This window comes from Scyliorhinus torazame, chromosome 9 (genome assembly GCF_047496885.1).
Source record: "Scyliorhinus torazame isolate Kashiwa2021f chromosome 9, sScyTor2.1, whole genome shotgun sequence".
Taxonomy (NCBI): domain Eukaryota; kingdom Metazoa; phylum Chordata; class Chondrichthyes; order Carcharhiniformes; family Scyliorhinidae; genus Scyliorhinus; species Scyliorhinus torazame.
Window position 1 is genome coordinate 33,218,200 of NC_092715.1, and position 72,089 is coordinate 33,290,288.

The 72,089-nt window shown below is 51.4% G+C and overlaps 1 protein-coding gene across 1 annotated transcript; it reads right to left on the reverse strand.

Annotated features, from left to right (window-relative positions):
- Window positions 1–6,695: 6,695 nt before the first annotated feature.
- LOC140429142 (scrapie-responsive protein 1-like) lies at window positions 6,696–30,320 on the reverse strand. Its single transcript, XM_072515763.1, has 3 exons — window positions 30,162–30,320; window positions 29,156–29,403; window positions 6,696–6,912 (listed from the first exon to the last, which is right to left on the reverse strand). Exons 2-3 carry the CDS (start codon window positions 29,389–29,391, stop codon window positions 6,858–6,860), a joined length of 291 nt encoding a protein of 96 aa, XP_072371864.1. The 5' UTR covers window positions 29,392–29,403; window positions 30,162–30,320; the 3' UTR covers window positions 6,696–6,857.
- Window positions 30,321–72,089: the final 41,769 nt, after the last annotated feature.

Below are 72,089 nucleotides of genomic sequence, written 5' to 3' on the forward strand. Positions count from 1 at the left end.
CAACAGGAGGGCGTGGCACTGGTGGAGGATCACGTAGACGGTGAATTGGGGAAGGCCATACACATAATCATGAAACTTGACGACACCGGTCAAAAGGCCCAGGCACTCCTTTTCTATCTGCGCGTAGCGCTGTTCCGTGGGGGTCATGGCGCGTGACACATATGCAGCGGGGGCCCATGATGAGGCCTCATCGCGTTACAGGAGCACTGCCCCAATGCCAGACTGGCTGGCATCAGTCAAAATTTTTGTCTCTTTCGCTGGATCAAAAAAAGCTAAGACCGGGGCTGTGGTGAGTTTGGTTTTGAGTTCTCTCCATTCGCGCTCATGGGCAGGAAACCATTGGAAGTCTGTTGTCTTCCTGACCAGGTTCCTGAGAGCCGTGGTATGAGAGGCGAGGTTAGAGATGAACTTCCCTAGGAAGTTGACCATGCCGAGAAATCGGAGGACTGCCTTCTTGTCCTCTGGCGTTTTCATGGGTGTGATTGCAGCCACCTTGTCCGCATCCGGCTGCACACCCAACTGGGAGGTGTGGTCCCCAAGGAACTTGAGTTCCGTCTGACCAAAGGAGCATTTGGCTCTGTTGAGGCTTAGGCCCTGCTCCCGTATGCATTTGAACACGCGCTGGAGGCGACTGACATGCTCCTGCGGGTTGGTGGACCAAATGATTATGTCATCGACATAGATGCGAACACCTTCAATGCCTTCCATCATTTGTTCCATGATCTTGTGGAACACTTCTGAATCCGATATGATCCTAAACGGCATCCTGTTGTAACAGTATCTGCCAAAGGGGGTGTTAAAGGTACACAGTTTCCTGCTGGATTTGTCGAGCTGGATTTGCCAGAAACCTTTTGAGGGGTCAAGTTTGGTGAAGAGCTTGGCACGAGCCATCTCGCATGTGATCTCTTCGTGCTTGGGAATTGGATAATGCTCCCTCATGATATTGCGATTCAGATCCTTGGGATCAATGCAAATTTTCAGCTCACCAGAAGGCTTTTTTACGCACACCATGGAACTGACCCAGTCGGTTGGTTCCGTAACTCTGAAGATCACTCCTTGGTCCTGGAGGTCCTGCAGCTGCTGCTTGAGGCGGTCCTTGAGGGGTGCTGGGACTCTGCACGGTGCATGCACCACAGGCGTGGCGTTCTGTTTGAGTAGGATCTTGTAAGCACATGGGAGCGTGCCCATGCCTTCGAAGACGTCGCGGTGCTGGTCGATAATGGCGTCGAGTTGCGCCCTGAGGTCAGCGTCCTGGAAGGCAGACGTGTCATCAGGAGAGAGAGAGAGTGAACTCTTTGAACAAGGTTCAACAGCTTGCACGCCTGTGCGCCAAGCAGGGAGTCCTTCGAGGAGCCCACGATCTCGAAAGGAAGGATGGCTTTCCGTGACTTGTGCGTCACTTCAAGTTGGCATGAGCCGGTAGCAGGAATGATGTTGCCATTGTAGTTCAATAGCTGGCACGCCGATGGAAGGATGGCTGGTTTGACACGAAGGCTTTGGAAAGGAGACCACGCCATGAGATTGGCGGAGGCACCAGTGTCCAGGCGGAATCATATTTGGGACCGGTTGACCGCCAGGGTGGCACACCACTCATCGTCTGGGTCGATGCTGTATACCGACAGCGGCTGGTGTCTTTGCTTCGGGGACAGCCTGTTTTTCGTTACGACACCGACTCGAAAAGGCGCCTTCGGGTCCTTGGTGTCACTGCTGTGTGGGAGGTCCGTATCGGACTCGATGACTGTAGGTTGAATTGCCCGAACATTCCTGCGAGGCTGGCTGAAGCGATATGAATTGGCAGGCTGAGCTGCTTGACAGAAGGCAGCAGGGTGGCCAAGTCTTCCACATCGTAGGCATTGTACAGATATTGCGCGGCATTGCCGCTTTAAGTGGGTGGAGCCACATTTGCCGCACGTCGTGACGTCAGCACGTTCGTTGCGCCACCGCGCCTGCGCATTACGTTCCTCAACGTCACCGTCCCCTCGTTTGGTGCGTACAAGCGCGGGAATCCGCGAAAAGCGCACGTAATTGCCACCCTCATCCAAGCTGAGGCCCTGGAGGTGCTCAATCACTTGGACCCGTTCCGCCTCATGGGGACCTTGCCGTGCCGTTTCAGCCGCTTGTATATGGGAATACCGACTCGTGGCGTTTTCATGTCAGACACAGGTCTCGATGGCGGTCGCTAGGGTGAGTTGCTTTGCTTTGAGGAGCTGCTGAGGTAGGGCGTCTGACTGAACACCGAAAACGATCTGGTCGCGTATCATGGAGTCGGAGGTGGGCCCGTAGCTACAAGATTGCGCAAGGATGCGGAGGTGCATGAGAAAGTATTGGAAAGATTTATCCTTACCCTGCAAACGCTGCTAGAACACCTAGCGTTCGAAACTTTCTTTCACCTCTCCGCTGCAGTGAGTGTCAAACTTGAGGAGGACCGTCTTGAACTTCGTCTTATCTTCGTCATCTGCAAAGGTGAGAGAGTTGAAAATGTGGATGGCATGGTCCCCGGCCGTGGAGAGGAGAAGAGCAATCTTTCTGGTGTCCGAGGCGCCCTCCCTGTCCGTGGCTTCGAGGAAGAGCTGGAAGCGCCGTTTGAAAATCTTCCAGTTGGCCCCGAGGTTGCCGGCGATGTGGAGCGGCGGCGGCGGGCTGATGTTGTCCATGCTGCAGGATGACGGAATGCTGGCAGAAGGCAGATCACTTGCAGGTAGGTCTAAGAAGTGCTAATATCCCACCACTCCTGGTACCATGTGTTGGGTGTTCTGGATCACATACAGGTCACCAACACTTGAAATAATACAACACTATTTTACTGAATCATTAACTGTTTAAACACTCAGACTGTGGGTTAATACGATACTAGTTCAACGAAAGACCTTTGCCTTGTCCTAACCAGTCGATGCACTCAGCACATGGTGAATGTCTGTGTTGCAGGCTGTTTGTCCTGTCCTGCTAGCTAGCTGCAACTCGAATGAGCGGGAACTCTGATGCCCCCTGTCTTTATAGTGCGGGTGCTCTCACTGGTGATTGGCTGCGGTGTTGTGTGTGTTGATTGGTCCCACTGTGTGTCCATCAGTGTGTGTCTGCACCATGATATACTGGTGTATATTATGACACCTCTTTCCCTAGTATTGGTGCCAGTGCCCATGAATTGAGAGCCATTTCTCCCTCACCAATCTCTGAGCCATACATTCAACTCTCTGATCATATTTAACCTATGTCAATTTGCTCAGGGCTTTGGTAGGCCAAAATTATCATCTTTTTAGTTTTATTCTTTAATTTCTCTAGATGCTCATACTCCCTCAGCAGATTCTCTTTCTTGCTGCTGCTAATGTAGTTGGTACCCATTTGCAATATGACAACTGGGTCATGTCCTTCCTACCCCCGAAGGTTCCACTCTCCTGAGGAAATGGACCTTACCATGGACCAGGCAGGCAACACAGCCTTCAGGATCCACGCTAGTGACTGCAGAGAACAGTATCTACTGTTCCAGGAATTTCTACATAATAATAATCTTTATTATTGTCACACGTAGGCTTACATTAACTGCAATGAAGTTACTGTGAAGAGCCCCTAGTCGCCACACTCTGACGCCTGTTCGGCTACACAGAGGGAGAATTCACAACATCCAATTCACCTAACAACACGTCTTGCGGGACCTTTGGGAGGAAACCGGAGCACCCGGAGGAAACCCACGCAGACACGCGGAAAACATGCAGACTCCGCACAGACAGTAATCGAACCTGGAACCGTAGCGCTGTGAAGCCACAGTACTAACCACTGTGCCACCATGCCGTCCATTTCTTTTTACTCCCCTATTTGAATTTCTCCCCGCACTGCCATGCCATGGTCTCATCCCCACACATTCTAAGGACCTAGACAATTGTAAGGGTGAGGGATCCTTCATTGCTACCTTCCAGATCTCCATACCCGCCTCACTTGTAGTCACAACCTTCTTACCATGGACCAAGTATGAAGTCCCTATCCTACAGTGTGTGGTGATCTCCTTCAACAACTAATTATGTTTCAAGTTTAGAAATTTTACTCAACAGTTGTCTGTAATTATGCTAAGTAGTTTAACTCATTAAGCTATAAATTTAATTAAATCCTGAGATCATCCCATTACCAGTTTAAACTACTGCTTGTGTTTGGAGGGATAACATCTTAAAAACCTCTTTAGACAGGGGTTGGTTTAGCACAGTGGGCTAAACAGTTGGCTTGTAATACAGAACAATGCCAGCAGCGCGGGTTCAATTCCCGTACGAGCCTCCCCGAACAGGCGCCGGAATGTGGCGGCGAGGGGCTTTTCACAGTAACTTCATTGAAGCCTACTTGTGACAATAAGCGATTATTATTGTACAATCACCTACCTTCTCACCTCATTAAAGCCGTGAACATTCACCAGTTACTGGAGGCTGAAAGATTTCAAAAGCAGCACCTTCTGCCCTTCCTGTGCTGAATTCACACCTGCACAAAATTCCCAAGTTAGTGTTCGTACCTCATCACATTCCGGCCTTATCATACTCTGTGTGATGGGAAAACCCCCTTCTGGAAGTTTCCTTCCAAGTCATTCACCAACCTGACTTGGAAATATACCGTGATACCTTCACTGTCACTGGGTCAGAATCCTTGAACTCCCTCCCTAACAGCACTGTAGGTGTAAGTACAGAACATGTACTGCAGCGGTTCAAGAAGGCAGCTCACCACCACATTCTCAAGGGAAATTAGGGATGGCAATAAATGCTGTCCATATCCTGTAAATGAATAAAAATAGCACAACCTGCCTACTTTTATAGACAGCTGAGTCAAGCATTATGGGTGGTTCCGGGGGGTGGGGGGGGTGATGCAAAGAGAACTTAAGTCCACAGTCAGACTAGCTATGATCATATCGAATGGTGAAGCAGCTCAAGGGGATGAATGCCTTACTGCTGTTCCTAATTCTGATGGTTTTATGATCCTTTCAACCCCAAATCATTTCTTAACCACGACTCCATTAAAACCATTTTTAAAAAAAATTTAGAGTACCCAATTCATTTTTTTCCAATTAAGGGGCAATTTAGCATGACCAATCCACCTAGTTTGCACATCTTTGTGTTGTGGGGGCGAAGCCCATGCAGACATGGGGTGAACGTGCAGACTCCACACGGACAGTGACCCAGAATCGAACCTGGGATTTTGGCGCTGTGAGGCAGCAGGACTAGCCACGGCGCCACCGTGCTGCCCTCGTTACTCCAGTTTCTGTCATTTTAACCAATTTCTTATGAACATGAAACAGTATTCTGCATTTCCAGTAGAGGTCACACATTAGCAGTCCGGAGCAAGAAGCCTGGACATATTTTTCCAAAGAAATCAAGGCGAATTGTGGTCCAGTTTCGGATTGTTCAACAACTCGGCTGATTTTCAAAACACTGAATCTCAGTTTCACTCAACCCCTTGGGCGGGATTCTCCGATCGCCGACGGCAAAATCATGTTTGGCGATCGGCCGGAGAATTCACTTATACGCTGGAATCGGGGGCGGTGCTGCTTTTGCGATGCTTCGCACCCTTCAAAACGGCCTAGCATGCCATATGGATGATATCAAGACATCACGCGATGTGTTCTCCTGATCCTCCGCCCCCGATGGGCCGAGTCCCCGATGGTGTGGGAAGCGTGGCTTCACAAACTTCTGGGACCTCCCGTGGCGGCTGCGGTCTGTGTCCAGCACCACCACAGTCGCGGGGGAGCCGTTCTGCTGGCAGGGGTCTTCGGCGGGGACTGGTGGGGGTTGGTCCGGGGGTGGTGAGGGTGGTTCCAGGGGGGCAGCTTTTGGCAGGCTAGGTCCTCTCCTGCTCGGCGCCATGTTGCACGGCGCGGCCGCCGCAGGCCGTCGCTCTGCGCCTGTGCGGTCATCGACCCTGTCATTCTGCGGCCGTATCCGCAGGTAAAGCCGGGGGCTTTATGCTGCGTGGCTGCTAGCCCCCCATCGGGCTGAGGATCGGTGCGGGGGCGGTGCCGGCTCTCTAGGCCTAAGACCAGATGGATCCTGCAGACATAGCCACAGAATTGGAGAATGCAGCCCCTTGTGCCCACATTTAACCTCGTTTATTCAAACTCATCCTGACCCCAGAAATAGTGACCTGCGGAATCGTAAAAATAATTTGCCTTTCTTTATGACTCGGGCAAGTGTACAGAGAGAAAATAAATCTATAATTAGGATTGGCTTGTTCATACAATAAAATAAACTTTGACTAGCTGGAACTGTTCAAGTATTTTTATTAAATCATGTAAAACAATGACAATAAACAAAAAATTGCTTTAATATACAGTAAGAGAATCTATAAAATGGGGTGTTAAATGGTTCTTATTCAAGTTTTAAGACGCCACAAATAGTATCAGTACTTATAAGTGTTACTCGATTGTACATCTTGGAATAGATAAATTCATAGGTTCGAGGAAAAGAAGCTGTGCAGGATCAGTACAGGATTACATAATTAGTTTGGATAAATATCAGTATTTTAAGTGCATTTGAGCTTGTTCTTTCAGCATCAAGAGATTAAATGTATTTCTTTAAAAAAAGAACTGCTGTTAAATAGCATTGTACGGCTAATGGCCAACAAGAGCTGTTGATTCACAGGTTAGGTTGAAGAAGATTGTATACAAATGAGTGCGTTTTAGTGCTTACGCTATCATTTTTTGGGGTCTACAAACATAGAAAATTATTTTACGATTGCACACAGGAAATAACAACTTTTGTGTTGTGAGTCACATTCTATAAACGTTTCGAAAAGAAAATGTTAGAAGTAATCTGAACACAGGGAAGCACGTAATCCTCCACTTGATTCCAGACAGTAATTGGTTCTGCTCCTGCTGCTGTTAAGTTTCCTTTTCATTGAGAATTGCAAGGAATCACAAAAGAAATCTTTGGTCCGAAGAATATGTCCCTGAAAGAGAACAAGATTGGTACAGTCATGTGAAAAGCTGCTAAATGTCAGCAGTTCCTTTAAGGTCCCATTTTAGCTTTGACAAATGCTGTCAGCGATAGTCTAGTGGTGCTGGTTAACAAGTGGCGCTAGTTAATGATTGGTGCTAATCACTGCCAATCAATGAGTGGAGCTAGTTGACGAGTGGTGCTAGTTTTAAAAAAAAAAAATTTAGTATACCCAATTAATTTTTTCCAATTAAGGGGCAATTTAGCATGGCCAATCCACCTACGCGCCACATCTTTGGGTTGTGAGGGCGAAACTCACGCAAACACGGGGAGAATGTGCAAACTCCATACAGGCAATGACCCAGAGCCGGGAGAGTGGTGCTAATTAATGTTAGCAGACCTATCCCACTTGAAACGGTCTGACAACAATGCTACCTTCATGCTGCATCCACACAACACACGCACAAATAATTCCTGCTGTGAGCTTGCAATTATGGGGGCTCTGACTGATTTCTCCCTTCTCCTGCACAGTGTCACAAATAATTGTCCTACCCAAGGTTAGCAAATTCAATATTGGAGGGGGCGAGGGTCTTCGAATGGGACCTTTATGCTCGCGTGATGCAGAGTGGGTGTGGCAGGCGGCTGACAAGGTCTAAAAATACCAATCGCAGTTCCCAACGCCATTCCTGGTGCCGTCTGTTGTAGAGGAGGCAGGTTGAGGTGACATGTCTCCATACAATGGCCAATGAGCTCACTTGTTGAGTCTAAGTTGTTATTGAAAATATGGAAAGATGTGTCATTTGAAACATGGAAGTCTGGCAATATCTGGTCTGAGAGAAAAATGAGAGAATACAGGGAAAGATCCCACAAAGGGTTAACAGCAGCTGCAAAGAGCAGGATTGTAAAATGCAGATATCCTTGGTCAAGCAGGCTTAGCAAACAAGATGAACAAGATTTTGAATGAAGCCAAAAACAATGGCTCACACCTTCATTGAAAGTAACTATCTTAGGAAGGATCTAGAAAAGGGAAGGATGAGGTTCAGTTGAATTTGGGACAATTCTAGGTGTGAAATTTTGCTAATACCAGGTAAATTAAAGAAATCTGGAGACTATCAGTCTACGAGAAACATAATTCAAAGCCAAAATCAAAGTCAACATTATGAGCTGAGGACACAATTGGAAAATAAAACTATAGAAATGACAGGAATTAAAAGTAACACCTCTTGAAGTCAAAGCATTTTGAACATCACAAAGGAAACATTGTAACCAGAGACCTGAGAGCTGAGGTCATGTCAAAATGAGTACTTAGTTGGATTAGAATGTTTAGATCAAAGATACTTTTTACAATCAAAGTTAAATAAGAGTTACTTTACAATAAAGTCATAAAAACGTAACTGTTAGAAGGAGAATATAAACCCGAAGAAAGGGAACAGCAGGCAGAACCAGAACCAGAACTCAGCGAGAGAGAGAGAGAGAGAGAGAGAGGTGAGAAGCAGAGAAGGAACAAGCAGCTCGGAGTCAGATTACAGTCAGCTCGGCCATATGAAAGAGACAGGGCAGAGCAGCCGAGCTAAAATAGCTAATACATCTAAGGAAGACTAAAATTTAAAGAGGAGGCAGAGTCAGCTCAGAGATAGCCAGCAGAGCCAGCTCTCACAGCTCGGTACATGGGAAAGATAGGACACAGCAACCGAGCTAACCAGCGAATACATCTAAAGAAGACCAGACTTTAAAGAAGATTGATTGTCAAGGTGGGCCTGAAGGTTCCTTCAACCAACCAGAAGGATCCAGAAGCAAGATCTTTTTACCTTTCTGTAAAGACAGTAATTGCAGCTTTTAAAAGAAAAAATATAATAATAAAATAACTTAATTTAACCTGAATTAGTGGTTATTCCAAAGTCTACTTTACTTACTTAGCAATGCAGGACCCAGGATCGGTGCTACTAAGTGGTAAGTAGATGAAATCTTCGGTGAAGGTATGGGTTATACCGGGGGATAACTTGAAAACATCGTTTGACCTGAATAGCACCCACCAAAGCCTGCATCGGAGTCAGGGAGTGAGAATTCCTGTTCACCATTTAGAATATCGACCCTTTTTTGGTATAGGGGGAATTCTAAGAATAGTGGTGAGTTTTCAAAAATAAAGTAAAGAAGGGCCACTGGAACTTTCCCCTCGATGTCAGTTTGCCATATTGGTGGGGACAGTTTAAGTGACTGGGACTGGCGGTTGGTCAGGGTGCAGTTGTCCAGCCAGGCACGGGGACCTTCACCTTGGATGAGAGAGCAGGTTGCCCTGTCGAGGTGCTGCCCCCACGCTGTGGCAGCCTCATTGCAAGAACCAAATTTTATTTAAAGTTTCAAAGAAGTTGGTGAAAGGGCTGATATGCTCTCCCTGTTACCTGCCACCAAAGCCTGGTGCTCTTCCTAAGCCGGAAGGCATCAGTTGAGCCTCCAGCTTCGAGGGCCTACCCACCAAACTCAATTAGACTGGGAACCTGCCTCCATGCCAATTAAGAAGGCACCTCTATGAATATTACAATGAGTGACTGTTTCTTCCTGGGAGCAGTTTGGGGACCCAGAACCAATCCTGACTTCTGTTTTCTGTGCCGAGAGAGAAAATCAAGCTCAATAACGATATCTTCATCGAGGAGATACTGCATATATCTATGTACAGTAAGAAGTCTTACAACATCAGGTTAAAGTCCAACAGGTTTGTTTCAAACACTAGCTTTCGGAGCACTGCTCCTTCCTCAGGTGAATCACCTGAGGAAGGAGCAGTGCTCCGAAAGCTAGTGTTTGAAACAAACCTGTTGGACTTTAACCTGGTGTTGTAAGACTTCTTACTGTGCTCACCCCAGTCCAACGCCGGCATCTCCACATTATATCTATGTAAGAATAGAATAACTTGGATTTTCATTTATTCAGTCAAATAAAAGTAAACAACTGAAATATAATTGTGTTGTACATTCCAGATGGACTAGCTATAAACTAATGCGTGTTCGCTCAATTTGTAGCATCATGTAATCTATTTTATTCGATCGTGGTAGCTGATTACTCTGTATTCAATTATTCAGTTAAATTCTGTTTAACTCGTTTCAAGGTTGAATCTGTTGACAGGAGACATCTGCTGGGGAAAGAAATAATTCGACATGCAAATATTTATTTGTGGAGAGCATGTACGATTGTTGTGTTCTGATTTGGAGCATTTCATATGTGATTGATCTATCTGTTATTATTATCGACAGCATATCATGCGGACGGTCTACATCTGAATGTCACTTGGACTAGTTTTCTACTGAGCTGCATAACTAGGGAAGTAGAGCCGATATAACACTAAATAGCAGTGGAAAGGGATCGAATTTGGGAGGATGTGGCAAATCAAAGCACGGAGGCTAGGCGAGAGTGAAACATATTAACATCGAAAATGATAGGCAGACCGTGACAGGATGGGATAGAGAGTACAAATCTAAGAGTAAATTCACAAAACTAAAAGCTCTGTATCTGAATGCACATAGCATTTAAAACTAAACACATGGGGCGGGATTCTCTACTTGCCAATGCCGAAATCGCGATACACGATTGGGTGGAGAATACCTTCCGATGCCGAAATCGGAGTAGGCGCCGGTATGACCCCAAATCGGGATGCTCTGCCACCCCGAAAATGGGGTAAATGCGTCGCTCGCCGTGCGGGGTAAAAGTACAGGAGGCATATCATTAGCGGGCCTGACACCCTACTCCGGGGCCTCTGCGGTTCACAGCCTCCGATGGGCCGATTTCCCGTCGCCGTGGTTCACTTGTGGTTTTAAAAATCATGAACCTGACGTCCTGGCTGCTGAACGAGAGAGAGAGGAGGTAGGAAATGGCGTAGAGTGACTGTGGGCTGCTGGCCCTGTGTTGTCAGCAGCGGTGGGGTCCCCAGCCAGGGCCGGTGGAGGGGGAGGTGGAATGGGGAGGTGGAATAGGGGGGGGGGGGGGGGGGGAGGGCAGGCCGGGCAGCTGGCGTGCCCCCCCACAGGACTGGGGCGGTGCCCAGGCACTGACCGACATCTTGCTCAACACCCACTGACCACCCATCTCTGCCCCTGATTCTACACAGTGGCACTGCCCCCCCCCCCCCCCCCCGGGACCCGAACACCCCACCCAACCGGCAGCCAGCCACCGGGGGATCATCCAGGGCCATACGCAAGGCAGCCCCCAGTGATGGCAGTGCCAGCCAACAGTGCCCCTGACAGCAGGGACAGGCGGTGGGACCACCGACGGGGCAGGGTGCGGAGGGGTGGGGGGGACTTGTGTGGGCGGGGCCCGCAGTGCCAACCGGGGCCACCGTGTATTCCATGGTACCCAGATGGGCATGGGAGTATGCGCCATGCTAACATATTGGCCTTTCACCCCCTGCAGACAATGGCATTCAGAGACCAACCTGCGATGCTGGCCGCTGTGGTGATGGCTGCAGCCCGGCAAGATACCATGTGGCCACGTGAGCCTGGGCCTCTTGGAGAGGAAGGGGAAGCTGCAGCAGAGGATTGGGCTGCAGATGGTGGCCGCACAAGCTGGCGGGCCGTCCGCCCAACAATCCGAGGAGGAGGAGGAGGAGGTGCCATGGAGGCACCGCGTGAAGCCTCCGCGTGTACCGGCGCCGCATGTCGTTCGAAAACTTACTGGACCGGGTATGCTGACGGAGACTGCAGATGAGCAGAGGGACTGTACAACACATCTGCTAGATGATGGCACATCTGGCACCGCAGGGGTATGGGGGAGGACACCCGCTCCCAGTGGCTGTCAAGGTGACAGACGCCCTCAACTTTTGTGCGACGGGGTCCTTCCAGGCGCCGAGTGGAGACCTGTCCGGGATCTCCGCTCCATCACGGATGCCCTATACGCCCAGGCGGACCAGTACATCCAGTCCCATATGGACCAAGCTCACCAAGATGTCCGGGCAGCGGGGTTCATTGCCATCGGCGGGATGCCCTGGGTCCAGGGGGTGATCGACGGAATGCATGTCGCCCTACGGGCACCGGCATATAACAGGCCGCTGTACACCAACTGAAAAGCGTTTCACTAAAAGCTTGGTCAAAAAAGGCTTCAAGGAGTATCTTAAAGAAAGAGAGAGGTCGAGCAATTTAGAGCTCAGAGTCTAGACGGGGTCACTAAGGGTAGAGTGATTAAAGTTGGGGATGTGCAAGAAACCAGGCGGACAGATCTCGGAGGTTTGTAGGAAGGGTTTGAGCCAGTGTATGGACATTGGATGGAGAAAGGCCTTTGGAGATGCTTTGAAACATGAATAGGAATTTTAAAATGGAACATTGCTGTAGTGATATACGATCATGAGCTCAAGTTGGTGCGAGTTAAGATACAGGCAGAAGAGTTTTGGATGAGGCCAAGTTTACTCAATGTGCAAGGTGGTGGGCCAGCCTTACATAGATACACAGATAGGAGCAGGAGGCGGCCTTTTGGCCCTTCGAGCCTGCTCCGCCATTTATCACGATCATGGTTGATCATCCAACTCAATAGCCTAATCCTGCTTTCTCCCCATAGCCTTTGATCCCATTCTCCCCAAGTGCTATATCTAGCCGCCTCTTGAATATATTCAATGTTTGAGCATCAACTACTTCCTGGGGTAATGAATTCCGCAGGCTCACCACTCTTTGTGTGAAGAAATGTCTCCTTATCTCTGTCCGAAATGGTTTACCCTGAATCCTCAGATTGTGATCCCTGGTTCTGGACACACCCATCATTGGTAACATCATCCCTGCATCTACCCTGTCTAGTCCTGTTAGAATTTTATAAGTCTCTATGAGATCCCCCCCTCATTCTTCTGAACTCCAGCAAAAACAATTCTAACCGATCAATCTCTCCTCGTATGACAGTCCCGCCATCCCTGGAATCAGTCTGCACTCCCTCGAGAGCAAGAACATCCTTCCTCAGAGAAGGAAACCAAAACTGCACACAATACTCCAGGCGACACCAAGACACTGTACAATTGCAGCAACACATCCCTGCTTCCATACTTGAAACCTCTCGCAATGAAGGCCAACATGCCATTAGCCTTCTTTACCGCCTGCTCCACCTGCATGCTTACCTTCAGCGACTGGTGCACAAGGACACCCAGGTCCCGCTGCACACTCCCCTCTCCTAATTTATAACCATTCAGGTAGTAACCTGCCTTCTTGTTTTTGCTTCCAAAGTGAATAACCTCACTCTTATCCAAATTATACTGCATCTGCCTTTGATTTGCCCCCTCACCCAACTTGTCCAGATTATGCTGTAGGATCCTTGCCTCCTTGTCACAATTCACCTCCCACCTAACTTGGTATCATCTGCAAATTTTGAGATGTTACATTTTGTTGCCTCATTCAAATCATTGATATATATTGTGAATAGCTGGGGTCCCAGCCCCGATCCCTGTGGTACCCCACTAATTACTGCCTGCCAATTTGAAAAGGACCCATTAATCCCTACTCTTTGTTTCCTCTCTGCCAACCAGTTTTCTATCCACCTCAATACATTTCCACCAATCCCATGCGCTTTAATTTTACACAATAATCTCTTATGCGGGACTTTGTCAAACGCTTTATGAAAGCCCTTGAGGGTATTTGTGATACACCATCAATAATAGACGACGAGTGATAAACGTAACTGAGGCTTTAATACACAAACAGCAAGCCTCCTGCCTCTGGACCCGAACTGGGTCTGGAGGCGGAGACTTGCCACTTTTATACAGAAGCCTAAGGGGAGGAGCCACAGGCGGAGCCAGCCTGGACAAGCCCAGGCATGGACAATATCGCACCATGCATATAATACAATAATGCGGTTTACCACATTCACCCCCTGTTTAAAAAAAGTCCGGTGGGAGTGAAGTGGTCTTAAGGGTCAAGTCTGTCGGGGGCCTTGACCTTCCGCTGTGACCGCCTCAGTCCCGGCTGTGGTGTGGGCGCCGGCGCCGAGACCTGCACGTCCGGGAGCGTGTTGTTTTCTTCTTCATCCAGATGTTGAGTCGGCGAAGGGGGGTGGGGGGGCGGTGTACGGGTGGAGGTGGTGTTGCTTGTTGCCGGTGGCTTGCGGGTGTCAGTTCGTGAGGGAGGTGGGCGGAGGTGGTGGAAGACGGTGTAGGGTGGGGGTTGGTGGTGATTGTTGCCGGGGAGCCTCCATGAGCCAAATCCTGAAGGGAGACTGTGTCCTGCCACCCGTCCTGGTGTGCCACGTAGGCATATTGGGGATTTGCATGAAGGAGCAGGAGCTTCTCGACGAGATGGTCGGTTTTATGGCTCCTCGCATGCTTGCGGAGAAGGACTGTCAGCCAGGACGGAAGCGAGACCCCGGAGGTGGACTTCCTGGGGAAGGCAAGCATCCGTTCATGAGGAGTCTCGTTAGTGGCTGAACAGAGGAGCAACCAGATGGAGTGCAGCGCATTGGGGGGGGGGGGCCTCCTGCCAGTGGGAGACTGGGAGGCTTTTCGACCGTAGGGTCAGGAGGACGGCCTTCCAGACCGTTGCGTTCTCCCTCTCCACTTGTCCGTTTCCCCGGGGGTTATAGCTGGTTGTCCTGCTGGAGGCGATGTCTTTGCTGAGCAGGAACTGACGCAACTCGTCGCTCTTAAAGGAGGAGCCCCAATCACTGTGGATATAGGCAGGGAAACCGAACAGGGTGAAAAGACTGTGCAGGGCCTTGATAACGGAGGCAGAGGTCATGTCAGCGCAGGGGATGGGGAAGGGGAATCTGGAGTACTCGTCAACGATGTTGAGGAAGTACACGTTAAGGTCGGTGGAGGGGAGGGGCCCTTTGAAGTCCATGCTGAGGTGCTCTAAGGGGCGGGAGGCCTTGACCAGATGTGCTCTGTCTGGCCGATTGAAGTGCAGTTTGCACTCTGCGCAGACCTGGCAGTCCCTGGTCACGGACCTGACCTCCTCGATGGAGTAGGGTAGGCTGTGAGCCTTGATGAAATGGAAAAACCGGGTGACCCCCGGGTGGCAGAGGTCATAGTGGATAGCCCGGAGTCGGTCTACTTGTGCGCTGGCACATGTACCACTGGAGAGGGCATCTGGGAGTTCATTGAGCTTCCCGGGACGATACAAGATCTCATAGCTGTAGGTGGAGAGCTCAATCCTCCACCTCAAGATCTTGTCGTTCTTGAATTTGCCCCGCTGTGTATTGTTAAACATGAAGGCAACTGACCGTTGGCCAGTGAGGCGAGTGAATCGCCTGCCGGCCAGGTAATGCCTCCAATGTCTCACAGCTTCTACAATGGCTTGGGCTTCCTTTTCGATGGAGGAGTGTCGAATTTCGGAGGCATGGAGGGTACGAGAGTAGAAAGCCACGGGCCTGCCCGTCTGGTTGAGTGTAGCGGCCAGAGCAAAGTCCGACGCATCGTTCTCCACTTGGAAAGTGATGGACTCGTCCACAGCGTGCATTGCGGCTTTGGCAATGTCTGCTTTGATGCGATTGAAGGCCAGTCGGGCCTCAGTTGTCAGGAGAAAAATGGTGGATTTGATCAGTGGGCGGGCCTTGTCCGCATAGTTGGGGACCCACTGGGCATAGTAAGAGAAGAACCCCAGGCATCTCTTCAGGGCCTTGGGGCAGTGGGGGACGTAGAGTCTAAAGTTGGTGCACTCTACGGCTTGCACAGTGAGGGTCGCGACACAGTACCCCCGGATTTCCACTGCGTGGGATCCGGAAGCCAGGGAGATTTTCTGGGTCGCAGGTAGGACGGGGAAGGAGCAGCACCTTACCGTGTCTGGGTGAATGAAGCTGTCTGTGCTCTCGGAGTCGAAGAGGCAGGCCGTCTCGTGCCCGTTGATCCGGACGGTCATCGTGGACTTCGCGAGGTGGTGCGGCCGGGACTGGTCGAGTGTGACGGAGGCGAGAGTCGGAAGGCGATTGGTAGGCCAGTCGGAGGTAACGGCGGCAAGCATACGGTCGGGTGAGCAAGGCTCCCGGGAGGCTGTGGAGGGGTCCCAAGATGGCGGCCTCCATGAGTCGCACGTGGCGGGGGACGTGCAAGATGGTGTCCAATAAGGTGGCCCCTGTTGGTCGCACGTGGTGGGTGAGGTCCAAGATGGCGGGGGAGGTGCAAGATGGCGTCCAAGATGGCGAGCCCGTGGGTCGCACATGTCGGCCAAAGTGAAAGATGGCGGCACCCACAGGTCGCACATGGCGGGTGGTGTGGCAGCTGAGGGTGGCCCCGACAGGCAGCAGGCAGCGCTGCTGGGCTTAGAAGATTTGGGGGGGTCGGGCCTGGCAGGCTTTTGTGAAGTGCCCCTTCTTCCCACAGCCGTAACAGGTTGCGTTCCGTGCCGTGCAGCGTTGTCGGGGTGATTACTCTGGCCGCAGAAGTAGCACTGTGGGCCTCCGGCGTTGGCGAGTCCGGCGGGGGTGGTGGAAAAATAAATTTACAAGTTCAGTCTGTCGGGGGCCTTGATCCTCCTCTGCGATTGCCTCAGTCCTGGTGGTGATGTGGGCGCCGACTTGGTCACCTGTGACTCCGGGAGCCTGTTGACCTCGTCTTCGTCACCCCTGAGTGGAACCAGTGGGAGGGCGGATCCTCCTGGGGCGGGGGCTGCGGTGAGGTTCGCTGGGGGGAGGGTGAGTGGCGCAGGGGTGAATGAGGCAACCAGAGGTGGGTGGGGTGGGGGGTGTCAGGCAGGGGCCGTGGGATCAGACTGAGGCCCCCACCTCCCCACTGCCGTCTCCACTGCCCCCAAATCTTCAATGACACCGCCACCACCAGGCTCGTGATGTGCCGCATTGGTGGGAGCGACAACGGTGCCATCACCAGTGCCCCCAGGCTAGTACCTACACAGGACGCTGCCTCTAGTCTTTTCCACACCGCCCCCTCTCCCTCCATTACCCATTTCCGAATCATTGACACATTTGCTGCCCAGTAGTAGCTGCACAGGTTCGGCAGCGCCAGCCCCCCCCTACCGACTGCGCTCCAAGAACAGTCTCTTAACCCACAGGGTCTTATTTGCCCACAAATCCCATAATGCTCTTGCTCACCCGCTTGAAAAAGGCCTTAGGGATGAGAATGGGCAGGCACTGAAACACGAACAAGAACCTAGTAGGATCGTCATCTTAACGGACTGCACCCTGCCCGCCAGGGAGAGTGGCAGTACGTCCCACCTCTTGAAGTCCTCCTCCATCTGGTCCACCAACCGCGCCAGATTGAGCTTATGCAAGACCCCCAATTCTTGGCCACCTGGATATCCAAATACCGAAAATTCCTCTTGAGCGGCAGCTCCTCCAGCCTCTTTTCCTGGCCTCTCGCATGCACCAGAAAGAGCTCGCTCTTCCCAATGTTGAGCTTGTATCCCGAGAAGTCTCCAAACTCCCTAAGGGTCTGCATGACCTCCCCCATCCCCTCCACCGGATCCGCGATATACAGAAGCAGGTAATCAGCGTGCAGTGAGACACGGTGCTCCTCCCCTCCCGGACCAGCCCCTCCAGTTTCTGGACTCCCTCAGCGCCATGGCCAGCGGCTCAATCGCCAGGGCAAACAGCAGGGGGGACAGGGGGCACCCCTGCCTCATTCCACGGTACAGTCTGAAGTACTCTGACCTCAGCCGGTTCGTCGATACACTCGCCACTGGGGCCTGGTACAACAATTTAACCCACCCTATGAACCCCTCCCCGAACCCAAACCTGCCGAGCACCTCCCACACGTCTCCCACTCCACCCGGTCAACGGCCTTCTCCGTGTCCATTGCCGCCACCACTTCTGCCTCCCCCTCCTCCGAGGGCATTATAATCACATTCAGGAGCCTCTGCACATTTGCATTCAGCTGCCTGCCCTTCACAAACCCCGTCTGATCCTCATGTATCGCTCCCGGGACACAATCCTCAATCCTAGTGGCCAGGACCTTCGCCAACAACTTAGCATCTGCATTGAGGAGCGAAATCGGCCGATATGAGCCACACTGCAGCGGGTCCTTGTCCCGCTTGCGGATAAGCGCGATCAGAGCCCGCGACATTTTCGGGGGAAGAATCCCTTTTCCTTCGCCTCTTGAAGGTTCTCACCAGCAAAGGGCCCAGCAGGTCCACAAACTTCCTGTAGAACTCAACCGGGAACCCATCCGGTCCCGGGGCCTTGCCCGCCTGCATGCTCCCCAACCCCTTAACCAGCTCCTCCATCCTGATCGGGGCCCCCAAACCTTCTACTTGCCCCTCCTCCTCCCTCGGAAACCTCAGTTGGTCCAGGAACCGCTGGATCCTCTGGGGGTTCTGACTTGTACAAATTCCCATAGAAGTCCCTAAAGACCTCATTTATTTTGGCTGGGTTCCGCACCGTGTTCCCCACCCCCCGTCCCTGATTCCCCCAATTTCCCTAGCTGCCTCCTTCCTTCGCAGCTGGTGCGCCAGCATCCGACTCGCCTTCTCCCCATACTCGTACGCTGCACCCTGCACCTTCCTCCACTGGGCCTCAGCTTTCCCCGTAGTCGGCAAGTCAAATTTTGTTTATAGGCTCCGGCGCTCCTTCAGCAGCTCCTCTTCAGGGGATTCCGCGTATCTCCTATCCACCCTCAGTATCTCCCCCACCAATCTCTCCCTCTCCATCCTCTCCCTGTGAGCCCTGATTGAAATTAGCTCCCCGCTGACCACTGCCTTCAGCGCCTCCCAGACAACACTCACCGAAACCTCCCCATTGTCATTGGCCTCCATATACCTTTGAATGCACCCCCGGACCCACCCACAGACCTCCTCATCCGCCAACAATCCCACGTCCATGCACCACAGTGGGCGCTGGCCCCTCTCCTCCCCCAACTCTAGCTCCACACAGTGCGGGGCGTGATCCGAGATCGCAATGGCCGAATATTCCGTCCCCTCCACTCTCGGGATCAGCACCCTGCTCACCACGAAAAGGTCTATCCGTGAGTAGGCCTTGTGCACGAGGGAGAAGAAGGAGAACTTCCTCGCCCTTGGCCTAGCAAACCTCCTCAGATCTACTCCCCCCATCTGATCCATAAACCCCCTCAGGACCTTGGCCGCAGCTGGCCTCTTGCCCGATCTCGACCTAGACCTATCCAGTGCCGGGTCCAGTACCGTATTAAAGTCCCCCCCACCCACATTATCAGATTCCCTGCCTCCAGATCCGGGATCCGGCTTAACATGCGCTTCATTAACCCTGCATCGTCCCAATTTGGGGCATATACATTCACCAGCACCACCTGGGTCCCCTGAAGCCTACCACTCACCATCACATATCAGCCCCCTTTATCCGCCATGATACCCGCCGCCTCAAAAGTCACCCGCTTGCTCACCAAGATTACGACCCCCCTGTTCTTCGCATCCAGCCCAGAGTGAAAGACCTGCCCCACCCATCCCTTCCTCAACCTGGTCTGATCCGCCACCTTCAGGTGCATCTCCTGTAACATGGCTACGTCTGCCTTTAGTCCCTTTAAGTGCGCAAACACCCGGGCCCTCTTGACCGGCCCATTCAAGCCTCTCACGTTCCACGTGATCAGCCGGATCGGGGGACTACCCGCCCTTCCCCCCCCCCCTTGCCGACTAGCCATCTCTTTTTTTAGGCCAGCCACGTGCCCACGCTTCCCGCGCCCTCCAGCACTCCAGGTGGAGGCACTCAGCCCCGACTCTCCCTCTTACCTCCAGCTCCCCCTCAGTCAGTACAGCAGCAACCCAGTGCCCCCCCCCAACCCTCCCCCCCCCAACCCCCTCCCTCCCCTGGCCAAGCAATTGCTTCACCCCCCCAGCTTCCCTTTTTTGAACACTTAAGGGTAGTTTAACCTGGCCAATCCACCTAACCTGCACATCTTTGGACTGTGGAAAGAAACCGGAGCACCCGGAGGAAACCCACGCACACACGGGGAGAACGTGCAGACTCCGCACAGACAGTGGCCCAAGCCAGGAATCGAACCTGGGACCCTGTAGCTGTGAAGCAACTGTGCTACCGTCCTGCCCCGTGCTGTCTCGTTTCCAATTAATTTCTTTTCATAAGTTTAGAGTACCCAATTCATTTTTCCAATTAAGGGGCAATTTAGCGCGGCCAATCCACCTAGCCTGCACACCTTTGGGTTGTGGGGGTGAAACCCAGGGAACACGGGGAGAATTTGCAAACTCCACACAGACAGTGACCCAGAGCCGGGATCGAACCTGGGACCTCGGCGCCGTGAGGCAGCAGTGCTAATTACTGCGCCTTTCAAACAGAGATGAGGAGGAATTTCTGGTGAATCTGTGGAACTCATTACTGCTGCCCTCATTTTCAATTCATATTGATCTCTGGATTTCTTGAAACACAAATAAACATAAAATTTAAAAATTGTATTAGCTGCGAGAGGGACAGGTAGTATTGAGGAAGCAGGGGGGCTGCAGAAGGACTTGGACATGCTAGGAGAGTGGGCCAGTGGCAGATGGAATACAATGTGAAAAAGTGTGAGGTTGTGCACTTTTGTAGGAAGAATAGAGGCAGAGACTATTTTCTAAATGGGAAAAGGCTTCGGAAATCAGAAGCACAAAGGGACTTAGGAGTCCGAGTTCAGGATTCTCTTAAGGTTAACATGCAGGTTCAGCTTGCATTCATTTTGAGGGTTCCAGAATACAAGAACATGGATTTACTGCTGAAGCTGTATAAGGCTCATTTTGGAATATTGTGAGCAGTTTTGGACCGTGTATCTAAGGAAGGATATGCTGGCCTTGGAGATGGTACAGAGGAGGTTCATAAGAATGATCCCTGGAACGAAGGACTTGACATATGAGGGTCAGTTGAGGACTCAAAAATAAGGGGATGAGGGTAGAAGGTAGGAGAATGGGGATGGGAAACATATCAGCAATGTTTTTTTTTTAACAATAAATTTAGAGTACCCACTTTTTTTTTTTCCCAATTAAGAGGCAATTTAGCGTGCCCAATCCACCTAGCCTGCACATCTTTGGATTGTGGGGGTGAGACCCACGCAAACACGGGGAGAATATGCAAACTCCACACGGACAGTGGCCCGGAGCCGGGATCGAACCCGGGTCCTCAGTGCCGTGAGACAGTAGTGCTCACCACTGTGCCACCGGGCTACCCCTGTCAGCCATGACTGAATGGCAGAGCAGACTCAACGGGCCGAAGGGCCTGATTCTGCTCCTTTATCTTATGGTCTTTTGTGAGAAATTAAAAAGGAGTAATTCAATGAAAACCCGTGTATGGAATCTTGGAATGTTAGATTCTGTATATCTTTACAGGCTGAAGGGTCAGCAAGTTGTGTGTCCGGCTACTCAAGGCACAGGTCCCCTGTGCAATGTGCCCCTGCTGTAAAAGATCCCTTGTAACTGCAGGCCAGAACTTCCGAGGAAAGCCAATCACAGCTGGATTGACAATCTGCTCGTTTTTACTTACATGTTACTTACAGCTGCACATCTCGCACCCGAGCTTCTGACTGAGGCCTCCTCAGAAAGGTGCATTGCAGCGGATTCCTGAGGCCTTCAGTGTGGTGCAGCACGAGTAAAGGAAGTGGGTACTTTTAAAGGTCGCAGCCACTTTGAGAAGCCAGCGGGTAAACGTAGTGGGTGGGAGTTGGGAGGGTAGTTGGGGCTGTATGGGCGATGATTCTGGGGATTGGGAGGGTGGTGGCGGCGGGGAAGGTTATGGGTGTTAGTTGTTGGGGTAGTCACATGGTCCAGTGGGGTTTGGGGGGGGGGGGTCACTGGGTAGGTAGGGGCATCAGGAGTGTAGTCAGTTGGATGAGTTGGGGCATGGGGATTAATTGCGGGTTGGGGGTACTTGGGTGTCCATTGGGGGGGTTAAGGTGGGGGTCAATGCTGTAGTTACCCAGGAGTTGGAAGTTGTTTAAATTCTTCTATCTTTTTCTGTGTAACTATTCTGCTAAGACAGTCAGGACTATCAGAAGTCTCCGATTTAAATTGAAGTTTCAGATGGTGGCAGGGTAACTGTCCATTGGAAGTTTAGCCTTCCCAAGCCAATTCCTATCCAGTCCTTGTGTGGGGGCTTCCGGCCTGTCCCCCGGTGAATCATCTGGGGCACCTTCTGGGTACCACTCATGTGGAGCTTGGAAGTTCTGGGCCTGTAATTTCACGCTCAAATGACCATTAAAAGTCTGAGTTCAGCTCTGTGCATGATCAAGAGCAAGAGCCATACCTTCAGCACTGATCACAAAATTTGGGCTGGTGACTTCATGTAGATTTTTAAAAGTTCATTTACAGGATGAGGGCACTGCTGGCTCGGCCAACATTTAATGCCCATCCTTAGTTGCCCTTCAGAAGGTGGTGGTGAGCTGCCTCTTGAACTGCTGCAGTCCCTGAGGTGTAGCTACACTCACTGTGCTGTTTAATCATCTTTGTTGTCACAATTTGGCATACATTAACACTGCAATTTAGTTACTGTGAAAAGCCTCCAGTCGCCACATTCCAGCGCCTGTTCGGGTACACACAGAGAGAATTCAAAATGTCCAAATTTTTAAAAAATATATAAATTTTATTCAAGATTTTTTGGCCAAACATAACAGTATGTAGTGTTTCTTTTAAACAACAATAAAGCAATATAAATAACAGTGGCCAGTTTTAAACAAATAAATAAATAATATATGAACAGAAACAAAAACCAAACTAAATGGCAACTACCTGGTCAAAAATAAATACTCTCCAAAGATACAATCCAACAGTCCAATATACATTACCTAAAACAAGTGCCTATACATATACAATAACATCCCTGAGAGTCCGTCCGATTCCTTCCCCCCCCCTGGGTTGCTGCTGCTTCTTCTTTTCCATTCCCTCTATCTTTCTGTGAGGTAGTTGACGAACGGTTGCCACCGCCTGATGAACCCTTGAGCCGAACCCCTTAGTACGAACTTAATCCGTTCTAACTTTATAAACCCTGCCATGTCGTTTATCCAGGTCTCCACACCCGGGGGTTTGGATTCCTTCCACATTAACAATATCCTGCGCCGGGCTACTAGGGACGCAAAGGCCAAAACATCAGCCTCTCTCGCCTCCTGCACTCCCAGCTCTTCTGCAACCCCAAATATAGCCAACCCCCAGCTTGGTTCGACCTGGACCCCCACCACCTTCGAAAGCACCTTTGCCACCCCCACCCAAAACCCCTGTAGTGCCGGGCATGACCAGAACATGTGGGTGTGATTTGCTGGGCTTCTCGAGCAACTCGCACACCTATCCTCTACCCCCAAAAATTTACTGAGCCGTGCTCCAGTCATATGCGCCCTGTGTAACACCTTAAATTGTATCAGGCTTAGCCTGGCACACAAGGACGATGAGTTTACCCTACGTAGGGCATCAGCCCACAGCCCCTCCTCAATCTCCTCCCCCAGCTCTTCTTCCCATTTCCCTTTCAGCTCATCTACCATGATCTCCCCCTCGTCCCTCATTTCCCTATATATGTCCGACACCTTACCATCCCCCACCCATGTCTCTGAGATCACTCTATCCTGCACCTCCTGCGTCGGGAGCTGCGGGAATTCCTTCACCTGTTGCCTCGCAAAAGCCCTCAGTTGCATATACCGAAATGCATTCCCTTGGGGCAACCCATATTTTTCCGTCAGCGCTCCCAGACTCGCAAACGTCCCATCTACAAACAGATCTCTCAATTGTGCTACCCCTGCTCTTTGCCATGCTCCAAATCCCCCATCCATTCTCCCCGGAACAAACCTATGGTTATTTCTTATCGGGGACCACACCGAGGCTCCCGTCTTTCCCCTATGCCGTCTCCACTGCCCCCAAATTTTCAATGTAGCCACCACCACCGGGCTTGTGGTGTATTTCTTCAGTGAGAACGGCAACGGTGCCGTCACCATAGCTTGTAGGCTAGTCCCCCTGCAGGACGCCATCTCCAATCTCTTCCACGCCGCTCCCTCCTCTTCTCCCATCCACTTACACACCATTGAAATATTGGCGGCCCAGTAGTACTCACTTAGGCTCGGTAGTGCCAGCCCCCCCCTGTCTCTACTACGTTGCAAAAATCCCCTCCTCACTCTCGGGGTCTTCCCGGCCCACACAAAACTCATAATACTCTTCTCGATTCTTTTGAAAAAAGCCTTCGTGACCACCACCGGGAGGCACTGAAACACAAAAAGGAATCTCGGGAGGACCACCATTTTAACCGCCTGCACCCTCCCTGCCAGTGACAGGGACACCATGTCCCATCTCTTAAAGTCCTCCTCCATCTGTTCCACCAACCGCGTTAAATTAAGCCTATGTAATGTACCCCAATTCTTGGCTATCTGGATCCCCAAGTACCGAAAGTCCCTTGTTACCTTCCTCAACGGTAAATCCTCTATTTCTCTGCTCTGCCCCCCTGGATGCACCACAAACAACTCACTTTTCCCCATGTTCAATTTATACCCTGAAAAATCCCCAAACTCCCCAAGTATCCGCATTATCTCTGGTATCCCCTCCGCCGGGTCCGCCACATATAGCAACAAATCATCCGCATACAGAGATACCCGGTGTTCTTCTCCTCCCCTGAGTACTCCCCTCCACTTCCTGGAACCCCTCAATGCTATGGCCAAGGGCTCAATCGCCAGTGCAAACAATAACGGGGACAGAGGACATCCCTGCCTCGTCCCTCTATGGAGCCGAAAATAATCAGACCCCCGTCCATTCGTGACCACGCTCGTCATCGGGGCCCTATACAACAACTGTACCCATCTGATATACCCATCTCCAAAGCCAAATCTCCTCAGCACCTCCCACAAATAATCCCACTCCACTCTATCAAATGCTTTCTCGGCATCCATCGCCACCACTATCTCCGCTTCCCCCTCTGGTGGGGGCATCATCATTACCCCTAGCAGCCTCCGTATATTTGTATTCAGCTGTCTCCCCTTCACAAACCCAGTTTGGTCCTCATGAAGCACCCCGGGACACAATCCTCTATCCTCGTTGCCATTACCTTGGCCAGAATCTTAGCGTCCACATTCAGGAGGGAAATAGGCCTATAGGACCCGCATTGCAGCGGGTCTTTTTCCTTCTTTAGGAGGAGCGATATCGTTGCCTCTGACATAGTCGGGGGCAGCTTCCCCCTTTCCCTCGCCTCATTAAAGGTTCTCATCAGTAGCGGGGCCAGCAAGTCCATATATTTCCTATAGAATTCAACTGGGAATCCGTCTGGTCCCGGGGCCTTCCCCGCCTGCATGCTCCCAATCCCTTTCACTACTTCCTCCGTCTCAATCTGTGCTCCCAGTCCCGCCCTCTCCTGCTCCTCCACCTTAGGAAATTCCAGCTGATCCAGAAAGCACATCATTCTCTCCTTCCCATCCGGGGGCTGAGCTTCATATAATCTTTCATAAAATGCCTTGAACACTCCATTCACTCTCTCCACTCCCCGCTCCATCTCTCCCTCCTCATCTCTCACCCCCCCTATCTCCCTCGCTGCTCCCCTTTTCCTCAGTTGGTGGGCCAGCAACCTGCTCGCCTTCTCCCCATATTCGTACTGTACTCCCTGTGCCTTCCTCCATTGTGCCTCTGCATTACCCGTAGTCAACAAGTCAAATTTTTCATGTAGCCTTTGCCTTTCCCTGTACAGTCCCTCCTCCGGTGCCTCCGCATATTGTCTGTCCACCCTCAGAAGTTCTTTCAACAACCGCTCCCTTTCCCTACCCTCCTGCTTTCCTTTATGTGCCCTAATAGATATCAGCTCCCTCTAACCACTGCCTTCAGCGCCTCCCAGACCACTCCCACCTGAACCTCCCCATTATCATTGAGTTCCAAGTACCTTTCAATACACCCCCTCACACTTAAACACACCCCCTCATCTGCCAATAATCCCATATCCATTCTCCAGGGTGGACGCTGTTCTTTTTCCTCCCCTATTTCCAGGTCCACCCAATGTGGAGCGTGATCCGAAATAGCTATAGCCGTGTACTCCGTCCCCGTCACCTTCGGGATCAGTGCCCTTCCCAAAACAAAAAAGTCTATCCGTGAATAAACTTTGTGGACATAGGAGAAAAACGAAAACTCCTTACTCCTAGGTCTACTAAATCTCCAGGGGTCTACTCCTCCCATCTGCTCCATAAAGTCCTTAAGCACCCTAGCTGCAGCCGGCCTCCTTCCGGTCCTGGGCCTCGATCTGTCCAGCCCTGGGTCCAATACCGTATTAAAATCTCCACCCATTACCAACTTCCCCACCTCTAGGTCCGGGATACGTCCTAACATACGCCTCATAAAGTTGGCATCATCCCAGTTCGGGGCATATACGTTCACTAAGACCACCCCCTCCCCTTGCAATTTGCCACTCACCATCACGTATCTGCCCTCACTATCCGCCACTATGGTCTTTGCCTCAAACATTACCCGCTTCCCCACTAGCATAGCCACCCACCTGTTTTTTGCGTCTAGCCCCGAATGAAACACCTGCCCCACCCATCCTTTGCGTAGTCTGACCTGGTCTATCAGTTTCAGATGCGTCTCCTGCAGCATAACCACATCTGCCTTAAGTTTCTTTAGGTGTGCGAGTACCCGTGCCCTCTTTATCGGCCCGTTCAGCCCTCTCACATTCCACGTGAACAGTCGGGTTGGGGGGCTCTTTACGCCCCCCCCCCCTTGTCGACTAGCCATCTCCTTTTTCAATCCAACTCCTCACCCGGTTCCTACGTAGCCGTATCTCCCCCCAACGGCGCCCTCCCGCCCTGACCACCCCACCCCTTACCAGCTCCCCCTTCTCCCCAGCAGCAGCAACCCAGTTAACTCCCCACCCCCCCCCCCCCGCTAGATCCCTCACTAGTGTAATTGCACCCCCCATGTTGCTCCCAGAAGTCAGCAAACTCTGGCCGACCTCGGCTTCCCCCCGTGACCTCGGCTCCCACTGTGCGAGGCCCCCTCCTTCCTGCTTCCCTGTTCCCGCCATGATTACCATAGCGCGGGAACAAAGCCCGCGCTTGCCATTTGGCCCCGCCCCCAATGGCCGGCACCCCCAGCTCCTCATCCTCCCTCCCCCCCCTCCCCCACGACATGGGGAAGAGAGAAAAGTTACAGGGTCGCAGGATTGACAACTTGGGAAATCATCTCTTCCCCCTTTTCCCCCTCTTCAACCCACATATTCGCTCCACCACTTTGTCCCAAACGTTCTTTTTCTAGCCCGCTTATTCCAGTTTCTCCTCGACAATAAATGTCCACGCCTCTTCTGCCGTTTCAAAGTAGTGGTGTTTCCCTTGATGTGTGACCCACAGTCTTGCCGGCTGCAGCATTCCAAATGTAACCTTCCTTTTGTGCAGCACCGCCTTGGCCCGATTAAAGCTTGCCCTCCTTCTCGCTACCTCTGCACTCCAATCTTGATATACTCGGATCACCGCATTCTCCCACCTACTGCTCCGAGTTTTCTTTGCCTATCTGAGGACCATCTCTCTGTCCTTATAGCGGAGAAATCTCACCACTATGGCTCGAGGAATTTCTCCAGCCCTCGGTCTTCACGCCATAACTCGATAGGCTCCCTCCACCTCCAACGGGCCCGTCAGGGCCTCCGATGGTACACACAGCTGTCACTGTAGTCAGTGGTGGAGAGATTGAATGTTTGTGGAAGGGGTAGCAATCAAGTGGACTGCTTTGGTCTGGATGACGTTGAGCTTCTGTTGTAGGAGCTGCACTCACCTAGCAGGTGGAGAGTATTCCTGCACACTCCTAAATTGTGCCTTGTACATGGTGGACAGACTTTGGGGGTCAGGAGGTGAGTTACTCACCACAGGATTCCTAGACTTTGACCTGTTCTGGTAACCACAGGATTAATGTGGCTAGTCCAGTTCAGTTTCTGATCAATGGCAACCCCCAGGATGTTGATTGTGGGGGAATTCAGTGATGGTAATACCATTGAATGTCAAGGGTGATGGTTAGATCCTCTCCTGTAGGAGTTGGTCATTGCCTGGCACTTGTGTAGCGTGAATGTTACTTTCCACTTGTCAGCCCAAGCCTGGATATTGTCCAGGTTTTGCTGCATTTGGACATGGACTGCTTCATTATCTGAGGAGTGGCGAATGTTGCTGAATATTGTGCAGTCATCCGCAAACATCCCCACTTCTGACATGATGGAAGGGAGGCTATTGTTGAAACAGCTGAAGATGGTTGGGCCTAGGGCACTACCCTGAGGAACTCCTGCAGTGATGTCCTAGAGCTGAGATGAGTGATCTCCAACCACCATAACCATGTTCCTTTATGCCAGGTGTGACTCCAACCAGCGGAGAGTTTTCCCCGATTCCCTTTGACCCCAGTTTTGCTAGCGCTCCTTGATGCCATACTTGGTCAAATGTGACCTTGATGTCACGGGCAGTCACTCTCACCTCACCTGTGAAGCTCAGCCCTTTTGTTCATGTTTGAACCAAGGCTGTAATGAGGTCAGGAGCTCTGACCTTGGTGGAACCCAGACTGAGTGTCCGTGAGCAGGTTAATGCTGAGTAAGTGCCGCTTAATAGCATTGTTGATGACTCCTTCCATCACATTACTGATGATTGAGAGCAGACTGATTGGTGATTGGCCGGGTTAGATTTGTCCTTTTTGTATACAGTACACACCAGGGCAACTTTCCACATTGCCGGGTAGATGCTAGTGTTGTAGCTGTACTGAAATAGCTTGGCTAGGGTGCGGCAAATTCTGGTACGCAAGTGTTCAGGGCTATTGCCTGAATATTGTCTGATCCGTTGGTTGTGAGATCGGTAAGCTCTGTCTACCATTTGCTACTTAAGCTATTTGGCGCGCAAGTAGCCCTGTGCTGTAGCTTCACCGGGTTGACACGGTGTGGACACCATGGGCCAAGTTGGCCTCTTTCTGTGCCGTGAGCTTTTAATGATCCCCTGGTCATTCATCTCATTGCTGTGTGGGATCTTGCTGTGTGCCAATGGGCAGCTGTTTCCTGCATTATAACAGTGGCAGCCCCTCAGGAGTATTTCATTGGCTGGTAAACGCTTCGGGAAGTGAAAAGCACTTTATAAATGCAAGTTGGCTGGTTTCAGGCAATTTATGACATGTGAAAGGCTTGGACACAGTTCTCGAGGTGATGGGGCTGGATGCCACATGTCACTCCTCAGAGGTGCCTCTGGATGTTGTTCCTCAGCTACAAGCCGCCCCCCCCCCCACCCCCCCCCACCCTGAATACACGTTTCTGGTGTTGGAGCGAGTATTCAGTATCTTTATTAAGCTAGATTTGGCGGTATTTAACAGTGAATCCCAGTACGGTGCAGGGAAAATAGTGCACTAGTTTGCTAAGTGACTCATTCACTCCTGGCACTGTGTGCAAGTCAGGTTTCAGTGGCGTGTTAAAGCTGCTCCCCCTCCCGGCGAGTCCGGGTGGTGGAATGAGAGCTCACTTACTTGGGGCAACAAAGCAATTCTTGGACATTGCAGTAGCAGACGATCTCGCAGTCGTTCCCCGCCCAGAAGTGATCCACCAGCCCCTTGTCTATGGGGCGCAAGTGCTCGGTGCCATCGGGGATGTTGTGGCAACTTCGACCCTTCAGGAGCTTTTTGTAACATGACAGACGATCAGCCGGCATGGCTTGGGTCAGGAACAGAGAGCTCAAAAGCAGAGATACAATTAGCCTCTTCATCCTTCACTCAGGCTGTGGGGCAGAAGATGGCAGGGTTCTTCATCGACAATTTTATCTTAGACACACACAGATACATAACATAATATGTTACACATAACCTGCTACATATCCGATACAAAACAACCTGGAGGATTTAGCAATTTGTGGGCAAAAAAAACCGTTCATTTCAATTTTCTTATTTTCTTGTCACACTTTATTCGAAATGTTTACCTCCAAAGCAATAAATGTCAGAATAGTTCCAACGTGAATTCAGTTTCCACACCCACCAACTCAGACGTGAGCTCTCCAGACGAAACAAGTCATTGAATTCTATATTTTTGGATGCGAATCTATTTACACAGGGCTCGTCTCACAATCCAGGAATCACTGTATATAGTCAGCCATTCTCAGCCAGACAGAGTGGTTGCTATGTTACCAATTCATATAGTAATCCAGATTTCTTTAACAAACAAAAATATATATATTTTAAAAATGTATGCATCTGACTGCTGTGAGAAATTTAAAAAGGTGGGGGGTCACATTCGATGGCTGGCTAGCCATATATGGAATCAAGGTGTTTTTTTAAAAAATCAGCATAGTTGAATAAATCCCATTAGCTTTGACCATTTAGATATTGTGCAGATTAAATAGATACTCGCTTTGGAGCAGAGAGATATATCACAATGAAGATTAGTCGCTAAGATAATGCTGCCCCCGCCCCAGGATTTTGAATACAGATTTGTTTATATTTAAGAATAACTGTTTAAATGTGCGGTTTAAAGCTCACTTACCTTTCTCGAGTGGTGTGTGTGTGTACAGCTAAGGGAGGGGAGATGTGGGCGCTGACACTCTCTCCCTCAGTGTGGATTGCACAAGGCACACACAAACGGGGCTTTGTGTTTGGTGGGGTTGTAGCCAAGGCTTGCTCGCTACCCACTCCCCCCCCCCCCCCCCCGCCCCCACTCCTCCCCCAGCTTTCCAGGGATTAGAGCTAGCTCACTTTTAACAGCCACCATCCAGGGGTGGGCGCAATACGTGTTAAGGGAGAAAAGGAACAATCACTTCAAATTGGAAGGAAACAGCAGATGCACAGAGCGGGGGAGCTGACGGACTGCCTCCACCGTGTGGGGGGATCTGAATTCTGTGCAACACTTTTTGCATCTCCTGCTCAAATGACCTGCCTCGATGCAGGTTGCAGTTCAGGTTTAGAAGGTAGAATTGAGACCCCCCCCCCCCGCCCTTCCAGGTCAAAGCTTGCCTTTGTTTTCTCAGCCCTGTCCCTCTCTCCATTGAAATGAAAGAAAACACCTACTTTAAAAAAGGGAGGGCGTGGGGTAAAGAGGAGTTGGGGCTCACCGCAAGGGTGAGCCAGTAGCGGGCCGAATGGTCTTCAGCGCTGCGCGGTCCTGCTATGATTTAAATAATTCCGTCTGACGGAATAGAGTGGGATTTTAGTTTTTTTTTTAAAACGAGGGGTTAATTTAACAACAGTGCGAACCAAGTTTCACCTCGCCCACGTGTTTCTATTTGAAGTTATTTTACTTTTTTTCTTTTCTAATGCGTTCTCCTTGGCGTCACCAGTTATTTTCTGGTCGTTTTAACCTCACCAGGCGTGAAACACAATATTTGGTGTGACTGCAGAATGTTGACTCTTTTTCCCCCTGAACAGGGCACGGGCGGGGGGGGGGGGGGGGGGTGGCGGGACTGTTTCCCTGATCCATTACTGACTGGCTGGCAAGTGGGAAGATGGCAGCTAGTGGGAGAACTTTGCACAAGGCACGTTTCGTGCAAGTGTGGAAGCAGAATCTGCAAGGGGGGTGAGATCAATCATAGAGGTTACAGTGCAGAAGGAGGCCATTCGGCCCATCGAGTCTGCACCGACCCTTGGAAAGAGCACCCCACTCAAGCACACACCTCCTTCATCCCAACCCCTTAACCCAGTAACCCCAATTAACCTTTTTGGACGCTAAGAGCAATTTAAAATGGCCAATCCACCTAACCCGCACATCTTTGGGCTGTAGGAGTGTAGCACGATCAATCATTCATGAGACGAGAAGAGATGAGTCAATCGATGGCTATTTTACGCAGACTTGTTCCCCAGCAGCACAGTTACAGAATGCGGCTGCTGGGAGAACCCGGGCTCTTATACTCCGCCTTACTGGGTGGAGCCAGTAGGCGGCTGATCCAATCGGGACCCAGCGTCTCTCCACCAATAGCCTCTCGGCATCACAGGGTACCGTAATATCCCTAATACATACCACCACATTCACCCCTTGTTAAAAAGGAACCCGGCGGGAGTAGTGGGCCGTATGGTGGTCAGGGTTTACAGAGTCGGTACCTAGGATGCCACTAACACAGCGGCTTTGCTCCAATATCAAACTACCAGTGCTATTTACAATGCCACTTTTACTGGGCAACTGAATTATTTACAGAGGCATTTCTTGCTTAGTTATACGGATTCGATGAGTCGAATGGGTGCCCTGGTTGTCCTCGCCAATCATCTCAGCCCCGGAGGTGATGCAGGCGCTGGCTCGGGCACCGTCGTCTCTGGGAGCGTAGCGGCGCCTCTTCCTGCTCCACTACCCCTAGTTGCGACTGGGGGGCGGACCGATCCACCCGGGAAGGGGGCGGCTGTGGGGTGCACCGGTGGGAGGGAGGGGGTGATTGATGTTGGGGGGGTGTGTGGAGCTCCGGAGGGGGCGGCTGTGGGGTGCGCCGGTGGGAGGGAGGGGGTGATTGGTGTTGGGGGTGTATGTGGAGCTCCGGCAGGCGCCAGGTCCCGCAGGGAGACCGTGTCCTGTCGGCCGTCGGGGTACGCCACGTAGGCATATTGAGGGTTCACGTGGAGGAGATGAACCCTCTCGACCAACGGGTCCGATTTGTGCGTCCGCACATGTTTTCGGAGCAGGCTGGGTCCCGGGGCTGCCAGCCAGGTCGGAAGTGACGTTCCGGAGGAGGACTTCCTAGGGAAGACCAGGAGGCGTTCGTGAGGTGTTTGATTCATTGTTGTACAAAGCAGCGACCGGATGGAGTGGAGAGCGTCCGGGAGGACTTCCTGCCAGCGGGAAACTGGGAGACATCTGGACCGTAGGGCCAGCAGGACGGTCTTCCAGACCGTTCCGTTCTCCCTCTCTATCTGACCATTTCCCCGGGGGTTTAACTGGTCGTCCTGCTCGAGGCAATGCCTTTGCTGAGCAGGAATTGACGCAGTTCGTCGCTCATGAAGGAGGACCCCCTATTGCTAAGTATGTAGGCGGGGCAACCGAACAGTGTAAAGATGGTGCAGAGGGCTTTAATGACCGTGGCCGTGGTCATGTCAGGGAAGGGGATGGCGAAAGGGAACCGGGAGTACTCGTCAATCATGTTCAGGAAGTACGTGTTGCTGTCGGTGGAGGGGAGGGGGCCTTTGAAGTCCAGACTGAGGCACTCAAAGGGACGGGAAGCCTTTATCAGGTGCACTTTATCTGGCCTGTAGAAGTGTGGCTTGCACTCTGCGCAGATTTGGCAGTTCCTGGTGGCTGTTCTGACCTCCTCGATGGAGTAGGGCAGGTTGCGGGTCTTTACGAAGTGATAGAACCGAGTGACTCCCAGGTGGCAGAGGTCCTCGTGGAGGGTTCGGAGATGGTACACTTGTGCATTGGCACATGTGCCGCAGGATAGGGCATTGGAAGGCTCATTCAGCTTTCCAGGACGATACAAGATCTCATAGTTATAGGTGGAGAATTCGATCCTCCACCGCAAGATCTTGTCATTCTTGATCTTGCCCTGCTGTGCATTATCGGACATGAAGGCAACCGATCGTTGGTCAGTGAGGAGAGTGAATCTCCTACCGGCCAGGTAATGCCTCCAATGTCGCACAGCTTTCACTATGGCCAGGGACTCCTTTTCCACTGAGGAGTGGTGGATTTCTGAAGCGTGGAGGGTGCGTGAAAAAAAGGCCACGGGTCTGCCCGCTTGGTTGAGGGTGGCCGCCAGAGCTACGTCGGACGCGTCGCTCTCGACTTGGAAGGGCAGGGATTCGTCGATCGCGTGCATCGTGGCCTTTGCGATATCCGCTTTGATGCGGCTGAAGGCCTGGCGGGCCTCTGTTGACAGGGCAAAAACCATGGGCTGGATTAGCGGACGGGCCTTGTCTGCGTAGTGGGGGACCCACTGGGCGTAATAAGAGAAAAAGCCAAGACAGCGTTTCAGGGCCTTGAAACAGTGAGGGAGGGGGAACTCCATAAGGGGGCGCATGCGTTCAGGGTCGGGGCCTATAACTCCATTTCGCACTATGTAGCCAAGGATGGCTAGACGGTCGGTGCTAAACACGCATTTTTCCCTGTTGTACGTGAGATTCAGGGCGTTTGCGGTCTGGAGGAATTTTCGGAGGTTGGCGTCGGGGTCCTGCTGATCGTGGCAGCAGATGGTGACGTTATCGAGGTATGGGAATGTAGCCCGCAAACCGTACCGATCAACCAGTCGGTCCATCTCCCGTTGGAAGACCGAGACTCCGTTAGTGACGCCGAATGGAACCCTTAAGAAATGATAGAGCCGCCCATCTGCTTCAAAGGCAGTGTATTTGCGGTCACTCGGGCGGATGGGGAGCTGGTGATATGCAGACTTAAGCTCCACCGTGGAAAAGACCTTGTACTGTGCAATTCGATTGACCATGTCGGATATGCGGGGGAGAGGGTACGCATCCAGCTGTGTGTACCTATTGATGGTTTGACTATAGTCTATGACCATCCTCTGCTTCTCCCTGGTCTTTACAACTACCACCTGAGCTCTCCAGGTACTATTGCTGGCCTGGATTATGCCTTCCCGCAGCAGCCGCTGGATAAAGGTTCGGTCCCGAGCGCTGTACCGTCTGCTCCTAGTGGCGACGGGTTTGCAATCCGGGGTGAGGTTCGCAAACAGGGAAGGCGAGTCGACCTTGAGGGTCGCGAGGCCACAGATAGTGAGTGGGGGTATACGGCCGCCGAGGTTGCACTGAAAATCCAACCCCAGGACTGTGGCAGCGCAGAGGTGGGGGAGGACGTAAAGCCGGTAGTTCTTGAACTCCCTGCCCTGCACCGTGAGGTTCGCGATGCAGAACCCTTTGATCTCTACGGAATGGGATCCTGCTGCCAGGAAAATATTTTGATTACTCGGGTGGAACGGAAGAGAACAGCGTCTTACCGTATCGGGATGTATAAAACTCTCCGTGCTCCCAGAGCCGATCAGGCAGGGCGTCTCGTACCCACTGACGAGTACCGTCGTTGTTGCCGTTTGGAGCGTTCGGGGCCGCGACTGGTCCAGGGTCACCGAAGCCAGTCGCTGTTGCTGCATCGGGCCGTTTTATTCAGGCCCCGTGAAGTCGTCCATTCCGGGGTCCTTGGCCGTCAGCCAAGATGGCGGCGTCCACGGGTCACACACGGTCGGGGGTGGACAAGTTGGCGCCGCCCATTGATCGCACGTGGCCGGGGGAGCACAAAATGGCGGCGCCCATCCTTCCCGCATGGAGTCCGGGACCCGAGATGGCGGTGCCCCTCCCACCCGCATGGAGTCCGGGATCCAAGATGGCGGCGCCCCTCCCTCCCGCATGGAGTCCGGGACCCAAAATGGCGGCGCCCGCTGGCCGCGCAGCTCCAGGGTCCCAGGTTCGATTCCAGGCTTGGGTCACTGTCTGTGTGGAGTCCACACGTTCTCCCCGTGTCTGCGTGGGTTTCCTCCAGGTGCTCCGGTTTCCTCCCTCAAGTCCCAAAAGATGTGCTGTTAGGTAATTTGGATATTCTGAATTCTCCCTCCGTGTACCCGAACAGGTGCCGGAATGTGGAGACTAGCACTTTTCACAGTAACTTCATTGCAATGTTAATGTAAGCCTACTTGTGACAATAAAGATTATTATTATTATTAAGTATATCATTGGGAAGAGGATAACCAGGGAAAGAGCAGGGCCCATTAAGGACCAAGGGGGAAATCTGTGGGTGGAGCCAGAAGACGTTGGTAGGGTGTTGAATGAATATTTCACATTTGTCTTCACCCAAAAGAATGAGGAGATAGTTACGGAACTCGGGGAGGGAGATTCTGAGGCTCTTGAGCAAATTGTCACAGGGAGCAACAAGATATTGGAGATATTGGCAGGACAAATCTCGAGGTCTGAATGAACTGTGTACCAGGCTGTTATAGGAGGCGAGGGAGGAGATAGAAAGGTTCTAGATTTAATAAGGGGATCAGGGGTTATGGGGAGAAGGCAGGAGAATGGGGATGAGAAAATATCGGCCATGATTGAATGGCGGAGCAGACTCGATGGGCCGGGGCTCTGACCTAAATGTTTTATTCCTCTCTGGCCACAGGGGAGATGCCAGAGGACTGGAGAACAGCTAAATTGGTCCCACTGTTTAAGAAAGGTTGTAGAGATAAGCCAGGGAACTATAATCCAGTGAGTCTTGTGGTAGTCACCACTAGTAGTATATGTGGTGGTATGTATTAGGGGTAATGTGGTACCTGTGAAGCCGAGAGGCTATTGGCTGACAGGTCCTGGGTCCTGGTTGGATCTGCCGACTTCTGGCTCCGCCCTGAAGGCGGAGTATAAGAGCCCGAGCTTCTCCCCGCAGCCTCATTCTGTTGCTGAACTGCTGGGGACAAGTCTCGCTTAATAAAGCCTAGATCGACTTCATCGCTTCTCGTCTCGCGTAAGTCATTGTGCGCTACAGTAAATTATAATTATTACGGCACTGCCCGTCTATTAGAGGTACAATGGTAAATCCCTGCCTGCTGGCTCCGCCCAGTAGGCGGGGTTTAAATGTGTGTGCTCGCCGGTGCTGCAGCCATTCTGGTTCCAGCTACAGGAAGCACAACATCTTGCTCAATAAAACCTCGATTGTTCCACTATTGTCGCCTTTGTGGTAATTGATAGTGCATCAATTTATTGAGCAAGATTTTTTAAATGATGGATCTCCGCATCAAGCATGGTCGCCTACAGCTGAGCCCTCAAGCAGCCAACGCTACGTCCGCCTTTGACCACTGGCTAGCCTGCTTCGAAAGCTACCTCAGGACAGCCGCTGAAGAACCCTCGGACTCGCAGAAGCACCAAGTCCTCTATTCGTGAGTGAGCCCTGACATTTTTCAACTCATCCGGGATGCGCCCACCTACTCCGAAGCGATGGAGCTCCTGAAGGGACATTACGTTCGACCAGTAAATCAAGTATACGCCAGGCACCTCCTGGCCACGAGACAGCAACTCCCCGGGGAGTCCCTGGATGATTCCTGGCGTGCCCTGCACATCCTAGGTAGGAACTGTGACTGCCAGGCAGTTTCGGCAGTCCAGCACACAGAACGTTTAATTAGAGACGCTTACGTCACGGGCATGAAGTCTGCGTACGACCGCCAGCGGCTACTCAAAGGGGGTACGCTCGATCTTGCGGGAACTAGGCAGCTCGCTAATTCGTTAGAAGTGGCCTCCCGTAACGTTCAGTCATATGCCCCCGACCGTGCGGCACCCTCGTGGGTATCGTGGGCCCCACCAGCTGCCGACACCAGCTCACCGCAAGCCTGCGCCGCGCGGCAGCCAGCCAACTCTGGGGAGCCGAAGTGTTATTTTTGCGGGCAAAACAAACACCACAGGCAGCGCTGCCCGGCGCGGAGCGCGACATGCAACGGGTGTGGGAATAAAGGACATTTTGCTTCTGTTTGCCAGGCCCGGTCGGTGGCCGCTGTTTCCAGGCCCGGCGTTCCTACAACCCCACGTGCGACCCAGGGGCGCTGCCATTTTCCCCTTCGCAAGCCACGTGCGGCCTGTGAGCACCGCCATCTTCCTCACTGCAAGCCACGTGCGGCCCATGGGCGCCGCCATCTTTGATGCCACCCGCCATGTGCGCCCCGTGGGCGCCGCCATCTTCGGCGCCATTTTGGATGGCGTCTCAGGATCCCTGCTCGTCTGGCCGTTCACCGCCTGCCGCTACCTCCGCCACCGCTGACCAGCCCGGGACCTCCCAGCATCTACAGCAGCTCGCCTCTATCACCCTGGATCAATCCCAGCCCCGCAATCCCGCGACCGCGACGACAACGGTGAAGATCGATGGGCACGAGACGACCTGCCTTTTTGACTCCGGGAGCACAGAGAGCTTCATCCACCCCGCTACGGTAAGGCGCTGCTCCCTCCCGGCACACCACATCACCCAGAAAATCTCCCTGGCCTCCGGATCCAATTCCGTGGAAATCCGAGGGGTACTGCATTGCGACCCTCACCGTCCAAGGCGTAGAGTTTAGCAACTTCCGGCTCTACATCCTCCCCCACCTCTGCGCTGCCCTGGTACTCAGCCTGGACTTTCAGTGCCATCTCCAAAGGCTAACTTTAACATTTGGCGGACCACTACCCCCCCTCGCCGTCTGCGGCCTCACGATCCTTAAGGTCGATCCACATTCCCTGTTTGCGAACCTCACCCCGGATTGCAAACCCGTCGCCACCAGCAGCGGATGGTACAGTGCCCAGGACAGGACCTTCATCAGGTCAGAGGCCCAACAGTTTCTGCGGGAAGGGGTCATTGAGGCCAGCAACAGCCCCTGGAGAGCTCAAGTGGTGGTAGTGAAGACTGGGGAGAAGCACAGGATGGTCTTTGACGACAGTCAGACCATCAATCGGTACACGCAGCTCGACGCGTACCCCCTCCCACGCATATCTGACATGGTCAATCAGATTGCACAGTATCGAGTCTTTTCCACAGTGGACTTGAAGTCTGCCTACCACCAGCTCCCCATCTGCCCGGAGGACCGCCAATACACTGCATTCGAAGCAGATGGCCGCCTCTATCACTTCCTTAGGGTTCCATTCAGCTTCACTAATGGGGTCTCGGTCTTCCAGCGAGAGATGGACTGAATGGTTGACCGGTACGGACTGCGGGCCACTTTCCCGTACCTAGATAACGTCACCATCTGCGGCAACGATCAGCAGCACCACAACGCTAACCTCCAAAAATTCCTCCAGACCGCCAAGCTCCTTAATTTCATACAATAAGGAGAAATGCGTGTTCCGCACCAACCGCTTAGCCATCCTTGGCTTCGTTGTGGAAAATGGAGTCCTAGGACCCGACCCCGACCGCATGCGCCCCCTCCTGGAACTCCCTCTCCCCACTGCCCCAAGGCCCTGAAACGATGCCTGGGGTTTTTCTCATATTACGCCCAGTGGGTCCCTAATTATGCAGACAAGGCCCGCCCACTCATTCAGTCCACAGTTTTCCCCCCTGGCGGCTGAGGCCCGCCAGGCCTTCAACCGCATCAAGGCAGACATCGCCAAGGCCACGATGCACGTGGTCGACAAGTCCCTCCCCTTTCAGGTGGAGAACGATGCATCGGACGTAGCTCTGGCCACCACCCTCAACCAGGTGGGCAGTCCCGTGGCCTTCTTTTCCCACACCCTCCATGCCTCCGAAATCCGGCACTCCTCTGTCGAAAAGGAGGCCCAAACCATTGTGGAAGTTGTGCGACATTGGCGGCATTACCTGGCCGGCAGGAGATTCACTCTCTTCGCTGACCAACGGTCGGTTGCCTTCATTTATACTAATACACAGCGGGCAGGATCAAAAATGACAAGTTCTTGAGGTGGAGGATCGAGCTCTCCACCTATAATTACGAGATTTTGTATCGCCCTGGGAAGCTCAACGGGCCCCCTGATGCCCTATCCCGCGGTACATGTGCCAGAGCACAAGTGGACAGACTCTGGGCTCTCTACTATGACCTCTGCTACCCGGGGGTCACCCGGTTCTTCCATTTCATCAAGGCCCGCAACCTGCCCTACTCCATTGAGGAGGTCAGAACCGTCACCAGAGACTGCCAAGTCTGTGCAGAGTGCAAGCCGCACTTCTACCGGCCAGATCGAGCGCACCTGGTGAAGGCCACCCGCCCCTTTGAGCGCCTCAGGGTGGACTTCAAAGGGCCCCTCCCCTCCACCAACCGCAACACATATTTTCTGAACGTGATTGATGAGTACTCCTGGTTCCCTTTCGCCATCCCATGCCCCAATATGACTTCTGCCACAGTAATCAAAGCCCTGCACAGCATCTTCACTCTGTTCGGTTTCCCCACCTACATCCACAGCGATCGGGGATCCTCTTTCATGAGTGATGAGCTGGGTCAGTTCCTGCTCAGCAAGGGCATCGCCTCGAGCAGGACGACCAGTTACAACCCCTGAGGAAACGGGCAGGTGGAGAGAGAGAACTGGATGGTCTGGAAGGCCGTCTTGCTGGCCCTGCGGTCTAAAAATCTCCCAGTCTCCCGCTGGCAGGAGGTCCTCCGCGACGCACTCCACTCCATCCGATGACTCCTCTGCATCGCGACAAACGAGACCCCTGACGAACGTGTGTTTGCCTTCCCCAGGAAGTCCACCTCCGGGGTCTCGCTCCCAACATGGCTGACATTTCCTGGACCCGTCCTCCTCCGGAAGCATGTACGGACCCATAAGTCGGACCCCTTGGTCGAAAAAGTCCACCTCTTACATGCTAACCTGCAGTACGGCTACGTGGCACACCCCGACGGGCGCCAAGACACAGTCTCCCTCCAGGACCTGGCACCCACCGGATCCCCACCCATGACCTGATACCACCCCCCCCATCCCCCGGCTGCCTCATTCACCCCTGCACCACTCCCCCTCCCCCCAACGAACCTCACCGCAGCCGCCACTCCAGCAGGATCCATTCTCCCACTAGATCCACTCAGGGGTGACGAAGATGAGGACAACATGCTCCTGGAGTCACAGGTGACCAAGTCGGCGCCCACATCACCACCAGGACTGAGGCGATCGCAGAGGAGGGTCAAGACCCCCGACAGACTTAACTTGTAATGTTTTCCACCACCCCCGCCGGACTCTTTTTTTAACAGGGGGTGAATGTGGTCGTCACCACTAGTAATATATTATATGTATTACGGCACTGCCCGTATATTAGAGGTACAATGGTAAATCCCTGCCTGCTGGCTCCGCCCAGTAGGCGGCGTATAAATGTGTGTGCTTGCCGGTGTGCAGCCATTCTGGTTCCAGCTACAGGAGGCACAACATCTTGCTCAATAAAACCTCGATTGTTCCACTATTCTCGTCTTTGTGGTAATTGATAGTGCATCAAGTCTCACGGCAGTGGTTGGGAAACTACTGGAGAAGATTCTGAAGGAGAGAATCTATATCCACTTGGAGAGGCAAGGATAGTCAGGGATAGTCAGCATAGCTTTGTCAGAGGGAGGTCATGCCTAACAAATCTGATTGAATATTTTGAGCACGTAACCAAGTGTATAGATGAGGGCAGTGCAGTTGATGTAGTTTACATGGATCTCAGCAAAGCCTTTGACACTGTACGTTTGCGGATGACACAAAGATTGGCCGGATGGTTAACAGTGAGGTTGAGTGTCTTGTATTATAATAAAATATAGACGGGATGGTCAATTGGATGGATAAGTGGCAGATGGAATTAAATCCTGAAAAGTGTGAAGTGGTACACTTTGGAAGGAGTAATTAAAAAAAATAATTTAGAGTACCCACTTCATTTTTTCCAATTAAGGGGCAATTTAGCATGGCCAATCCACCTAACACGCACATCTTTGGGTTGTGGGGGTGAAACCCACGCAGACTCCACACAGACAGTGACCCAGAGCCGGGATCGAACCTGGGACCTCGGTGCCGTGAGGCTGCAGGGCTAATCCACTGGAAGGAGTAATTTGACAAGGAAGTATACTATGAAAGGTCTGACACTGGAAGTTCCGATGAACAAAGGGACCGTGGTGTGTTTGTTCATAGATCTCTGAAGGCAGAAGGGCAGATTAATAGGGTGGTGAAATAGGCATTTGGGATATTCGCTTTTATCAATCGGGGCATAGATTACAAAAGCAAGGAAGTCATGTTGGAGTTATGTAGAACATTGGTGAGGCCACAGCTGGAGTACTGTGTGCAATTCTGGTCGCCACATTATAGGAAGGATGTGATTGCACTGGAGAGGGTGCAGAAAAGATTCACCAGAATATTGCCTGGGATGAAACATTTAAGTTACGAATCGAGGTTGGATAGACTCGGGTTGTTTTCTCTGGAGCAGAGAAGACTGAGGGGCGACCTGATTGATGTGCAAGATTATGAGGGGCATGGACAGGGTGGATAGGGAGCAGCTGTTCCCCTTAGTTGAAGGGGCAGTTACAAGGGGACACAAATTCAAAGTGAGGGTCGGGAGTTTTAGGGGGGATTTGAGGAAAAGCATTTTTACCCAGAGGATGGTGACGGTCTGGAACGCACTGCCTGGGAGGGTGGTAGAGGCGGGTTGCCTCACACCCTTTATAAAGTACCTGGATGAGCACTTGGCACGTCATAACATTCAAGGCTATGGGCCAAGTAAAGGTAAATGGGATGAGGTAGACAGGTCAGGCCTTTCATGTGTCGGTGCAGACTCGATGAGCTGAAGGGCCTCTCCTGCAGCGTAGTATTCTGTGATTCTGTGTATCGCTAATCTGGGTCCCCGGATTATTAAATATTTCAACAATTAAGGAAGGTTGTGGGGCCCTTTGTCTTAGCAATCAAGCAGACACCTATTGGCCAGCTTGGGTTATGAAATGCAGATGGCCTTTGGCAACCCATAGTGCATCAATAGTGGCTCCCCAGAGGTAATGAGGTTTGAGTTTCCTGAATACTTCAAGGTAGCTAATGTCACACAGACATAAATTCAGCCATTTTTAAAGGTGTTATTACAGTTTTTAGAAAGAATAGTCATGAGGACATCTATATATATTTTAGAAAAGTATCCCAGTGTGAAGACTTATCCACCTCACACATGTGACTGATGAGTAATCTTATCGTGTTCCATGATGTTGTCACCAGCCCACCTTAATGGTAGAGTTCAAAGAGTCAGTCAGCACTGTTGAAATAAGCTTCAAGAAGGCAGCTTACCACCGCACTCTCCAGGGCAGTTAGAGATGGGCAATACAGTCTGACCTAGCCAGCGAAGCCCACATCCCATGAATGAACAACAAAAAAGTGATATTTATTTCCATTGTCCTGGCCAATATTTACTCCTCAACCAACATTATTACAAAGGGAGAAAAGAAAGACTTGCATTTATATAGTGCTCTTCCCGAGGATGTCTCAAAGCACTTTACAGCCAATGAAGTGCTTTGGAAGTGTAGTTACTGTTGTAATGGAGGGAACACGTCAGCCAATATGTGCACAGCAAGATCCCAAAAACAGACTTGTGATAAGGCCCAGATAATGTGTTCTTGTCATGTTTCTTGAGGGATAAATAATTGGCCTGGACACCAGGGAGAACTCCCCTGCTCTTTTTTGAAAAAAATGCCATGAGATCTTTTACCATCCAAATGGACCGATTAGGCTTTGGTCTGTTGCATCATCTGAAAGACAATACACTGAGACAATGTAGCACTCCGTCAGTAATGCACTGCAGTATCAGCCATGATTTTGTGTTCAAGCCCTGGAATGGGACTAGAAGTTGAGGTTGCGGAGAAAGTACAAACTCCACACAGACAGTCACCAGAGATTGGGATTGAACCCGGATCCCTGGTGCTGTGAGGCAGCAGCGCTAGGTAATTTGGACATTCTGAATTCTCCCTCTGTGTGCCCGGGCGACTAGGGACTTTTCACAGCATCTTTCATGTAAGCCTACTTGTGACAATAAAGATTATTATTATAACAACTGTGCCACCATGCCACCCCAAAAGATCCTTTAGCATTATTTTAGTGAAGAGGAGGGGCGTTCATTCCAGGTGCCCTGGCCAATATTTATTCCCCAAACAACGTCACAAAAATACGATTATCTGGTCATTATCGCATTGTAAATCTTTGAATGCCATTCTTTTTGATGTTATCTGGTGGGTTTGCTAATTTGGAATGCCAAAGTGAAGGAATGCTTTATTGCCATGTTAACTGTCTCTGTTCTAAAAGAGTAGACGTTACCCAGGTGGGCTGGGGGTGCGGGTGGGAGGCAGTGGGAGCTGAGATACAGATCAGACATGATCTAATTTGGTGTTGGAATGACCTCTTCATGTCCATAAGTAACAGCAAACAAGCAAGAAGATACAGCTTCTGCATAACATTTGCAGAAGATATTAAGTTATAATTTGTATGCTGCCTCACGGCGCCAAGGTCGCAGGTTCGATCCCGGCTCTGGGTCACTGTCTGTGTGGAGTTTGCACATTCTTCCCGTGTTTGCGTGGGTTTCGCCCCCACAACCCAAAGATGTGCAAGGTAGGTGGATTGAACACGCTAAATTGCCCCTTAATTGAAAAAAATTAATTGGGTACACTAAATTTATTTTAAAAAAAGTTATAATTTGTATGGGGAACACGGCAGCATAGTGGTTAGCAGTGCTGCCTCATGGCGCCGCCATTATTTTTAAAACATTTTAATTTGTACAATGCGTATGGATTTGCAATCCAGAGTAAAATAATCCACGAGTTTCTTGTAAATTAGGAATTCCATTCATGTACTTTTATAAACCAAGATTTTTATTATGGGATATAATGGGATAAATTGATAAACATGCAGAATATTATATTTTTGATGGTGTAGATTTGAAGTAGCAATTTGTTGAATTAATTCATGGGACGTGGGTAACTTCATACTTGTGACAATAAAAGGTTATTATTATTATTATTATTGGCCAGACCAGTGTTTGCCTAATTGCGCTTGAGAATGTGTGGTGAACTGCCTTCGTGAACCGCTGCAGTCCATGTGATATATGTAGGTGGAAAAGTAGACACATAGAAAATATGAACAGCAATAGATCATTCTGCCCTTTGAGCCTGCTATGCCAGTTAGTATGATCATGGCAGATCTTTCATCTTAACAGCACTCTCGCCCCATACCCCTTGCTGCCTTTAGTGTCCGGAAATCTATTTATTTCCGTTTTTATACAGTGACTTGACCGCCGCAGTCTTTTGCAGGTTTACCATTGGGTGGCATGGCAGGACAGTGGTCAGCACAATTGCTTCACAGCTCCAGGGTCCCAGGTTCGATTCCCGGCTTGGGTCACTGTCTGTGCGGAGTCTGCACGTTCTCCCCGTGTCTGCGTGGGTTTCCTCCGGGTGCTCCGCTTTCCTCCCACAGTCCAAAGGTGCGCAGGTTAGGTGGATTGGCTATGCTAAATTGCCCTTAGTGTCCAAAAGGATTGGATGGGGCTGCTGTGTTGCGGGATTAGAGTGGATATGTGGGCCTGGATGGGGCGATCTTTCCGTGGGCCGGCGTGGACTCGATGGGCCGGGTGGCCTACTTCTGCATTGCAAATTCTGTGATACCAGCACCCTCTGAATGAAGAAATTTCTCTTCATCTCAGTTCTTAATGGCCCAACCAGTGATCTGAGACTGAGATCGCTTGTTCCCCAGTCAGAGGAAACAACATCCCTGCATCCAGTCTGTCCGGCCCTGTCAGAGTTTTATACATTTCAATGAGATCCCCTCTCATTTTTCTGAACTCCAATGAATACAGGCGAATCTCTTCTCATATGACAATCCTGCCATCTCTGTATTCAGTATGGCGAACCTTCCCTCAAAAAAGTATATATTTTCTCGGGTAAGAAGACCAAAACTCCACACAATACTCCAGGTTGAGCCTGTACCCATTTAGAAGAATGAGAGGAGACCTTATTGAAACATTAAAAAAATTAATTCATGGGGCAGTTAAGAGTCAACCAGGTTTCTGTGGATCAGGAGTCACATGTAGGCCAGACAAGGATGACAGATTTCCCTCCCGAAAGGACATTAGTGAACCAGAAGAGCTTTTCTGACAATTGTTTTATGGCCATTATTAGACTTTTAATTCCAGATTTCTATTGAATTCTAATTTTGCCATCTGCAGTGCAGGATTTGAACCTGGGTCCCCAGAAGCATTACTCTGGGTCTCTGGTTTACTTGTCCAGTGACAATACCACTAGACCACTGCCTCCTCAAGGATAGGGTACTCAGGGGGCTTGACAGGGTAGGTGCTGAGAGGTTGTTTCCCTTTTGGGAGATGATAGAACCAGAGGGCATGATCCCAGAGTAAGGAGTCACCCATTTCTTTTCTCAGAGGGGAGTGAATCTGTGGCATCTTTTACCTCAGAGGGCTGCAGATGCTGGGTTGTTAAGTATGTTCAAGGCTGGGATAGACAGATTTTTAATCAGTGAGGGAATCAAGGGTTATGGGGATAAGGCAGGAACGTGGATTGAGGATCATCACATCAAGCCATTCATCATCTCTTTGAATGGCAGAGCAGACTCAATGGGCCGAATGGCCTACTTCTGTTCTGAGACCTTACAGTCTTAAGGTCTTATGGGTATGGTCTCGCCAAGGCTCCAGACAGCTGCAGTAAGACATCCTTGCTCCTGTATTCAAATCCTCTTACAATGAAGGCCAACAAACCATTTGCCTTCCTACCTTGTTACAATTGCATGCTTGCTTTCAGTGATTAGTGCACAAAAACACCCAGGTCCCTCTGTATATCAGCACATCCCAATCTATCACCATTTAAATAACACTCTGCCATTCTGTTTCTCTGTCTGAAGTGGATAACTTCACACTTATCCATGTTATACTGCATCTGCCATATAACTTGTCGAAATTGTCTTGAAGCCTTTTAACATCTTCCTCACCACTCCTATTTCCACCTACGTCTCATCAGCAAAGTCAAAATATTACATTTGCTTCTCTCATCCAATTCAATGTTTTATATTGTGAATAGCTGGCACCCAAGCACTGATCCCTGTGGTACTCCACTAGTCACTGTCTGTCACTTGCGGCGGCACGGTGGCACAGTGGTTAGCATTGTTACCTCACAGCACCAGGGACCTGGGTTCAATCCCGGCCTCGGGTGACTGTCTGTGTGGAATTTGGATGTTCTCCTCATGTCTATGTGGATTTCATCTGGGTGCTCCGGTTTCCTCCCACAGTCCAAAGGTGTGCAGGTTAGATGTGGTTACGGGGATAGTGTGGGGGAGTGGACCTGCACAGGGTGCTCTTTTGGAGGACCGGTGCAGACTTGATGGGCTGAATGGCCTCCTGCTGCACTGTAGAAATTCTAAGATTCTATCCGAATCTATGATTCTAAAAATACTCATTTATTCTTGCTGTCTCGTTCCTGGCTGCTAACCAATTCTAAATCCATGACAATATCTTACCGCCAATCCCATGTGCTTTAATTCTGCACGCTAACCTCTATGTGGAACTTTATTAAAAGCTTTCTACACACACAGTGCTGTTAGGAAAAGAATTCGAGGATTTTAATCCAGGGAAAGTGAAGGAATTGGATATATTTCCAAGTGGGGATGATGAGTGAGTTGGAGGGAACTTCCAGATAGTGGTGCTCCAAGGTATCTGCTGCCCATGTCCTTCTGGATGTAGTGATCATGGGCAGCATGGTAGCATAGTGGTTAGCACTATGGCTTCACAGCGCCAGGGTCCCAGGTTCGATTCCCAGCTTGGGTCACTGTCTGTGCGCAGTCTGCACGTTCCCCCTGTGTCTGTGTGGGTTTGCTCCGGTTCTCTCCCACAAGTCCCGAAAGACGTGCTATTAGGTAATTTGGACATTCTGAATTCTCCCTCGGTGTATCTGAACAGGCACTGGAATGTGGCGACTAGGGGCTTTTCACAGTAACTTCACTGCAGTGTTAATGTAAGCCTACTTGTGACAATAAAGATTATTATTATTATTAAAGGTGCTGCCAAAGGACCCTTGGTCAATTCCCGCATTACATTTTCTCGATGGTACACATACCTGCCACATTCATTGGTGGTAGAGCGATTGAATGTTTGTGGAAGGGGTGCCAATCAAGCGGGGCTGCTTTGTCCTGGATGGTGTCAAGCTTCTTGAGTGTTGTTGGAGCTGCACTTATCCAGGCAAGTGGAGAATATTCCAGCACACTCCAGACCTGTACCTTGTAGATGGTGGACAGGGTTTGGCGTGCTAGGAGGTGAGTTACTTGCCATGGGGTTCTTAGCCTCTGAGCTGGTGTTTTGGCTCCACTGTTTATACGGCTAGTCCAGTAGAGTTCCTGTTCAGAGGTGGTCCCTCCTTTCCCCAAGATGACTGGGGATACAGCTTTGGTGATGCTGTTGAACATCAAGAAAACATGATGAAATTCTCTCTTTTTGGAAATGGTCATTGTCTGGCGCTTGTATGACGTCAATGCTATTTTCCACTTCGTCCAGGGCTGAATGTTGTCCAGGTCTTGTGGCATGTCAGCATGGACTGCCTCGATATCTGAGGAACTGTGAATGGAGCCGAACAATCATTCCCACTTCTGACCTCATGTTGGAGGGAAGGGAGCTAACGTTTCGAGTCTGGATGACTCTTTGTCAAAGCTGGAGGGAACTGGAAATAGGGTCAGCTTTATACTGTTGTGAGGGTGGGCAAACGTGGAGCAGTGGGGCTGAGTAGAGGGCCAGCGATCGGTGCAGATTGACAAAGATGTCGTGGACAGAAAGACAAAGGGAACGTAAATGGCGGTGATTAAGCCTAAGAAGGGTGTTGATAGTGGCACATAAAGAGATTAGCGTGTGCCAGAGGACATCTAGGAACAGGGAATTTCCAGTTCTCTCTAGCTATGACAAAAGGGAATCCAGAATCAAAGTGTTAGCCCTCTGCTATCTCCACAGATGCTGTCAAATTTGCTGAGATTGTCCGTATTTTCTGTTAATCCCATTTAATTGCCCTCTGCTATTTACGACTGGATGTGGAAGAACTGTGGATCACTTCAGATATCTTGGTTGTTGGATCATTTAGCTCCTATTAACACTGCCACTGTTTAGATTGTGTATAGTCCTATGTTGTAGCGTCACCTTGTTGTTTGTGTAGCTTTTGGCTGTGAACAGGGGTCTTCAGCACTACAGCCAGGATGTTGTTAAGGCCAATAGTCTTTGCTCTGTCTTGTGCAGCCAAGCACTTCTTAATGCCATGAAGAGTGAGCCAAATTGGCTGGGTAATGACATCTATGCTGGAAATCTTGGAGGCAGCCGAGTCAGGATCATTCAGTTGTCATGTTTTGCTAAAGGTTCTTGTAAACACTTTAACTTAGTCTGTTACAGACATGTACGGGTCCTACAAACGTAATCACATTCCAGTCTCAACAATAATGCAGCACCTTATATTCCTCCATCTATCCAATTCTCTTCCCACACCTAGAACATAAAACATAGAACATAGAGTGCAGAAGGAGGCCATTCGGCCCATCGAGCCTGCACCAACCCACTTAAGCCCTCACTTCCACCCTATCCCCGTAACCCAATAACTCCTCCTAACCTTTTTGGACAGTAAGGGCAATTTAGCACGGCCAATCCACCTAACCTGCACCTCTTTGGACTGTGGGAGGAAACCGGAGCACCCGGAGGAAACCCCCGCACACACGGGGGGAACCTAATGGTTCACTAAGGCAGACCTTTGTCTTCTTCCATAGCAGTCATTCCTAGAACAAGTCGCTGGTCTGTCTCCAGCGGTTTATAGTTTAAGGGGCACCACTCTACATCAAGTGTGGCTGACCAGGAGTCTCTCCCACTCTCACCGCCACCTATCGGCGTGTTTGGAAGGATTTGCAGGTTGTCGCTCGACCTGCTTGATTGTGTTATTCTTATAAAGGTAAGGAGGAGGCCACACTGTGTAGTTCAAATAAACTTAGTTTATTTGCAATTATATCACATGGTAGATCCCTACTGGGTCTGCCTTGCCAGTGCCTAACTGACTGGCTTTATGCACCAAACAACTATTCATTGTTTAGAGGTCGCCCGCCCCCTTAATGGGGGAGCTCGTATTCTGCAATGTCCAGAGGGAAGTTAATTGTTCCCACCCTGTAAGGTACTTGCAGATTGTAACATCCCTCCCCCGCTCAAAGTCTGAAGAATCCTCCCATGTCTGTGGGGACGGAAGGTGCCAGACTCACTTTGTGTCTGGTTCGACGTCGCTCACCCGAAGCTCCAGATCAGGCGGCGTGAATCCGGAAAGCGAACGCTGCTTTGAATGTTGCGGTGCCTGCTCTGCCAATGGCTTCTGAACTATGGAGATGTCCGACGCTTGAGTTTCCATCTCTGAATCGGTGTCCAAGACCTCAGACATCTCAGCGTCTTGACCCCCTAGGGGTCCTGTTACGGGCTGCTTCGGTACCAGAGGTGGCTGGATGAGGATGTTGTGTTCACGAGGAAGCTGACGAAGAAGTGATCGCCTGGACCTAATATGATTAAGGTGCTTTCGCATGATCCATAGAACCATAGAAAAGTTACTGCACAGCAGGAGGCCCTTCAGCCCATCTTGCCAATGCTAGCCCAAGGACACCCAGGTGCCCTTTCTAATCCCACCTTCCTGCATCCGGTCCATAGCCCTGTAGCTTACAGCACTTACGGTGCAGATCTAGATCCCTTTTAAAAGAGTTTAGGGTCTCTGCTTCCACCACCAACTCGCGCAGTGATTTCCAGACTCCCACTACCCTCTGAATAAAAACGTTCCCCCAGTCAATGGAGGCCCGCCAGGCCTTCAGCTGCATCAAAGCAGATATTGCAAAGGCCACGATGCACGCCATCGACAAGTCCCTCCCCTTCCAGGTTGCGAGCGATGCGTCCGACGTAGCTCTGGCGGCCACCCTCACCCAAGCAGGCAGACCCGTGGCCTTCTTCTCCCGTACCCTCCATGCTTCCGAAATTCGCCACTCCTCAGTCGAAAAGGAGGCCCAAGCCATAGTAGAAGCTGTGCGACACTGGAGGCATTACCTGGCCGGCAGGATTCACAGAGATTCACTCTCCTCACTGACCAACGGTCGGTGGCGTTCATGTTCGATAATGTACAGCGGGGTAAGATAAAAAACGACAAGATCTTGTGGTGGAGGATAGAACTGTCCACCTACAACTACGAGATCTTGTATCGTCCCGGAAAGCTAAATGAGCCTCCTGACGCCCTGTCCTGCGGCACATGTGCCACCGCACAAGTGGACCGCCTCCGAGCCCTCCACGAGGACCTCTGCCACCCGGGGGTCACTCGCTTTTTCCACTTTGTTAAGACCTGCAACCTGCCCTACTCCATTGAGGAGGTCAGGACAGCCACCAGGGACTGCCAAATCTGCGCGGAGTGCAAACCGCACTTCTACCGGCCAGAGAGGTTGCACCTGATAAAGGCTTCCCGTCCCTTTGAACGCCTCAGCATGGACCTCAAAGGCCCCCTCCCCTCCACCGACCGCAACACGTATTTCCTGAACGTGGTTGGCGAGTACTCCCGGTTACCATTCGCCATCCCCTGCCCAGACATGGCCGCAACCACAGTCATCAAGGCCCTCCAGGGTATCTTTACACTGTTCGGTTTCCCCGCGTACATACACAGTGATAGGGGGTCCTCCTTTATGAGCGACGAACTGCGTCAATTCCTGCTCAGCAAAGGTATCGCCTCAAGCAGGACGATCAGTTACAACCCCCGGGGAAACGGGCAGGTAGGGAGGGAGAATGGAACGGTCTTGAAGACCGTTCTACTGGCCCTACGGTCCAGGACCCTCCCAGTCTCCCGCTGGCAAGATGTCCTCCAGGAGACCCTCCACTCCATCCGGTCACTGCTCTGTATGACCACCAATCAGACACCTCACGAACGTCTCCTTGTCTTCTCCAGGAAGTCCTCCGCCGGGACCTCGCTCCCAACCTGGCTGGCAGCACCCGGACCCATCCTGCTCCGAAAACACGCGCGGGCACACAAGTCGGACCCGTTGGTTGAGAGGGTCCAGCTGCTGCACGCTAATCCCCAGTACGCCTACATGTCGTTCCCTGACGGCCGACAAGATACGGTCTCCCTACGGGACCTGGCGCCCACCGGAACCCCACGCGCACCCCAACCACCACCCCCACCCCCCCTCCACAGCACCTCACAGGAGGGTCAGTCCTCCTGCCGCCCCTGCCTGGGCCCTTCCACCCACCGACGCCCCCCCTCCCAGGTCAACCGCTTTCCCCACCAGCGCCGTCTCGGGGTGACGAAGCTGCCATGGAGGCTGTAGCCACGCTCCCGGAGTCACAGATGCCTGGACCCCCACCGGAATCAAACCGAGGCTCAGACGATCCCAGAGGACGACTAGGGCACCCGACCGACTGATTGCTTCATTTTAACCGATCTGGAACTGTAAATAATAAACACTGACTGTATATATCTGCCATGACTGTAAATAGCCTCTAAACACTGTAAGGAGGTATCACGGTACCTCCATATCTGATCATACCATGTTGAATACAGTTGTAGCCGCTGGCCACCACCCCTGCCAGACTCCTTTTTAACAGGGGGTGAATGTGGTATTATCGGGTATTGCAGTACCCGAGAGGCTGAAGTTCCATTGGTTAAACCTGGGGGTTTACCATTGGCTGTATAGTATGTAGCTCCGCCCTGATAGGCGGGGTATAAGAACCAGTGCCATCCAGGCAGCCCTTATTCTGTACCTGAGCTGCTGGGGAACAGTTCTAGTCTATTAAAGCCTTCAGTTGTGCTACAACCTCATTTTAGTAGTTATTGATCGTGCATCACACCTATGACTGGGAAGTCAGACTAAGCCTACGCCCCATCAGCATTTCAGCCGGGGCCTCCTTGGTCACAGCATGCGGAGTGGTCCCGTAGCAAAGAAAGGAGCAGCCTAGTCGAACCTGAAGACTGCTTCTTGAGGCCTCTTTTGAACATCTGTACCGCCCGCTCCGCTAAACCATTAGACGTCAGGTGCTGCACCCCATTCGCCTTCAAAAACCCCGAGAACCCCTCAATCGTGAAAGGGGTCACGTTGTCAGAGATGCTGTCTGTGCAAAACGACAAATACATTTTCTCGATGGCCAGACTTCATATTTAATTTGGCAGAAATTTCTGATCATCCTGTACAGGATGTCAGACAAGCAATCCATCAATTTAGAGACAGTGGCTGTGGCAGTGGTGGTGTGGTAACGGTGTGTGTGATTAACGTGTTTTCGGATGATGTTGCTCAGGAGCAGCATGTTGATAAGAAATAGGAGGGCAGCAAGGACAGATCCTTGGGGGCACCGGAGGTAATGATGTCAAATGTTTAAACTATTTCCTGGTAAGAAAAGATTAAAAGCAAATTAAGATATACATTTTGAAAATCCATCCCCAGGATGGGGCATTGGCATAGTGACCAGCATTTATTGCCTACCCAAAGAGTTATGCTATGCCATTTATTTGAATTGCTGCATTCGATAGGATGAAGATGCTTCCGTAATACGGTTAGAAAATGAACTGCAGGGATTTGACAATAAAGGAATAGTGAATGTAAAAATTAGGATGGTGTGTGTCTTTGAGGGGAACTTGGGGGTGATAGTGTTACCATACACCTGCTTTGTCCTTCCTGTTAGGAAGTTGTGGGTTTGGGAAGCCTTAGTGAGTTGCTGCAGTTATTGTGTGGATAGTGCCCATGGCAACCAGAGCGCGCCAATGGTGGTTGAGGGACTGGATGCTTGAGGTGCCAGATGTGCTGACCATGGAATCCCTACAATACAGAAGGAGGCCTTCAGCCCATCGAATCTACACCAACCCTTTGAAAGACCATCTTACCTAGGCCCAATCCCCTGCCATATTCCTGTAACCCCACCCTAAGGGGCAATTTATCATGGCCAATCCACCTAATCTGCACACCTTTGGACTGTGGGAGGAAACCGGCGGGAGAATGTGCAAAATCCACATGGACAGTCACCCAAGGCCGGAATTGAACCCTGGTGCTGTGAGGCAGCAGTGCTAACCACTATGAATTCACACAGGCAAGCAGAACGTACTCCATCACATTTGTGACTTGTGCCTTGGAGAGTGTAGAGAGCCGGTAGAAAGGCTGAAGGTGAGTTACTTGTTGCAGAATAATCAGCCTCTGACCTGCCTTGGTTACCATGGCATTCACGTGGCTGGTCTAGCTCAGGTTCTGGTTAGTGCCGATCATTAGGAAGTGATGAGATTGGGGTGTGAATGTCAAGGAAGCTTAATAAATTGTAGCGCACAAAGACTCCGTGAGACGAATAGAGTGAAGTCGATGAGGCTTTATTAAGCGTGTCTGTTCCCCCGCAGCTCGATAGTAGAATGGCCTGCGGGGGAGGACTCCGGCTTCTTATACTCCGCCTTCAGGGCGGAGCTAGAGGTCAACGGCCAACCAGGACCCGGGATCTGTCAGCCAATGACATTAGGGCTTCCAGTCCCACATGACCCCTAATACATACTACCACATTTATGCTCCCTCATTTTGGCGTTAATCATTGTCTGACGTTTATGTGGCATAAACATCACTTGTCATTTTTCGGTCCAAGTCTGGATTCTGTAATTAACTGAATAGTGAGGACATACCGAAAATAGCAAAGTAAACAATTAGTTAAGGTATCAAGGCAGAAAATTGTGCCTACATCACAGCAGTCATTCAACTTCAATATAATTCATTTGACCTGAAAAGCGTGGAGCTGTCAGGGTTGTTGTCATAGAGGCCGACAGCACAGAAAAGGCCCTTCAGCCCATCGCATCTGTGCCGGTCAAAAACAACCACCTAACTATTCTAATTCCATTTTTCAGCACTTGGCCCATAGCCTTGGCATCGCAAGTGCACATCTAAATACTTCTTAAATGATATGAGAGTCTCTGCCTCCACCATCCTTTTAGACAGTGAGTTCCAGACTCCCACCATCCTCTGGATAAAAAAGATTTTCCTCACATCCCCTCTAAACCTCCTGCCCCTAACCTTAAATCTATGTCCCCTGGTCATCGGCCCCTCCACCAAGGGGAAAAGTTTCTTCCTGTCTACTCTATCTATGCCCCTCGTAATTTTATACATCTCAATCATGTCTCCCCTCAGCCTCCTCTGCTCCAAGGAAAACAACCCCACCAATCCAATCTCTCCAAATACATATTTTGTTTAGAGTTACATGGCTCAAAAGCTGAAGAAAAATTCAACATTTTATTAGCTTAATTCACAAATTAATTTATTTCACATTGTAATATGTTAAGCTGTTCAAATAAAACTCTGTAAATTAGCACTGCCGTCTCCCTCCTATTCCCTGGAACAGCTGTTCTTATTTTTGCCAACAGAAATCACAGTTAATTGAAACATTTAACAAAAAGCTATGCTGTGTTGAAGTGTAACCGTTGCCGAGGGGAGTAGTTGCATTCTGGGAATAAAGTTTAAAATCTTAAATTTCAACTTGGCCACGAAACAATGATCATGACTAATACGCTGGTCCCATCTAATCCCTGTTTCCAATTGATGAACTTTCAGGAACGAGGGGAAGAGTGAAAGAGGCTGTGCAAAATGTTCCATGTATTTGATTCATGCCTTTAAAATAAAAATGCCTTTGTATACTTCAGCATTACGAAACAAAATAAGACATTGGATGTAAGGACGGGGTGACCATAAACTTGGTCGAAGAGATAGGGCTGAGCTTTCCGGCCCTTCCTGCCAGTGGGATTTTCCAGCCCTGCAGATGGCCACCCCCCTCCGTGGTAGGTTCCCCAGCGGCGGAGGGTGCAAGCCATGCAAAACGGCAGGGGCATTGGTGGGACAGGAAGACCCCAGTGGTGAGTCATTGCTTTACGGAATGTCTTAAAGGAGGAAATCAAGCTGGAGAGTGTCATGATATTCAAACACACACATCATGATAGACACACCAACAGACAAATCAGAACACACACCACCAGAACCAATCACAGAAAGATATAAAAGCACAAACACGACACCTGGTGGTCAGTATTAGCTGGAGAGGAGTACCAGGACAGACCTGCTACACGACATACTCAGGGAGACAGCACGTGCAGAGTATCCAGAACGAACTGTATTATAAGAGTTAAAATAAAATAGAGTTGTACCACATACAACTGTGTTGGCTCATCTGTGCACCAGAGCACCCAACACCACATGGTACAGGAGTGGATCGATACCTGCCGGCATACCTCAGTGTACACAGACAACCAGCAGTGCCCAGGCAAAATGATAGCGCTCCCGGTTCCGCAGCCGCTCCAGTGCTACGGCGATCTCCGCGAAAACTGGCGGCGATTCCGGCAAGTGTTCGAATTGTTCCTGGTGGCAGCTGAACTCCAAGACCTGGATGATAGCGAAAAAATTGAATTTCTCCTCACCATCACCGGTGCAAGGGCAAGAGAAATATTCACAAGGTTCAGGTTCTTCAGGAGGCAGCAAAGGTACGATTACCAGGCAGTCCTGGACAAATTCTCCAAGTACTGTGAAGAAAACGCAATCCAATCGGCAAGTAAAGGTAAGAAAAGCGGCAATACTCACCTCGTGGCTGGGATCCCGGAGCCCGAATTCCCAGAGGCCGAAATCCCGGGCCTGAGAGAGGGCTGGGTCGAGGTCGGCGGCCATCTTGCTAAAGGTATCACGCTAGCACAGTTGCACGAGCAGTGCGCAGAACCGGAAGTTTTGTTTGCGCATGCGCGAGATGCTGCGCATGCGCAGTCAAGAAAACGGCCATCGGTAAAGGAACAGCGATCTGAGCATGCGCAGTCGCTTCCTACGTGCTACATACCGAGCGTCAGGATGTCAGAGGCCCCAGACTGCACCAATTTAAAGGGGAAATGTCCCAAATCCAATTTAAAAGGGAAACGTCCCAAATCAAAAAAACAAAAATCTGTTAAAGACGTAAAACAACCTTCCCTCACCTGGAATGACAGCACATTGCCGCAAATTGACCCAGGAGATTAATTTGACCTCCGAAGAACCCTCCGACAAGCAGTTACCTACGCACAAGCCGATGATTCCGACCTTGAATACTTCGATGACGATCTTTACAGTGTTTCCGGACCTCGCGAGCCCAATGATAGCTCCGTGGTCCTATACGACTATGACTCGGACGAACCTTTCGTGTTGCACATTGGCGGCCCCCACATTGAATCCGACGCAGATGCGGATTCATTTTTCGGATTTGAGGATCTTCAATCCAGCAGACATGACGCCCCAACTTATCAGTACCGGATGATGCTGCAGCCTGACATTAACAGACAGGGAGCGGTGCAAGCACACGGAGAGCGCCCTGCTGCCACACAGAGCGTGGTCCACGTCCCGCTCAACGTTCCCGACTCTATGAAAGAAGACATGCAAGACTCCAGAGCGCAGTCCTCGCATGAACCAGAAGTGACTCCAGTGTCACAAGCCTCCACAGCAAGCTCGTGGACAGACTCCACAATTGCAGAAACGCAAGACTCCAGCGCGCAGTCCTTGCATGAACAAGAAGTGACTCCAGAGTCACAAGCCTCCACAGGGAGCTCGTGGACAGCCTCCACGATAGAAGCAACGCAAGACTCCAGAGCGCAGTCCTTGCACGAACAAGAAGTGACTCCAGTGTCACAAGCCTCCACAGAGAGCTCGTGGACAGCCTCCACGATAGAACCAACGCAAGACTCCAATGTGCGGTCCTTGCAGGAACAAGACCATGAGGGTCTAGCAACCTCTCCTGACCAACCAGCGGCAGACGATGCAAGTCTGCCATGCTCACGTGAACAGCAAGAAGGCTATAACAGCCTACCATGCTCCACTACACAGCAGCATGACCATGACGGTCTCTCATGCTACAATGAAGGGCACAGCGCTGAAGACTGTTCAAGCCCAACTGAAGACAAGCCAAAGGAATCGCCCCTTCCAAGCCCGAAGAAAAAAGGTTTATGTGCTGACCTTCAGGATCATTATAGCCGAACAGAGATTAATAATGCTGCACGGTCACAGAAGGATGCTGAGGATTTGCTAAAGAAATTAATTGAATGTTTAACTTGCAAGGAGCAGACTGAGAATTGCCAGTGTTTTAGTACGGATCGAAAAAATGGACAAGACATTGATCCTCAGGTAATGGAAATAACACAACCTGAATCATATCTACAGCAGGGACAAATGTCTCCCTTCAACACAACGCCGCAAAGTCCCAACTTCGGAGACCAGCAGTTAGTCAGTAATGACTCTTCAAACCTTGAGGGGAACATTAATTGCATTGAACCTATACACACTCCACTGATAAATGAGCAGGACATTGGAGCAAGAATCCTGAGGACACCGACATCGAGTAGCCAGATAACGAATTTAAAACCCGCAGCAGTTTCAAGTGAACCAAGTGTGCTTTCCACTAATGGTGAAGATGCAGATAAGGTCGACCCGATTATCCATTGTACCACACTAACCCCAGTGATTAAGCAGTTATGTATGGGGAGTATAATGTGGGCAATTGAGAACAGTAAAAGAGAGACTGTGACCATGCCAGTCCCAGCAAAATCAGACCCAGAGACCATGAAGGCATGTACATTAGACAAAGATACATATGAGGTACCTGAGAAGAAAAGTGAAACGGAATGTTCTTTGGAAAATAGTACAATGTCGATAGAAACATTGGATCCTATATTCGAGACCATACATATGGGAGAATTTGGGGGTAATAAACAAGGTTCTGCAATGTCTGGGGGAAGATTTAAAATTCCAAAGAAGAAAAGCCCAAATGAAGGACAACGGCAAGACAATGACAGTCCACCGACATGTTGTGCACCACCAGATGAAAACTCTGACAATTTACCCAACCCTAGTGAACAGCAAGCTGCTAATGAGGATCTATCCACGGGATGTGAGACGAGTGACGACAGCATCCCACTTCCCATGCAAAAGGTGCAAGGTGACAGACCTCGCCTAGTGCGTACCGAGGCACTCGACGATCACGGTGGGACCACTGACGACTGCGGTGGCGGCGCACCGCTTCCACCCTCGATGGCTCGAGCCTCTCCACTGGTTGGTGCATTCCTGCATGTTCCGACTCCAGAAGTGCAGCTTCAGGGAATCTCGGCTGCCTCCAGTGAACCTGTTGGTACTCCGGACGGGGAGCATCGACGGAAGGCAGACCGGACTCCAGATGGGGAGCAGCCAAGCGCCGACTCTGATTCGCGCACGCCAGACCTTGCTCTGGACGGGCGGTGTCGCGGCCTCGGTGATGGCACGCTCAGGGTGACGGCGGATGCCACGGCGACAGGGAATGGATCGCGTGGCAGTCCCACTGGGCGGCAGTGGCGACCAGCACCGGCGGTCCAAGACGGTCACACCAATTCGCGCCATCGCCAGACGTTGATGCGAGCAACAATTCTCTCTCCAAGGCGACATGCTTCGACGTTTCTCTGCGGAGTCGCCCTTCCGGCACAGCAGGTGGCCGGAACCAGCGTGCACGGTCTCGGCCAACTTCCACATCTGGCACAGTCATCGCCTTGCATGATATTAGTGATGGTGCTACTTCGATGGCAACGACCCATCGGCTACAAGATGCCGTCCACCACAAACATAAAAAGAAAAAAGACTCCACCTTGTTCCTGGCATGCAGGGCGGATGGATTGGTGCGTAGGCGTAATCAGCGAGCTTTGCGCCGCCTTCCACGCTCGCAACTGAACCGTACGCACACGCCGGATCCTCCACTGGTTCCCAAGGATGACTTCGTGGAGATGCCACGGATCATGCCCCTTCCATCGCCACCAGAACCAAACCACAGCCAAGGCAACACTAACAAAGATGTTGAATGTTATATTTGCACGAATGAAAAACCAAGCACTGCACGAAGTGCATCAAATGGAAAAGTAGAGACTTCGGCAACAGCATCACCTCCAACAGTCCAAGGTGAACCAGTGTGAACCCAAATCTCCACAGCTGAACCGGCTTGAGGACCAGCCTATTCTTGAGGCGGTCACCCATTAGACTGGACTTATAACGCTGTTCATACGTTCAAAAAGTCAAACACTTCTGTATTATAACCTGTTGTTGTTTATCGTTCCAGATATCGTCTGACCGGACCACTGTTCAAGTTGTTTTTTTTCTCGCATTCATGTTTTGTTATGGTACAACCTTGTTAGTGTGACGCACCCGACATCGCCCCATGTAAATAGTTACGTCATATACACACGCTGTACACAACACACGCACACACTCTTAGATGCACTCACGACACGATTATATTTATAACCACGTAGGCACATATCTTTGTAAAAAAGGGGGGATGTCATGATATTCAAACACACACATCATGATAGACACACCAACAGACAAATCAGAACACACACCACCACAACCAATCACAGAAAGATATAAAAGCACAAACACGACACCTGGTGGTCAGTATTAGCTGGAGAGGAGTACCAGGACAGACCTGCTACACGACACACTCAGGGAGACAGCACGTGCAGAGTATCCAGAACAAACTGTATTATAAGAGTTAAAATAAAGTAGAGTTGTACCACATACAACTGTGTTGGCTCATCTGTGCACCAGAGCACCCAACACCACAGAGAGGTTTGCAGATGGGATTCCAGCGCTTAGGGCCGGGAGGAGGTGAGGAGAGAGGAAGAAACAAGGCCATGGAAAGATTTGAAACAAGGGTGAGAATGTTAAAGAAGGATGAGAACCTAGCTCCATTAATTAAGCACCAACGATAAGAAAAGAATTGAGAACTGGAATCGCGATCCTCCTACTGTGAAGAGTTTTGATGCCTGTGGCACACTGAAGCTACATTGGCCAGTGTCAATTTTCCAGCTATCTCTCCAGGGGCGCCCAAACCGCCTGCTAAGTGAAATCTCATATGACGAGACAAATTAATGTATTTTCTGGTTTTGCTCGTTGTCAGCACTATTGCAGCAATTCTCTAACGCAGCCTCTATGAGCATAGGGACAGACAAATTAAGAGCCGGAGTAGGCCATTCGGCCCCTCGGGCGTGCTCCACCATTCAACAAATGGCTGACTCTTAACCCTTACCCTCAAGGGCAATTAGAGATGGGCAGTAAATGCAGGTCCAACCTGCGACGCCCACACCCTATGGATGAATAAAGAGCCGGCTCCACCATTCGGCAAGGTGGTGGATGATCTAATTTTAAAGGTAATGTCGGAAAGCGACTGGCTTGGTGCGTACTTGGGGTGTACTGCATCCACATGGGGGAGAGCATTCAACACCTTTTCCAGTTTGTAAAACATGTTGGCAGAATGCATGATACCACAATCGATATGTGACTGGATCTTTTGCTTGGGTTCTACAAAAACGAACCACAGCAATTTTCATTTGCATAGCGCCTTCGGAGTAGTCAAACCACCCCAGGGCAATTTACAGAAGCGTTATTAAACAAAATATGACAAAGAGACACATAAGGAGATAATCAGTCACATGACCAAAAGCTTGGTCAAAAAGGTAGACTTTAATGAGTGTCTTAAGCGAGAGGTAGAGAGGCAGAAAGATTTATGAAGGAAATTCCACAGCTTAAAGCCTAGACAACTATAAGTGCCTATAATGCTTGAAAATTTACAACACAGAATGAGGCCATTTGGTTCATTATGTCCATGCCAGTCAAAAATAATAAATTAGGCAGCAGGATAATATTGGAGGGCTGGAAGCTGGGAATATATAAGAGGCCAGTATTATTGTACTCAATCGTGTTTTGTTCTTGCACCTGATGTAGCTGCATTTCATAGGCCAGCATTTGTTGCCCATCCTAATTGTCCTTGAGAAGGTGGTGGTGAACTGTCTTCTCGAACCGCTGCAATCCATGTGGTGTAGGTACACCCACTGTGCTGTTAGGGAGTTCCAGGATTTTGACCCAAAGACAGTGAAGGAACGGCGATATATTTCCAAGTCAGGATGTTGTGTGGCTTGAGAGGGGAAGGGGGATTGGGGGGGGCGGCAGGGGTGGAACTTCCAGGTGCTGGTGTTCCCATACATCTGCTGTCCTTGTCCTTCTAGATGGTAGTGGTCATGGGCTTGGAAGGTGCTGTTGACAGAACCTTGGTGAATTGCTGCAGTGCATCTTGTAGATGGTACACACGGCTGCTACTGTGCGTCGGTGGTGGAGGGAATGAATGTTGGACGTGGCGGGTAGAGTGGCAATCAACCGGGCTGCTTTGTCCTGGATGGTGTCGAGCCTCTTGAGTGTTGGAGCTGCACTCATCCAGGAAAATGGACAGTATTCAATCACACTGTTGACTTGTGCCTTGTAGATGGGGGACAGAATTTAGGGAGTCAGGAAGCGAGTTACTCACTGAAGGATTCCTAACCTCTGCTCTTGTAGCCACAGTATTTACATGCCTTGTCCAGTTCAGTTTCTGGTCAATGGTAACCCTCAGGATGTTGATAGTGGGGGAATCAATGCTGCCAATGCCATCAAGTGTCATGGGGAGATGGTTAGATTTTCTCTTGTAATCTAGTCTGTTGAAGACTTTTCTTTTTGGTGTATTCAAAATAAAAAGCCTTGTGCTACAGGGACTAATTGATGATCTTGAGTTTATTAATGAGTTCATGAAGACTGAAATATCTTTCCTCTTGAGAGGGTGGAATGTAAAGAATTGAAGGGATAGAACTACCAGGTGACAAATAACATAATATGAGGCGATGGAACTGAACAGGCCTAGCAGCTCTGTGAGGCCTTATTAGAAAAGTATCATTGTCAGAGAGAAGGTGGTAGGATGGTTAACAGTGAGGCTGGTTAACAGTGAGGTTGAGTATCTTGGGTTGCAGGAAGATATGGACGGGAAGGTCAAATGGACAGAAAAGTGGCAGGTGGAATTTAACCCTGCAAAGTGTGAGGTGTTACAGTTTGGACGGAGTAATTTGACAAGGAAATATGTAATGAATGGCTCCACACTGGGAACTTCCGATGAACAAAGAGACCTTGGCGTGATTGTAAATAAATCTCTGAAGGCAGAAGGGCAGGCTAATTAGGTGGTGAAAAAAGCATATGGTACACTTACCTTTATCAATTGTGGCAGAGATTACGAGAGCAGGGAGGTCATGTTGGAGTTATATAGAACTTTGGTGAGGCTACAGCTGGAGTACTGTGTGCAGTTCCCATCGCCACATTATAGGAAGGATGTGATTGCACTGGAGCGGGTGCAGAGGAGATTCACCAGGATGCTGCCTGGGATGGAACATTTTAGTTATAAAGAGAGGTTGGATAGGCTTGGGTTGTTTTTGCTGGAGCAGAGAAGACTGAGGGGCAACCTGATCGAGGTGTACAAGATTATGAGGGGCATGGACAGGGTGGATCGGGAACAGCTGTTCCCCTCAGTTGAAGGGTCAGTTACAAAGGGTCGCAAGTTCAAGGTGAGGAGCAGGAGGTTCAGGGGGATTTGAGGAAAGGATTTTTACTCAGAGGGTGGTGACAGTTGGAATTCACTGCCTGGGAGGGTGGTAGATGCGGGTTGCCTCACATTCCTTAAAAAGTGCCTGGATGAGCACTTGGCGCATCATAACATTCGAGGCTATGAGCCAAGTGCTGGTGAATGGGATTAGGATTGGCAAATCAGGTGCCTTTCATGCGGTGGTGCAGACTCGATGGGCCGAAGGGCCTTTTCTGCGCTGTATTTTTCTGTCATCCTGTGATTCTGAAGATGGGATGAACATTCATGAAAAATGTAAAGAACCTCCATTTGCGTAGCATCTGGAATGACCCCAGGATGGCCCAACGTGCCAACAAAGTACTTTTTGAAGAGCAGTCACGGTTGTAATAAAGGAAATGTGGCAGCCAGTGAGCAGACAGCAAGCTCCCACAAGCAGCCAGGTGACAATGACCAGATAATGCTGTTGGCTCAGGGTTGAAGATGGACCTGGTCACCGAGGTCACCTTCTGCTAAATAGTGGCTTTTAAGTCTACCCGGGAAGTCAGATGAGACATGGTGAATGAGACGGCAGATCATTGGCACAGTGAGGAGAGCAGCCAAGCTGCAGACAAATCAGGTTAAACATTGAGGTAATAAGAATAATCGAGAGAGAAAGATAAAATATCGAGGGCCATGGAAATGAAACTGTATAAATTACACAGGGGCTTGAGGAGTTTAACTATTTGGAGGGTTAGAAATTGGCGCCATCGTGTGTTCGATTTTAACATTAGCTCTTACCCTGCACTCAGAATAGACCAGTGTTTTGCAAACTTTTTTGCCCGCGACCCAGTTTTACCAACCGGCCATCCTTCGGGACCCACACCAGCTGACCTCTGTGACCCACGCCGGCCGACCTTTGTGACCCACGCCGGCCGACCTTCGGGACCCACCATTTTCACTTACCCTTAATGTGACAGGTGAGCCTGCTTGGTCCTCACCATCTCACTTGCTTTGTCATTCAATGTTACATTTCTTTTCCTTTATAAATTTAGAATACCTAGTTTATTTTCTCCAATTAAGGGGCAATTTAGCGTGGCCAATCCACCTACCCTGCACATCTTTGGGTTGTGTGGGTGAAACCCACGCAAACACGGGGAGAATGTGCAAACTCCACACGGACAGTGACCCAGAGCCGGGATCGAACCAGCGACCCCGGCGCCGTGAGGCAGCAGTGCTAACCACTGTGCCACCATGCTGCCCTTTCAATGTTACATTTCTAATAATGACTTCCGCTGATGATTTAAGGTCTCACTGCATACGCTCAACAAAATAAAGACGTTTGTCCTGGAACTCGCAATGTTTAGTCTTCAAATGCCTTTGACGTTTTGAGGGTTTTAATGTGTCGCACTGTCCCCTTGCGCAGCCGGAGTCTTCAACGTCATGCCCGGTCCAGCAGGTCCTCGAATGTCAGGCGGTGCCGGTGAAAACGAGGACTCATGCGGTGACTCCTTGGCATCTCCTCTTCCTCAGCCTGTTGGGCTGCTGGCTCTCCATCCTGCATGGCTGCCTCACGTCCCTCTGTGGCTTGCTCAGCTGCTGCAGCTTCCATCTCCTCTTTGAGCGACTCCCGCTCAAACGGCCGCAGGACATCCCGCAGAGCTGTGGCGACCAGCAGGGCGGCCACCATTGCTGGTCGAACCCCGAAATCCATCATCTGCAGGGGGTGAAAGGACAAACGTTAGCATGGTGCGTACCCACTTGCCCAACCAGGTTCAATGGGCTACACGATGGCCCCAGTTGGCACTGTGGGCTCCGCTCCCGTATGTCTCTCCAACCCCCCCCCCAATCCCCTCACACCTGCCCCATCGGTGGCCGGCACCATGGGGACGTCCGGCCCTGATGTCCGTCCCTGATGCCAGGGGTACCGTTGGCTGGCACTGCATTGGGGGCTGCCATGGGTGTCGCTCTGGGTGGTCCGCCAGTGGGTGGCAGCCGGTTGGGTGGGGAGTTTGGGGCAGAGGGCGGTCTGTGGGGTGGGGGTGGGGGTGTGCGGGGGTTGGGGCACCCATATGGTCGGTGTCACTGTGCAGAACCAGGTGCCAAAGTGGATGGTCAGTGGGCGCGCAGCAAGATGGCCGTCGGAATGGTGGTCAGTGCTTGGGCACTGCCCCAGTCAAATTGGGGGGGTCACCCTGGCTGCTCACCCTGTACCCCCTCCTGGCCATGGCAGAGCCCCACCCCATCCCAGCCAGCACAGCCAGTGTCTTAGCCACTGACAGTCTGCGGTTGCTCCTCTCTGTGTCCCACCTCTCTCTCTCTCAGCAGCCACCAAACCAGGTTCACGATCTTTAAAAGCACACGTGGACCGCGCCGTCGGGAACTCGGCCCATCGGATGCGGAGAATCGTGGATGAGCCCACTAATGATACGCAAACGCTGTTTAAACTACGCGCGTCGCATTCACACCATTTTGAGGTGACGGAGTATCGTGATTTGGCCTCAAACCGCCGTCTGTCGCAATTCAGGCGCGGAAGCTATTGTCCGCACAATCGCATTTCCCGATTTCGGCGTCGACTGACAGAGAATCCCGCCCAATGTCTTTGCAAATAGATCCCAGAGAGAACTGGTAATTGGCCGGGTCCCAGCATCAGGCCAAAAATCCAGCCCTTTAACAATGTTTCTCTCCACTGATGCTGCTTGACTTGGAGAATATTTTCAGCATTTTCTACTTTAAAAAAATAAATAAATTTAGAATACCCAATTCATTTTTTTTCCAATTAAGGGGCAATTTAGTGTGGCCAATCCCTGCACATCTTTGGGTGGTGGGGGTGAAACCCACGCAAACACGAGGAGAGTGTGCAAACTCCACACGGACAGTGACCCAGGGCCGGGATCGATCCTAGGACCTCGGCGCCGTGAGGCAGCAGGGCTAACCCTCTGCTCCACCGTGCTGCCCGTGAGGCAGCAGTGCTAACCACTGCGCCACCGTGCTGCCCTGTATTTTCTACTTTTAATGCAAATCTGTTAATGGACACAGGGTGAAAAATCTCCATTAGAGTAATGATGTGGAACTGCTGCTGTATTCATGTCATTGTGCTAAATACCGTATTCCAACTATAGCTGAGTAATACTAATAACATGGAACTGCGTGTTGTGATTCTCAAGGAATCCCCGCCTCCCCGAGCTTAACCTTCCCACAATTTCCTGAGAAACCACCCCCACCGCCTCCATTCACAGGTCCCCACTTCACCTACCTTTCCGGGGGGCATTCCTGCCAGCCGTGCCACAAAGCCCTCCTCCTCTCACTCACTGGCCCCCAGTTCACCAGCCTGTGCTTTGCCACACTCGCCCGATGTCCGTTCATTGACCTGATGCCTGAACGCTGGCCTTGCCTATTCAAATCAATGTTACAAGAAAAAACAGGCTGGGCCCAATAGTGAGTCAGTGTGACCTTCATGCCCCAGCAGCCCTCTGCATGCTGCTTGTTCAAGTAAAGGTTTCAGTTTGAGCTGAACGCTATGGCTTGACTTGAATGTAAATTTTTATGTGTAGCTCAAGAGTATTGAACTGGAGGGGAACATGGGGCTGGATTCTCCCAAAATGAGACTATGTCCCCACGCTGGAGTAAAAACCGTGAAGCTTTACTCCCAAAATTCGTATTAAAAAAAAGTTGATCTAATTCAATGCCCTGCAGGGGGCTAGCAGGAACCCGGAGTAAATCTTGCAGCTTTAGCTGCGGATACGGCCCTCTGCACGTCCGGTTCCGAGTCCGCGCATACGCCTGGCGGCAGCCTCCAGCGGCTGCACGGAGCTCCATGGTGGATTCTGAGCCACACAGGGAAAGGAGACCCCCCCCCCCCGCGCGATCGGCCGCACACCCGAGGCTGAAACCGCGCAGATTTAATCCCTGGCCTCCGATACCCCACCGCACCCGACCAGGGCGGCCGCGGACTGAGTCCGCAGCTGCCATGCCACCATCCTGACCGGCAACAGGTGGTTAGTTCCATCTCACCGGGAACTTGGCCAGTCGGGAGTGGAGGATTGCTGGGCGGGACTCTGGCAATGGGCTCCCGGCCGTGCGGCGTACTCTACGGTCACGCCTATTTCTGGGGCCCGGAGAATCGCCGGACCGGCGCTGGACCCAATTATGGCGTGAAAGTCGATTCGCCGCCCCCGCGCCGGCCGCGATTTCGGCAAGGGCTTGCGGAGATTCCAGCTCATGCTGTATGAAGGAAAGTTGAATTCTATCGCACTTTCTGTGATTTTTCAATTTGAAATGTTATGCCCCCAGGCTGTACATCTGACATGGAATGTATATTATAAATATCAAGAGAACTAAAGTTGTACTGAGGCACCATGTAGTGGAACATACTGTAATTGCTGTGATTTTCACGTTGAAATGTTTTGTAATGTACTTTTACAAATTTTATGAAAAATAATATAATAATTATAATAATAGTTGCTTATTGTCACAAGTAGGCTTCAATGAAGTTACTGTGAAAAGCTCCTAGTTGCCACATTCCGGCACCTGTTCAGGGACGCCGGTATAGGAATTGAACCCACGCTGCTGCCGTTGTTCTGCATTACAAGCCAGCTATTTAGCCCACTGTGCTAAACCAGCCCAGAAATTGAATAAAGTTCATTTTTGGAAAAATAAGGATGCAAGGTTCTTGGGTGGGATTCTCCCCTATCCGGCGGGGTGGGCGGTCCCGGCGCTGAGGAGTGGCGTGAACCACTCCGGCGTCGGGCAGCCCGGAAGTTGCGGAATCCTCCGCACCTTCAGGGGCTAGGCTGGCGCCGGCGGGGTTGGCGCCGTGCCAACCAGCGGCGAAGGGCCTCCGCCGGCCGGCGCGAGTTGGCGCATGCGCGGGAGCGCCAGCGTGTGCTCGCCTCATCCCAGCGCATGCACAGGGGGGGTTCGTCTCCGCACCAGCCATGGCGGAGGTCCACAGCAGCCAGTGCGGAGGGAAAGAGTGCCCCACAGCACAGACCCGCCCGCGGATCGGTGGGCACCGCTCACGGGCCAGGCAACCGTGGGGGTACCCCCCGGGGCCAGACGCCCCACGCCCCCCCGAGGACCCCGGAGGCCACCCGCAGAGCCAGGTCCCGCCGGTATGTACCAGGCCTAATTTACGCCAGCGGGACCGGCCTAAAACGGGCGGCCGCTCGGCCCATTGCGGGCCGGAGAATCGGCGGGAGGGGGCGCTGCCAGCAGCCGCTGACCGGCACAACGTGATTCCCGCCCCCGCCAAAACCCCGGCGTCGGAGAATTCGGCAGCTGGCGGGGGCGGATTTCACACCGCCCCCCCCGGTGATTCTCCGACCCGGCGGGTGGTCGGAGAATCCCGCCCCTTGTTTTGACCTCTCATTAGAACGAGGCATGTCCATGCTGTGGATTCGTCACTTTCCTTCCTGGCATTTATCGTCTGAGGTGGGCTGTGTTTTACAAAATTCTTTCATGGTGTGGGTGTCACTGGCAAGGCCAACATTTCTCGTGCCCGTCCCCTTGAGTGGCCATTTCAGAGGGCAGTTAAGATGGCTACCCGAATGAGCATGGACAGGGTGGGGGTTCTGGAGTCACATGTAGGCCAGACCAGATAAGGACAGCCGATTCCCTTCCCGTGAACCAGATGGCAACAACGGTTTCATGGTCACCTTTGCTGCTTTATTTCCCAGATTTGAAAACAACGTAATTGAATTTGAATTCCGCCCTGGGAATTTGAACCCCTGTCCTCAGAATACTGGCCCATTGGTATGACCGCGACACCACCAACTGGTGAGGTGGGCCGGAATTGTCGGGCCATTGGGATTCTCTTTTCCCACTGGCAGTGCATCCCTGTTTTTATCTGGTCTGACCTACATGTGACTCCAGAGCCCCCCCCCACCCCTCAGTTATTTGGGTGTGTGGGGGGGCGTCAATGGGAAATCCCGCAGTCAGCGGGAAGATAGAATCCTGCCGACAGCAAACGGGGCATTGCCGAGAAACACATGACTGGGAGACTGGAGAATCCCGCATTTATTGTACACTCAGAGGTTCAGCATAGCTCCTCCTACTTTGCCTCAGAAAGTTTTCTCCGACGTGGGCCCGGCAGGGGTGGGTTTATGTTGCAAACATGGACCTGGATTGGGACCTGCCAAAACCCATTCCACATCCAAACGGCAGAGGATAACTTTTGTGCCGTTAGTCGGGTCTGACCTGAATCGAAGTCTCAGAGATAAAAAGCTGCTAGCTAATCCACTGCCACACTCCAACCTCAGATGAAAATGAAAGATCAGAGAGGGATTCTCCCTTCCTGAGACTAAGTATTGACGCGGGGCAGGATTTGTGGAGTTCCACGACAGCAAAACTGGCGATGCACCCGGACCGATCCAGTGACTGTTGAGGGGTTAGCACCGGCGTCACGTGAAACATAATCGATTCCAATGAGAAATGGTGTGAGATTTGCCGGGTCCGAGATTGACACTCAGGAGGCTGACAAGTTACAGCCACTTATACACACTCCACTCCGCACACACACCATCTCTGCCAACAGGATGGCAGCAAAGAGAGGGGCCCCGGGATTTACGGGTGCCGACCTCGAGATAGAACATAGAACATTACAGCGCAGTACAGGCCCTTCGGCCCTCGATGTTGCGCCGACCTGTGAAACCACTCTAAAGCCCATCTACACTATTCCCTTATCATCCATATGTCTATCCAATGACCATTTGAATGCCCTTAGCGTTGGCGAGTCCACTACTGTTGCAGGCAGGGAATTCCACGCCCTTACTACTCTCTGAGTAAAGAACCTACTTCTGACATCTGTCCTATATCTATCTCCCCTCAATTTAAAGCTATGTCTCCTCGTGCTAGACATCACCATCCGAGGAAAATGGCTCTCACTGTCCACCCTATCCAATCCTCTGATCATCTTGTATGCCTCAATTAAGTCACCTCTTAACCTTCTTCTCTCTAACGAAAACAGCCTCAAGTCCCTCAGCCTTTCCTCATAAGATCTTCCCTCCATACCAGGCAACATTCTGGTAAATCTCCTCTGCGCCCTTTCCAATGCTTCCACATCCTTCCTATAACGCTGCGACCAGAATTGCATGCAATACCCCAAATGCGGCCGCACCAGAGTTTTGTACAGCTGCAATATGATCTCATGGCTCCGAAACTCAATCCCTCTCCCAATAAAAGCTAACACACCGTACTCCTTCTTAACAACCCACTCAACCTGGGTGGCAACTTTCAGGGATCTATGTACATGGACACCGAGATCTCTCTGCTCATCCACACTACCAAGAATCTTACCATTAGCCCAGTACTCTGTCTTCCTGTTATTCCTTCCAAAATGAATCACCTCACACTTTTCTGCATTAAACTCCATTTGTTGGAGTTGGACGCCGTGGAGGAGAGGCGATGACCCTGTATCCCGGCCCAGGAAGGAGGCTGCCAGCTGCCGCTGTTCGCTGTGCCTGGGTGCAGGTGGCAAGGGCAGTCAGTGCCTTGACATCATCCGGACTGGCCTGCAGTGCATTAAAAAGCGACACGACCTCCTCAGGGCGGCCATGGTCATTAGTCAGCACTGTGCCCCTGGCACCAACCCCCGACCCACACACCCGTTACCCCACCCCGCTAACCCAGAGGGCGGCCGGACACCCACTCTGCACCACATGCCAGCGCCCATACCTGGTGCTCTGGCCTCTGAAGCCACCAGCTACCCACCCTCGGGTTGCATGCGTAGGACTGTCTTACACTGTGCACATTCTGCCCCCCCCCCAACCCACATGCAGGAGAAGGCCGCTTATATCTGCAGGGAGCAGGAAAAGACTGGAGGGGACCGCCAGACATTCAGTCCCTCACCGTGGCAGAGCAGTGGGCCCAGGATGTGGTCGGCGGGCCCGAGGAAAGGGAAGGTGCCGGAGTGGAGATCGCTTTGTGGCAAGGAATGAGATGTGGGTCAATCAACCACCCTCACCCCCACACCTCACCACCCTCACCCCCCCAACATCACCCTCACTCCCACACCTCATCCCCACACCACCCTGACCCCCACACCACACCACCCTCACCCCCACAGCACCCTCACCCCCACACCACCCTGATCCCCACACCACACCACCCTCACCCCCACAGCACCCTCACCCCCACACCACCCTGATCCCCACACCACACCACCCTCACCCCCACACCACCCTCACCCCCACACCACCCTGACCCCCACACCTCACCACCCTCACCCCCCAACATCACCCTCACTCCCACACCTCATCCCCACACCACCCTGACCCCCACACCACACCACCCTCAACCCCCAACATCACCCTCACCCCCACACCTCACCCACACCACCCTCACCTCCCAACCCACACCACCCTCACCCCCACAGCACCCTCACCCCCACACCACCCTGATCCCCACACCACACCACCCTCACCCCCACAGCACCCTCACCCCCACACCACCCTGATCCCCACACCACACCACCCTCACCCCCACACCACCCTCACCCCCACACCACCCTGACCCCCACACCTCACCCCCCTCACCCCCCAACATCACCCTCACTCCCACACCTCATCCCCACACCACCCTGACCCCCACACCACACCACCCTCAACCCCCAACATCACCCTCACTCCCACACCTCATCCCCACACCACCCTGACCCCCACACCACACCACCCTCAACCCCCAACATCACCCTCACCCCCACACCTCACCCACACCACCCTCACCTCCCAACCCACACCACCCTCACCCCCACAGCACCCTCACCCCCACACCACCCTGATCCCCACACCACACCACCCTCACCCCCACACCACCCTCACCCCCACACCACCCTGACCCCCACACCTCACCACCCTCCCCCCCCAACATCACCCTCACTCCCACACCCCACACCCACACCACCCTGACCCCCACACCACACCACCCTCACCCCCCCAACATCACCCTCACCCCCACACCTCACCACCCTCACCCCCACACCTCACCACCCTCACCCGCCCAACATCACCCTCACTCCCACACCTCACCCCCACACCACCCTCATCCCCATACCACCTTCACCCCCACAACATCACCCTCACCCCCACACCTCACCCACACCACCCTCACCTCCCAACCCACACCATCCTCACCCCCACAGCACCCTCACCCCCACACCACCCTGACACCCACACCACACCACCCTCATCCCCCCAACATCACCCTCACCCCCACACCTCACCCCCACACCTCACCACCCTCACCCCCACACCTCACCACCCTCACCCGCCCAACATCACCCTCACTCCCACACCTCACCCCCACACCACCCTCATCCTCATACCACCTTCACCCCCCCAACATCACCCTCACCCCCACACCTCACCCACACCACCCTCACCTCCCAACCCACACCACCCTGACCCCCACACCACCCTCACCTCCCAACCTACGCCACCCTCACCCCCACACCACCCTCACCCCCACACCACCCTGACCCCCACGCCACACCACCCTCATCCCCACACCACCCTCATTCCCCCAACATCACCCTCACTCCCACACCTCACCCCCACACCACCCTGACCCCCACACCACACCACCCTCACCCCCCCAACATCACCCTCACCCCCACACCTCACCCCCACACCGCCCTGACCCCCACACAACACCATCCTAACCCCCCCACACCACCCTCACCCCCACACCACACCACCCTCATCCCCCCAACATCACCCTCACTCCCACACC

What these genes read in the sequence shown, in the direction of transcription:
- LOC140429142 (XM_072515763.1), bottom strand. Translation starts at nt 29,391, where the DNA reads ATGAAGAGGCTAATTGTATCTCTGCTTTTGAGCTCTCTGTTCCTGACC. An exon ending in GAATTGCTTTGTTGCCCCAA is followed by an intron (nt 6,913 to 29,155) that starts GTAAGTGAGCTC and finishes GTTCTCTTTCAG; the next exon opens with GGACATATTCTTCGGACCAA.